The sequence below is a fragment of the Arachis stenosperma genome, chromosome 2 (assembly GCF_014773155.1).
Source record: "Arachis stenosperma cultivar V10309 chromosome 2, arast.V10309.gnm1.PFL2, whole genome shotgun sequence".
NCBI classification, from domain to species: Eukaryota; Viridiplantae; Streptophyta; class Magnoliopsida; order Fabales; family Fabaceae; genus Arachis; species Arachis stenosperma.
The window spans coordinates 6,285,419-6,354,756 of record NC_080378.1 but is presented as its reverse complement, the minus strand read 5'-3'; the positions used below and the strand labels follow the sequence as shown (position 1 = coordinate 6,354,756).

Sequence of the window (69,338 nt, the reverse complement as noted above, 5' to 3'; positions counted from 1 at the left end):
TACTAGGTATATGGATGATTATTTTCATTCTAAAATAGATGTTCATTTAATTTGGATTGAATTTATGTAGATACAATAAAATTTGCTAGATGTTCATTTTACTAAATATGTGGATGGTTATTTTTATTATAAACTGATGATTTGATGGAGAAGAAGCTCGGTGACGTTGAGGAAGGGATCCACGGTACAATTAAAATTTAAATTTCTAACTAATTAAATAATTATTAATAGATTTTAAAATTTAAAATCAATAATTCAAGATTTAAAATTTTGAAATTAGTAATAGCGGTAGATGATTAAAATTTAAAAAGATAAAATAAAAAGTCTTTTTTATTTAATTTGAGTAGATTTTTTTATTTTTAGTGAACCAAAAAATAACTTATCATTCATATTGTTTGAATTTTTTGTTGTCTACTTAGTGGAGCTGCTAACTAAAATCTTCTCACATAGCCAACGTGAAAACATCTTATGACCAAAGAAATATTCACTCATTTTATTGTGTATTATCTTTTATATCTTTAACACTTATGTTACATTATTTGCATTTGTTACACAATGTGTCAATATAACAAATGATTCAATATTTTAATACATATTTTTTTCATGTTATATCAATTATGAAATACGAATATTTTGTTAATTTATTGTGTTTATATATCAAATATATTTTATGTAAAACCCGGTCTAAGCGTAATTAATTAAATAATAAATTAAATAGAAGCGAATATGGTTAGAAAATTTGGCAATTGGAATTTGATAATTTAAATATGATATTTGGATTCAGTGAATTTTTCTGATAAATTTTTCTGCGTGAAGACGCGCACTTGAATTTTGACTTGCAGTACTGGCTGAGATCTGTCTGGTACTGCAGTTGAGAAAATTGATTATAAGTAAATAAGGTTAAGAAATGAGAAATATTAATTAGGGAAGGTAGAAATATTTAAAATGCGATTTAGAGCGCTAATCTTAAAGGTTTTGGTCCAAAATTGGGTCAACAGAAAAAAATAAGTGAACCAGGTCTAAGTGGGCCCAAGACCCAACATATATAAATATTAGTTATGAGCATTTCAGCTCATTTACCCTAAAAACATGAAGAGCGGCGCTGAATTGAGAAGAGAGAAGAGAAGAGAGAAAATATAACTCTCTTTGATCTTTAAATCACCATAATTTGAGTTACGGAGCTCCGATTGACAAGACGTTTGCGGCCACACGTCGCTCTTCTTATCCTCTACAATTCTATCTATGTTTTGTGGTGAGTAATTGATGAGCGGATAATTTGTACCCTTTTTGGCATTGTTTTTAGTATGTTTTTAGTATAATCTAGTTAGTTTTTAGTATATTTTTATTAGTTTTTAGTTAAAATTCACTTTTTTGGACTTTACTATGAGTTTGTGTGTTTTTATATGATTTCAGGTATTTTCTGGCTGAAATTGAGGACCTGAGCAAAAATCTGATCCAGAGACTGAAAAGGACTGCAGATGTTGTTGGATTCTGACCTCCCTGCACTCGAAGTGGATTTTCTGGAGCTACAGAAGCCCAATTGGCGCGCTCTCAACGGCGTTGGAAAGTAGACATCCTGGGCTTTCCAGCAATATATGATAGTCCATACTTTGCCCAAGATTTAATGGCCCAAACCGGCGTTCAAAGTCACCCTCAGAAATCCCAGCGTTAAACGCCGGAACTGGCACCTAAATGGGAGTTAAACGCCCAAACTGGCATAAAAGCTGGCGTTTAACTCCAAGAAGAGTCTCTACACGAAATTTCTTCATTGCTCAGCCCAAGCACACACCAAGTGGGCCCGGAAGTGGATTTTTATGTCATTTACTCATCTCTGTACACCCTAGGCTACTAGTTTTCTATAAGTAGGACCTTTTGCTATTGTATTAGAGAGCTTTGATCATGTTTTATGATTGAACTCACTTTGGGAGGCTGGCCATTCGGCCATGCCTAGACCTTGTTCTTATGTATTTTCAACGGTGGAGTTTCTACACACCATAGATTAAGGTGTGGAGCTCTGCTGTACCTCGAGTATTAATGCAATTACTATTGTTCTTCTATTCAATTCCGCTTGTTCTTTGTCCAAGATATCACTTGTTCTTCAACTTGATGAATGTGATGATCCGTGACACTCATCATCATTCTCACCTATGAACAAGGTGACTGACAACCACTTTTGTTCTACAAGCAACCAAGGCTCTAGTGAATATCTCTTGGATTCTTTAACCGGAATCTTCGTGGTATAGGCAAGAACTGATGGCGGCATTCAAGAGAATCCGGAAGGTCTAAACCTTGTCTGTGGTATTCTGAGTAGGATTCAATGATTGAATGACTGTGACGTGCTTCAAACTCCTAGCAGGCGGGGCGTTAGTGACAGACGCAAAAGAATCACTGGATTCTATTCCGGCCTGACCGAGAACCGACAGCTGATTAGCCATATGCTGTGACAGAGCATAGGAACATTTTCACTGAGAGGATGGGAGGTAGCCACTGACAACGGTGAAACCCTACATGAGCTTGCCATGGAAAGGAGTAAGAAGGATTGGATGAAGACAGTAGGAAAGCAGAGAGACGGAAGGGAAGGCATCTTCATACGCTTATCTGAAGTTCCTACCAATGAATTACATAAGTACCTCTATCTTTATCTTTATGCTTTATTCGTATATCACTATACCCATTTGAGTCTGCCTGACTAAGATTTACAAGGTGACCATAGCTTGCTTCATACCAACAATCTCCGTGGGATCGACCCTTACTCGCATAAGGTTTATTACTTGGACGACCCAGTGCACTTGCTGGTTAGTTGTGCGAAGTTGTGTAATGCCATGGGATTGAACACCAAGTTTTTGGGGTTCATGACCGGGGATTATGAGAGTTGTGAAAAGTATTGTTCACAATTTCGCGCACCAAGTTTTTGGCGCCGTTGTCGAGGATTGTTCGAGTTTTGAGCAAGCTTTTGGTCCGGTAACATCAGTGCCAAAATCCGGCAACAGCACCAAGTTTTTGGCGCCGTTGCCGGGGATTGTTCGAGTATGGACAACTGACGGTTCATCTTGTTGCTTAGATTATGTATTTTTCAGAGTTCTTAAGAATGAATTCTAGTGTTTCAAGGTGATGTTCTTATCATCACCAAAGCTGATTGATTCTCATCAATTTAGCTCTTGAATGCAATGTCCTGCTGAAGCTTGGCTAGCCATGTCTAATTCCTTTAGACTGAAGCTTTAGACTAACATTGCATGATTCCTGGAATTCTCATTAAGAATTTTGATACCTTTATTTTCTTTTCCATATAATTTTCGAAAAATCAAAAAAAAAAATTACAAAATCATAAAAACCAAAAAAAATATGTTATGTTTCTTATTGAGACACTAGTCTCATTTTAAGTTTGGTGTCAATTACATGCATTCATTCATGTGTCTTAAGGATCTTCAAGATGTTATTGATGATTTCTTACTCTAATCTTTAAATTCTCTTGACTTGAGTGTTTTGTGTGTCTCATATGCATTCTCATTAGTGTCAGTAGTATACAAACTGCTAAGTTTGGTGTCTTGCATGCATTGTTATTTGATTTTAGTTGCATTTTGATTATTAAAAATCCAAAAATATTTTTAATTTGAGTCTTCTCAAGTCAATAATACAGAGAATTGAAGATTCAGGACATACAGCAGAGGAATTGCACAGAAAAAGCTGGGCGTTCAAAACGCCCAGTGAAGAAGGACAGACTGGCGTTTAAACGCCAGCCAGGGTACCTGGTTGGGCGTTTAACGCCCAAAGGGGTATAGTTTTGGGCGTTAAACGCCAGAATGTGCACCATTCTGGGCGTTTAACGCCAGGATGGCATAAGGGAGAAGATTTTGTTTTCAAATCAATTTTTTTCAAGTTTTCAAAGTTTTTCAAAATCAAATCTTTTTCAAATCATATCTCTTCAATCAAATGTTTTCAAAATTGATTTCTTTCTATTTTCAAAGATACTTGCTACCAATTAATGATTTGACTCAACATTTCAAGCATGTTGCCTTTTCTGTTGAGAAAGGTTTAATGTTTGAATCATATCTTTTCTTGATAGCCAAGTTATTAATTTTTAAAATCAAATCTTTTTAAAATTGTTTTCAAATCATATCTTCTCAATCACATATTTTTTTTAAAAAACCAATCATATCTTCTTAACCTCATCTTTTTCAAAATAGTTTTCAATCAAATCTTTTTTACTTCTAATTTCAAAATCTTTTTCAAAAAACACTTGATTTCTTTCCCACTCTTATTTTCGAAAATCAATTAGTGTTTTTCAAAATGTTTTCAAAGTCTTTTACTTAATTTTCGAAAATTACTTCCTTTCTTCTCACATCCTTCTATTTATGGACTAACACTATTCCTTAATGCAAAATTCGAACTCCATCTTCTTTGATAAGTTCGAATTTTCTACTTCTGCCTTCTAATTTTCTTTTCCTCTGACACCTCAAGGAATCTCTATACTGTGACATAGAGGATTCCATATTTTCTTGTTCTCTTCTCTTTCATATGAGCAGGAGCAGAGACAAAGGCATTCTTGTTGAAGCTGACCCTGAACCTGAAAGGACCTTGAAGCGAAAGCTAAGAGAAGCTAAGGCATAACTCTCTATAGAGGACCTAACAGAAATCTTCAAAGAAGAAGAACACATGGCAGCCGAAAACAACAACAATGCAAACAATGCAAGGAAGGTGCTGGGTGACTTTACTGCACCTACTCCCGACTTCTATGGGAGAAGCATCTCTATCCCTGCCATTAGAGCAAACAACTTTGAGCTTAAGCCTCAATTAGTTTCTCTAATGCAACAGAATTGCAAGTTTCATGGACTTCCATTGGAAGATCCTCATCAGTTTTTAGCTGAATTCTTGCAAATCTGTGACACTGTCAAGACTAATGGGGTAGACCCTGAGGTCTACAGACTTATGCTATTCCCTTTTGCTGTAAGAGACAGAGCTAGGACATGGTTGGATTCACAACCTAAAGAAAGCCTGGACTCATGGGAAAAGCTAGTCAATGCCTTCTTGGCAAAGTTCTTTCCACCTCAAAAATTGAGTAAGCTTAGTGTGGAAGTCCAAACCTTCAGACAAAAGGATGGAGAATCCCTCTCTGAAGCTTGGGAAAGATACAAACAATTGATCAGAAAATGTCCATCTGACATGCTTTCTGAATGGAGCATCATAGGTATTTTCTATGATGGTCTCTCTGAACTATCCAAGATGTCTTTGGATAGCTCTGCTGGAGGATCTCTTCATCTGAAGAAGACGCCTACAGAAGCTCAAGAGCTAATTGAAATGGTTGCAAACAACCAATTCATGTACACTTCTGAAAGGAATCCTGTGAACAATGGGACTAATCAGAAGAAATGAGTTCTTGAGATTGATGCTCTGAATGCCATTTTGGCTCAAAACAAAATATTGACTCAACAAGTCAATTTGATTTCTCAAAGTCTGTCTGGAATGCAAAATGCACCAAGCAGTACTAAGGATGCTTCATCTGAAGAAGAAGCATATGATCCTGAGAACCCTTCAATAGAAGAGGTGAATTACCTAGGAGAACCCTATGGGAACACCTATAATTCTTCATGGAGAAATCACCCAAATTTCTCATGGAAGAATCAAGAGAGACCTCAACAAGGTTTCAACAACAATAATGGTGGAAGAAATAGGTTTAGCAATGGCAAGCCTTTTCCATCATCTTCTCAGCAACAGACAGAGAACTCTAAGCAGAACCCCTCTGACTTAGCAACTATGGTCTCTGATCTAATTAAAACCACTCAAAGTTTCATGACTGAAACAAGGTCCTCCATTAGGAATTTGGAGGCACAAGTGGGACAGCTGAGCAAGAAAGTTACTGAACTCCCTCCTAGTACTCTCCCAAGCAATACAAAAGAAAATCCAAAAGGAGAGTGCAAGGCCATCAACATGGCCGAATTTGGAGAGGAAGGAGAGGAAGTGAATGCCACTGAGGAAGACCTCAGTGGGCGTGCACTGACCTCCACTGAGTTCCCCAATGAGGAACCATGGGAATCTGAGGCTCAAAATGAGACCATAGAGATTCCATTGGATTTACTTCTGCCTTTCATGAGCTCTGATGAGTATTCTTCCTCTGAAGAGGATGAGTATGTCACTGAAGAGCAAGTTGCTAAATACCTTGGAGCAATCATGAAGCTAAATGACAAGTTATTTGGAAATGAGACTTGGGAGAATGAACCTCCTTTGCTCACCAAAGAACTGGATGACTTGTCTAGGTAGAAATTACCTCAAAAGAGACAAGATCCTGGAAAGTTTTCAATACCTTGTACCATAGGCACCATGACCTTCAAGAAGGCTCTGTGTGACTTAGGGTCAAGTGTAAACCTCATGCCTCTCTCTGTAATGGAGAAGCTAGGGATCTTTGATGTGCAAGCTGCAAGAATCTCATTAGAGATGGCAGACAACTCAAGAAAACAAGCTCATGGCCTTGTAGAGGATGTTTTGGTGAAGATTGAAAACCATTACATCCCTGCTGATTTCATAGTCCTAGAGACTGGGAAGTGCATGGACGAAACCATCATCCTTGGCAGACCCTTCCTAGCCACAGCAAAGGCTGTGATTGATGTTGATAGAGGAGAGTTGATCATTCAAGTGAATGAAGAATCCTTTGTGTTTAAGGCTCAAGGATATCCCTCTGTCACCATGGAGAGGAAGCATGAAGAGCTTCTCTCAAATCAGAGTCAAACAGAGCCCCCACAGTCAAACTCTAAGTTTGGTGTTGGGAGGCCACAACCAAACTCTAAGTTTGGTGTTGAACCCCCACATTCAAACTCTAAGTTTGGTGTTGGGAGGTTCCAACATTGCTCTGATCATTTGTGAGGCTCCATGAGAGCCATCTGTCAAGCTACTGACATTAAAGAAGCGCTTGTTGGGAGGCAACCCAATGTTATATTTTGACTATTTTCTTTTGTTATTTTATGTTTTTTGTAGGTTGATGATCATGAGAAGTCATAAAATCAATTGAAAAAGCAAAAACAGAATGAAAATCAGGAAGAAAAACAGCACACCCTGGAGGAAGAACCCACTGGCGTTTAAACGCCAGTGAGGCTAGCAATTGGGCGTTTAACACCCAGTCTGGCACCATTCTGGGCGTTTAACGCCAGAAAGGGGCACCAGACTGGCGTTAAACGCCAGAAAAGGGCAAGAACCTGGCGTTAAACGCCAGGAATTGGCACTAGCCCGGCGTTTAACGCCAGAAATGGCTCAAAACGTGATTTTGAATGCCATTTGGTGCAGGGATGACTTTTCCTTGACACCTCAGGATCTGTGGACCCCACAGGATCCCCACCAACCCCACCACTCTCTCTTCCTCTTCACCACTCACACCCATCCTTCATAAAACCCCATCTACCTCACCATTCAAAATTCAAACCACTTTCCCACCCAAACCCACCCATAAAGGCCGAACCACAAAAGCCATTCCCTTCTTCCTCATTTCTTCTTCTTCTACTCTCTTCTTTCTTCTTTTGCTCGAGGACGAGCAAACCTTTTAAGTTTGGTGTGGTAAAAGCGTTGCTTTTTTGTTTTTCCATAACCATTTATGGCATCCAAGGCTGGAGAAACCTCTAGAAAGAGGAAAGGAAAGGCAAAAGCTTCCACCTCCGAGTCATGGGAGATTGATAGATTCATCTCAAGGGTGCATCAAGACCACTTCTATGAAGTTGTGGCCTTGAAGAAGGTGATCCCCGAGGTCCCTTTTTCACTCAAAAAGAGTGAATATCCGGAGATCCGACATGAGATCCGAAGAAGAGGTTGGGAAGTCCTTACCAACCCCATTCAACAAGTCAGAATCTTGATGGTTCAAGAGTTCTATGCCAATGCATGGATCACCAAGAACCATGATCAAAGTGTGAACCCGAATCCAAAGAATTATCTTACTATGGTTCGGGGAAAATACTTGGATTTTAGTCCGGAAAGTGTAAGGTTGGCATTCAATTTGCCCATGATGCAAGGAGATGAACATCCTTACACTAGAAGGGTCAACTTTGATCAAAGGTTGGACCAAGTCCTCACTGACATTTGTGAAGAGGGCGCCCAATGGAAGAGAGATTCAAGAGGGAAGCCGGTTCAATTGAGAAGGCATGACCTCAAACCCGTGGCTAGAGGATGGTTGGAGTTTATCCAACGCTCAATCATTCCCACTAGCAACCGGTCCGAAGTTACTCTAGACCGGGCCATCATGATTCATAGCATCATGATTAGAGAAGAAGTGGAAGTTCATGAGGTTATAGCCCAAGAACTCTATAAGGTGGCGGACAAGTCCTCTACCTTAGCAAGGTTAGCCTTTCCTCATCTCATTTGTCACCTCTGTTATTCAGTTGGAGTTGACATAGAGGGAGACACCCCTATTGATGAGGACAAGCCCATTACTAAGAAGAGGATGGAGCACACAAGAGACCCCACTCATCATGAAATCCCTGAGATGCCTCAAGGGATGCACTTTTCTCCACAAAACTATTGGGAGCAACTGAACACCTCCTTAGGAGAACTGAGTTCCAACATGGGACAACTAAGGGTGGAGCATCAAGAACACTCCATCATCCTCCATGAAATTAGAGAAGATCAAAGGATCATGAGAGAGGAGCAACAAAGACAAGGAAGAGACATTGAGGAGCTCAAGCACTCCATAGGATCTTCCAGAGGAAGAAAGAGCCGCCATCACTAAGGTGGACCCGTTTTTTAATCTCCTTGTTCTTTATTTTCTGTTTTTTCGAATTTTAGTGCTTATGTTTATCTATGTTTGTGTCTTGTGATCATTAGTGTCTTAGTGTCTATGCCTTAAAGTTATGAATGTCCTATGAATCCATCACCTTTCTTAAAAAAAATTGTTCTTAATTGAAAAAGAAAAAGAATTGCATGAATTTTGAATTTTATAACAGTTTAATTATTTTGATGTGGTGGCATTACTTTTGTCTTCTGAATGTATGCTTAAACAGTGCATATGTCTTTTGAATTTGTGGTTCATGAATGTTGGCTCTTGAAAGAATGATGAAAAAGGAGACATGTTACTGAGGATCTGAAAAATCATAAAAATGATTCTTGAAGCAAGAAAAAGCAGTGAATACAAAAAAAAAAAGAGAAGGCAAGCGAAAAAAAAAACGAAAAAAAAAGAGAAAAAGAAAGAGAAAGAAAGAAATAAAGTTGTGATCCAAGGCAATAAGAGTGTGTTTAAGAACCCTGGACACCTCTAATTGGGGACTCTAGCAAAGCTGAGTCACAATCTGAAAAGGTTCACCCAATTATGTGTCTGTGGCATGTATGTATCCGGTGGTAATACTGGAAGACAGAGTGCTTTGGGCCACGGCCAAGACTCATAAAGTAGCTGTGTTCAAGAATCATCATACTTAACTAGGAGAATCAATAACACTATCTGGATTCTGAGTTCCTAAAGAAGCCAATCATTCTGAATTTCAAAGGATAAAGTGAGATGCCAAAACTGTTCAGAGGCAAAAAGCTAAAAGCCCCGCTCATCTAATTAATACTGATCTTCATAGATGTTTTTGGAGTTCATTGCATATTCTCTTCTTTTTATCTTACTTGATCTTCAGTTGCTTGAGGACAAGCAACAATTTAAGTTTGGTGTTGTGATGAGCGGATAATTTGTACCCTTTTTGGCATTGTTTTTAGTATGTTTTTAGTATAATCTAGTTAGTTTTTAGTATATTTTTATTAGTTTTTAGTTAAAATTCACTTTTCTGGACTTTACTATGAGTTTGTGTATTTTTCTGTGATTTCAGGTATTTTCTGGCTGAAATTGAGGGACCTGAGCAAAAATCTGATCTAGAGACTGAAAAGGACTGCAGATGCTGTTGGATTCTGACCTCCCTGCACTCGAAGTGGATTTTCTGGAGCTACAGAAGCCCAATTGGCACACTCTCAATTGCGTTGGAAAGTAGACATCCTGGAATTTCCAGCAATGTATAATAGTCCATACTTTGCCCGAGATTTGATGGCCCAAACAGGCGTTCCAAGTCACCTTCAGAAATCCCAGCGTTAAACGCCGGAACTGGCACCTAAATGGGAGTTAAACGCCCAAACTGGCATAAAAGCTGGCGTTTAACTCCAAGAAGAGTCTCTACACGAAATTTCTTCATTGCTCAGCCCAAGCACACACCAAGTGGGCCCGGAAGTGGATTTTTATGTCATTTACTCATCTCTGTACACCCTAGGCTACTAGTTTTCTATAAGTAGGACCTTTTGCTATTGTATTAGAGAGCTTTGATCATGTTTTATGATTGAACTCACTTTGAGAGGCTGGCCATTCGGCCATGCCTAGACCTTGTTCTTATGTATTTTCAACGGTGGAGTTTCTACACACCATAGATTAAGGTGTGGAGCTCTGCTGTACCTCGAGTATTAATGCAATTACTATTGTTCTTCTATTCAATTCCGCTTGTTCTTTGTCCAAGATATCACTTGTTCTTCAACTTGATGAATGTGATGATCCGTGACACTCATCATCATTCTCACCTATGAACAAGGTGACTGACAACCACTTTTGTTCTACAAGCAACCAAGGCTCTAGTGAATATCTCTTGGATTCTTTAACCGGAATCTTCGTGGTATAGGCAAGAACTGATGGCGGCATTCAAGAGAATCCGGAAGGTCTAAACCTTGTCTGTGGTATTCTGAGTAGGATTCAATGATTGAATGACTGTGACGTGCTTCAAACTCCTAGCAGGCGGGGCGTTAGTGACAGACGCAAAAGAATCACTGGATTCTATTCCGGCCTGACCGAGAACCGACAGCTGATTAGCCATATGCTATGACAGAGCATAGGAATATTTTCACTGAGAGGATGGGAGGTAGCCACTGACAACGGTGAAACCCTACATAAGCTTGCCATGGAAAGGAGTAAGAAGGATTGGATGAAGACAGTAGGAAAGCAGAGAGACGGAAGGGAAGGCATCTTCATACGCTTATCTGAAGTTCCTACCAATGAATTACATAAGTACCTCTATCTTTATCTTTATGCTTTATTCGTATATCACTATACCCATTTGAGTCTGCCTGACTAAGATTTACAAGGTGACCATAGCTTGCTTCATACCAACAATCTCCGTGGGATCGACCCTTACTCGTGTAAGGTTTATTACTTGGACGACCCAGTGCACTTGCTGGTTAGTTGTGCGAAGTTGTGTAATGCCATGGGATTGAACACCAAGTTTTTGGGGTTCATGACCGGGGATTATGAGAGTTGTGAAAAGTATTGTTCACAATTTCGCGCACCAGTAATCTGCTGTTCTCTACACAGTTTCTATTTTCCTCTTTAAATTTAATTTTGGTTTGGATTTTGAGGAAACCTTGTGATTTTGGTTGTTTAGGAGTGTTCTAGTATGAGTCATGGGTGATATTTATCACAAACTTCAGTGGGTTAAGCTTAGAAGTATTCAAACCCTTGTGATTTATCAATTTTATGAACCCTAGGTTAATGTATATATGTGAAACTAGTTATGTTAGTGTATTTGGTGATTTTGGTGCACAATTGGGAGATTGGTGTTGCTTGAGAAGCCTTGGTGAGGCTTAGAACTAAGGTTGGTGGAGACTTCCAAAGAAGAGGCTCAATTGGTTTGGCTACAAGAGGTACGGTTTAAGTTTCATTTAAGTACCGTGTGGTATGATGAGAATTCCTAGGCTAGATGCCCTAGGATTAAGTTTGGATTGTGTGAATGATTGGTGCTAATATGCATAATTGATATGTAGTGTGAATTAATGATTGGGTTGAGAATTGTGTGAAACTGTGTGTTTGTGTGTTGAGAATATGATGAATTGGATAATGAGTATTGGTTTGTAGATTATGCAATTAAATTATAAATTTGGGCCGGAGGTCGTGAATTTTGGGCCAGAGGCCAAAAAGATGCAAGGAAGATAAATTGATGTGTGCATTGTGTGATGACACAAGTGATTGGATGAATTTTAGATATTGAATATGTGATTATGATTATTGATGCTTTGATGGTATGATGCATGAGAGATATGCATGTTGTGATATATGCTTGATGAATGATTAAGGTTGATTTGTGGGTGAAACCATGTGATGGTGAGTATGATATTGATTATGTATAATGATGGTTGATTGAAAATGGTGTTGTTGGAAATTGGCATTAGGAAGAGTATATGATATGTAAATGTGTTTGTGTTTGAGCCCCTTGGGTGAAGTAGGTTAAAATGATGGAATTGTATTTTTGTGAATTGTGGTAAAGTGTTAATGTATGAGTTGAGGAGGCTTGATGTTGATTTTGGTATATTTTGATTGATTTCAAAAAGGGTTGAAATTGGCATGTTTTGGTTGATTTTGAAAAGGGTTTAAAATGGCTTATTTTGAAATTGGCACTTTGTGGTTTTGTATGAAAATATAACTTTTTGGGCATATTTTGACGGGACATAACTTGGACTCTCGATCCCCTTTTTGTGACAAACTTGTTTAGAAATAAAATTGGATCGGGATGTTCATGTCGTTCAAAGAACGGGCGAAAAATGATTTAAAATGAAGAAGTTATGTCCGTTGGAAGATTGGGGGTTTAATCTGTGAATTCTGCAACTTTTAACGTAGAAAAATTTTTAGCAGAATGCCCCCATGTGTAAGCGTGACTAACGCGTACGCGTCGTTTTTCGAAAAAGCACCATCCACGCGCAGACCATGCGTGCGCGTCGATGCGCTGCACCCAATGCCCAGCCATTTTTTCCAAGAATTGTGCCAGTTTTGTGCATAGGGCACAAACGCATCCACGTGTACGCGTGGCTGACACGTACACATCATTTGACTGTTTTCTCCATCCACGCGTGCGCGTGGGCGACGCATACGCATCGATGAATTTTGTGGCCATCCACGCATGCGCGTGGAGGACGCGAACGCGTGGCCCCGTTTTCATCCCAAAGTTGATTTTTTGAGTTTGCATATTTCTAAGCCTCTGATCTCACCCCTTGTATATTAAATCATCATGATATGCCTAGCTATGAGAATGGAGATAGGGGATGTGATAACTTGTGAATGGAGTAAGGAAAAAATTTATGATCAATGATGATCAAGGATGATTGTATGAGATACGGAAGATGACGGTGGAAGTGCGTTATGTGCCATGAGCCGAAGGGCTGTATATGTTGATAAATTGGCTAGTTCTGGATTGAACTGTGAGCTGGATGGCTGAGTTATTGCTAGGTTACGGCGGAGCCATGTTGATAAATTGGCTAGTTCTTGATTGAACTGTGAGCCGGATGGCTGAGTTATTACCGGGTTACGACGGAGCCATTATTGATTATGCCTGAGTATAAATGCATATATGCTATTGAATGTTGCACTTCCACTATCTGAGATACGAGTTTTCTTGGATGAAAGCAGTGGCTAGCCACCACGTGCTCCAGGTGGAGACTTGATACTCTGCTGACTCCATGTCGTAAGTGTGGCCAGACACTGTGAAAGTTCCGGATGAGCTCGCCCCCGTGGATAAACACCAGTATGGGTGTTGTATGGATACACACCATTGTGGGTGTTGTATGATTATGATTATGATCATGATGATGATCGAGAATAACTCGAGTTGTGGATGTACGACAGAGGGACGGTCCAATGGTTAGCTACCAGGACTTGTCGGGTTGACTATATAACCGACAGATGATATCATCAGCCATAGGGCAGACATGCATCATATTGCATATGTTTGAATTGCTTGTGTGTTCCTACTTGTTTTGAATTGCCATATCGTATATGCTACATTACCTTATTATGTGCTACTTGTTCTACTTGTACCTTAATTGTGCATTATTTGTCTGTATTGCTTGTGTCTGTACAAGTGAGAGGGCCCTCATGTTGGTGTCAGTGGACGTTGAGGGCTGTTCTTGATGAGATGAATTGGTGATGCGATTGTATGATGATGATGGTTATTGAATGAGATAATTTGAGCTCCCTGGGTGGACATAGTAAAGTGGATTCATTTGTCCCAGGTAAGAATATGATGTATTGATATAGTATTGTTGAGGCAGAATAACTGGTGATTGTTTTGTTTATAATTCTGGTCCTGGTTGTTCGAGAGTTAGCAAGTTTGGGAAGCATTTGAAAGAGGAATTAGATTTGGCTTTTTTATATAAATAAATATGGAAAAACTTTTATTTACCAAAATGCGCCAGGAAAAATAATTCCAAGAATACGCATGACCATTTTAAAGATGACGCCCGTGAAGTGGGTTTGTACTCCATTTCGTTTCAGCGACCACAAAATGGAACAGACAGCAACAGGAACCATTTCAGGTGTGACGTCCACGAAATGGAGGTCCATCTAGTGGTTGACGCCAGCGAATTGAGCTTATCAGGGGTAGCATCTACGAAATTGTTGCCAACCCAGTGGTACTAGTACCATCTGAACTTCAGCAGCTTTCATTACCAAACTGTGTGTGGATTAGAGTTTACAAACGAGAGTTTGTATAAAATTGATTTTACAAACTTAATTTTGATAAAAAAGTAAGTTGGTGTTAACGTTATTTATTTTTGGTAATTTTGTATCAAAATGGATTATAATAAAATGAATGTTGTTTGGATTACATCATTCAAAATTAAATTTAAAAAATTACTAAAATAGACATAAATTTATATCATTCAAAACTATATTATTTTAACTTTTAAAAAGAATTTAAATTTATGTGTTGAAATTTAGTATTTTTTGTTATAATTTATTAGTACTCTTTTTATATTTAATTATATCCTTCTAATGAAATGCATATTATAAAATTAACAATAATAAATAAAATATATACTAATTTAAGAATATATAGTAAAAAATATACAAAGTTAAATAAATAAAATAAAATTCTATAAAAAAATACGTATTAATAAAAATGATTAAAAAATTTTATATGAACAACAAATACTAAAAATTCTATTAAAAGAATATAATAATATACATAAGTAAAGATAAAAAAAACTCTAAACAAAAATATTCATACTATTAACTAGAAAAATAAACAAAAAATTGATAAAAATTAAAAGTTAACAAAGAGTACTAATAATATTAAAAAATATTTATTTTTAAATGATAGCCATAAAAAAATTCAAGAACTCTGATGATTATTTTTTGTATCTTTTATTTATTGTAAATGAGATTGAATGGGAAAATTGGTAGAATGGCAATTAACTTTTAAATTTATCAAGTGAACGCAAAAATTACAATTTGTTACTTCTGGTGAACGGGAGTTCAGATCCAAAATCTAGTTGGTGTTTAGACGTAAAAAATTAACCAAACAAAAATTACAGCATTCAAGAAGATTAAACATACTTCTTGTGCTTTCAAGTTCCAACGTAATCAAACACACCCCAATTCGTGTGCGCCAGTCACGATAACCCCAATTCACGGAGGCCGCCACTGATTTGAGTCAATTTATTGCTGCTGCCCCAGAGTTGGACCAAGTCATATGCGCCAAGCCTGACTTGGTTCATTTCGTGCGTGCCCCACTTCGCGTGCGTTATCTTTGAAATGACCATGCGTGTTTTTGGAATTATTTTACTTGGTGCACATTTTGATAAATAAAATTTTTTTCATATTTATTTATATAAAAAAGCCAATTAGATTTAGCCTTTCCTTATGACAGTTGCCTATTTATGGATTAGCGAGAACATAGGGTGAATGCTTGGTGGAAAGAAGTTTAGGATGCTTAGTGAGTTTTTGTTGTCGTGCATTGTATTTATTTGGCACTTTTACCGTACTGGGAACCCATAGGCCCGGGTTTCTCATTCCGTATATATCTCTTGTTTTTTAGATACAGATTCAGGTGCTCAGAAGTGAGCCACGGTTCGTCTGAGAGAAGGCGAAGATTTTTATATTCTCTACTTTATATTTTGCTTAAAATCTCTCCACTTTTATTTTGAAGAACTTATATTATATATTGAACTCTTTTGAACTTGCCTATAGAGGCTTTCATGTTCTATTTGGGAGAGATTAGGAGATCCTGTTGTCAACTATTTTCATACTGTACCCTAACCGGCCTAAATTTCGCGGGTCGCGACTAGTGGCTATTTACTTATGTCAATATATATATATATATATATATATATGTTATCTATCTCTTTATGCCTTTATCCGTATATCACTTTCAACTTCACGGTTCATTTTTTATTGTCGAACGTGAGTGATACGTCTTCGCGATTTTATTTTTACTCTTTTCAGGCTTCTCGATTAATACTCCGTTCAAATATACTTATAATTATGTATTAAAAATCCACCTGACTCGAGCATAAGGATTTGAATATTAGGGTGTTACATTTTAAATATGGCATTTTTTGATATTTGTCCCGCACGGGTGTCTTTTGTGTTCAATTGTGTCTTAATAAAACATAAAATTTTTGTTTGTAAATACATTTAGATATATCTAAATACTATTATGTATTAACGTGTTCAAATTTATTTCTAACATGTATTCTTGAGATGATTTAGAAATAGTATATATTATTATTTATCAAAATAAAAAATATTTTAAATATTATATATGATTAAAAAATTAAAAATAAAAGTTAAAAATTAATTTATATGTTCATATTAATAAAATATAAAAATATTATTATAATTTATTTAATTAAAATATTATAAAAAATATAAAGATCAAATTTTGAATGCATATCATTGGTTCATATAATAAAATTTTGATTAATTTGACTATTGGTCCACGTAAATTTTATCATAATATACAAATAGTTTATTTATTAATCTGAATTTTATGGTAATATTTCAATAAATATTTAAAAGATGTACTAAAAATTAGAAATAAAATTTAATCTCTAATTTTTTTTATAATATTTTAATTAGATAACATTTTGATATTATATAGTTTGTCCATATAATAATATTTTGACAAATATATGGGCCAAGTATGTCCCAATAGTATGAACTTTGAATGCATATTATGATAGCCCCAAGTATAGGGAAAATGGTAAATGGACCAAGCTAAAATGTGACTCCACGGCCTATTTTTTAGTATAGAAACTCGTGGCACTAATCAATTTTGCCTTATATATATATATATATATATATATATATATATATATATATATATAATTTACTAGTTATTAATAATAAATTTTTAAATAAAATTCAGATGTATAATAATTAATTTTTGGTATATTAAATCAATAAATACCGTAAAAAAATCAACATACTTATTTTATATTTTTTATTTTAAATTATTGTATTGTTGTGAAAAATTTTACTCAGTTGATATCATCTCTTTTCTAAATTAATTATTTTTTTAATTTTTCATTTTTTAAAATTAATATTGTTAGATAAAAGATTATATGAAAATATAAAATTAAAAAAGACAATTATATTTTTTTTTTAATGAGATGGAACATCAATAAAAGAGACATCTTAGTCACATAAATGTAGGGGTGTTCATGGATCAGATCGTATTCGCAGATTTGCGGTAAATATTTGCATCCGATACGAAAATTACAGACACGATCCGATCCGCAAATTGATCGGATCGGATCAGATTCGATCTGCACCTTTTACTGATCGGATCGCGGATATCTACTTTACATCCACGTATCTGATCTGCGGATCCACAGATCCGCACAATAATAATTAAAAAATAAATAAATATATATGTTTAATATTATATTTATTTGTTTGTATGTTTTTGTTAGTAATTATTATTCATATATTGTATTATTTTATTTTTGTTATTTAGAAAGAGTTTGATTTAAAATATTTTAGGAATAAATAATTTTAAAAGTGTGAAAGAAATATTTTTATTGAATTTTTTACATAGAAATATGATTAAAAAGAGAATGTTCAAGTATGCGGATATATCCGATATCCGATCCGATCCGCACATTTGGGGATCGGATCCGATCGAATTCGACACTAAAAAGAGCGGATATTATATCCGATCTAATCTGATAAAAATTGTACGGATCAAATCGAATTTTCAGCCATATCCGATCTGATCCCATCCGCGGACAAGCTGCACAAATGTAGCACTTATTTTAAATTTCTTTTCTATTTGTTATACTTCTTATCACTTTTCTTATCTTCCTTTAATTCATTTTGTTAACTTTAGAAGGTAAGATTGCCTATGCACGAAATTTAATTACACATAGAGAAAGTATAAAAACTTAATGTTTAGTTAAATTAATCTATTTTAGTATTAAGAATTTATAATTTAGAGTACCAAGTTAAGAGTTTATAGGATCTAGAATTTAAGATAAATAAATAATTTAAAAAAATAAAATTAGCTAAAAAAATTTAATTACCTCATATTATCCATTTTGACTTTTGAGTTACTCATTTCCCTTTTCTTTTTCTTTTATAAATGTATCTTAAATTATTTGTACACATAACAATATGTCAATATACCAAATGATAAGATATCTGATGAATATATTTCTTGCGTTCATAATAATTTTTAAAGTTTTAAAAATATTTATTCCATTTATAATATATATCTATATAGTACTAATTTCTTTTTTCATATTTACTCCTAGCTAATACATAATAATGTAAATTGAAAGAATAAAATAAGTGTAGTCTTAATCACATTACCTGAAGTTTAAATTGTGTTAATTAATCATTTCCCTGTCTTCTTTTTTCACTTCACAACCTTATGGTACATGATATTTTACTAAATGCATTGTTGTCCTATGTTTTTGTTGGGAGAGGGGATTGGTTTTGGTACAAAAAATAAACCAACTCTCAATTACTTCCTCAGTAAGAAAATATATTTTTAGGATTGTTTTCTTTTTCATCAATATCAAAAATATAGATAATCAATTTTTAAGTTGTTAATATTAACCAAATTTTTTATTGTAAAATTATTTTTTAAATTTTACTTTTGAAGAACTTATAATTAGAATTCAGGGCATCGAATTTAAAATTTAAGAAATTAACAGATATTGACTAAAAAATTAATTCTTTAATTAAATTATATATATGAACTTCTATTTATTTATTTATTTATTTATTTTTGTGAACATAAACCAACTAATTAACAATTACAACTAACCTATAGTTACAAGTATTTACCTAACCGTAATTATATCTTGATTGGACATACACGCACCCACAAATTATGCTAGGTAAGAAAATTAAACTAGTACTTATAAGAAGTCTGAATTAAATGGAAGAGTCCATGAATGATAGTCCTTAATAACTACTTAATTACCTTACGACACCCAACTCTATCTATTATTCGTTCAAAAGGAAGTAATAAATTAACTAATGTTCTTCAAAATTATTTCTCTTGGATTTTTTTAATATTTTATAATAAACAATTTACATGCAATAATCTAATAGTTGGCTTCTATTAAATAAAATGAACAATTATTCAAAAAATACTATTCTGAAATTTTGATATTAGAATAACCGAATAATAAACTTTGAAAAAAATAATAAAAAATGTTATCAGATTCAAAAGTATTGTTATATATTTAAAAAAATTTAATTTTGATGCACTGTTAAGTAATTTTGGACGTGCATCTAATTATATAATGTCACATTAATAATAGAAATAACTACTTTTTACATTGGCCACGTAAATAGTCATTCAAAAAAACAGATGTGATTACACGACTGTATAAAACACTTTACATTGACAATGCATCAAAAACAAACTCTTACTTAAAATAGCAAACAAATATAACCTTAAAAATCATAAACACAATAATCATAGACATAATATAAACTACCTAATAATATTATTGGAAATATTTGATAATAAAAAAAATTAATCAAAAATAGCCAAATTTATTTTATTTAATATTTAGTAATTCTAACAATAATTAATAAATGTTAAATAAAATAAATTTTGACTATTTTTTACCTCCCTAATATTATCATAATATTATATACATTTTTTGTTACCTATTAATTAGTATATATATTAATTTTTGTGAGTTTATCTTGTTGTATTATGGCTTCCCATTCTTCATTTATTCATGTCATGCTTTCTCCTCGGATTTTTAATTTTGATCCTACATTTGCTGTTTTCAGTTTCTCAAACCAACACCAAAGAGAATATTCTTTATTATATTTCTCTGATTTTTCTGTATGTTTCGTTTATGTTCTTATTAAGTTATATATATTTCCAAGGTCAAGCAAATAATAATGATAATATGCCAAAAATAAAATACTATAACACTATTTTATTTTATTATTTTTTTGAGTAAAGTAAAAAGATTTATATTTTAAATAAATTAGTCTTTAAAAAAATATCAATAAAATCTTTTAAGATAATAAACATTGACAAGTTAATTCACTTTTTATTCTAGTTATAAGAACTAATTTAAAAATAATATGTCTACATTTAATATTCTAAATAATTTTATTGATATATTTTTTTTAAAATTAATTTATCCAAAGTGTAAGTTCTCATGAATTTATTTGTCATTTTATTTTTTTTATTATTATATATTCGCTAACAACTCTGCAGGAAGCTATATACCTTGATTACCTGTTTAATGCATATGATATTGCCCCTATACCTATTGCAGCTTATATTATCAATTAATTAGCTGTGAATACTCCAAATTATTCCAGCTTAGCTTGTAGGAAAAAATTCAAAATAATAATCATGAAGAGAAGAATTACATGAATCTGACGCCACTATCCACAAAAATAAAGAAAAGAAGAACAATTCAACTAAGACTCAAGGAGATGTTAGAAAAAAACAGTGACTCAAACACAACTTTAGACATTTGGTTTCTAAATATGATATATTTCTTTTAATTTTTGAATTATTGACTTATAAAATAATAAAAATTTAATTACTCTATTGGTCTATATAATTTCACTAAATTTTTAATTAGATTTTTATATTTTTTTCTTTTTAATTAGATTTTTACATTATTTTTAATTTTATAATTAAGTCCTTTCTAGTATAAAAATTTTACAGTTAATTGAATTATTTTTCGCAAATTAAAAATACTCATAATTAAAAACTAACTAGATTTTTGACTGTATGTATTTTGGAAAAAATATTCTATTAATTTTAACGTTTTTTATATGAAAATGACATAATTACACAATTAAATGTAGTGTAAAAATTCAATTAAAAAATTATAAAAATTTAATTAAAAATTTGATAAAACTATAAAAACTAACAAAATAATTAAACTAATAATAAATAAATTAAATTATACTTATATATGAGATATGATTAGATTGTGCACCACATAACATCATTTTTTTATTTTATTATGTTTAATAATATCATAGTTATAAAATAAGATTATCCATCATTCAAATTTTATAAAAAAAATAATATTAAACTAAATATATATCATCATCATATGACTTGCATTTTAAGAAAAATTATTACTCTATCCATTTATAAATAAAATAAAAATATAAAAATATCATGTATACTAATATTACCAAATTTTAAAGAAGGTCGGTTAGCCATTTAAAAAAAAAATTGAAACTGTTAGTGGATGCAAAAACATCATCACAAGGCCTCCACTAACAGTAAAAAATTAAAGGCATTCATATATTGATATAGATATGTGGCAGGCTTGTGTGTTGAAATAAGTGTTCTTATATGTATGTGTTGTCTTCAACAACTGAGTTAGTGGACTATAGAACAATAATATCACTTCTAAGGAGCATGTATTATTTATTTGTCAACCCTTCATTTCAAAGGCTGCAAGAGCAATATTGAAGGTACAGCAGCACTTGATTATTATTATTATTATTATTATTATGTTTTTTACCCCTCCCTTTTATTTATTTGTGATTCAAATTTAGGACAGGTGTATTTCTAGCTCCATGACTACTAAACCCTGTGACCAGAAAAAGAAAACAACTAATAATGAATAATAATCAGTTGATGACAAATAAAGTATATTTTTTTTCCAAGTTAAAATAACAATCCTACCCCACTTGTCACGTGTATCAGATACACAGACTGTAATTAGGTTAACAAGTATTTTAATTAAGAGCACTTATTGAAAAAAAAAAGAAAATTTTTGTTATTATGTTTATAATACATTTTAATGTATTAAATATATAAAAAATTAATATTCTTAACAAATGTTTTAACTTTAACTAATTCAGTTTGTCGTGAAACGCGCTTATTTCAAAAGTTTAAGCTAATAATAGAAGGTAGGGATTTACATGGTTAGACCACATTGAATTTGACTTAATTTAGATTCGGTCTGAAATATAGACTGGACCTAATTTTTAGACTCTAATCCGATCCTAAACCCGATAAAACTTACGCACCTTCGAGCCGAATAAAAACCAAATAAAAATCGAATGAAAACCAGGTATGTAGCATGTAAAAATCACCTAATCTTCAACTATTATTTCACAATTCACATAGTAAAATTCACTTAAAAAAATATAACAAGAACCAACTATTATCTAAAATTAAAGCATAACCATAACCAATACTAATATTGTCTAATAGCACCAAATATTTAAATCAATACAAATAACACAATATTATGTATTAGTCTAAAGTCTTATGCATTTTAAACATAAAACATTAACTTATAATCTTATAATAACTAATAACACAAAATATTAAGGTTTACAATATTTAAATTCCACATAAGAATAGCCATCATCCATCACTAATAACACAAAATATTATTTGTGTATGATGATCGGGTCGAGTTCGGGTGACCCGAGCTATGGCATGGACCCGACCCGAAATAATGACCGGATCTATTTTTGAGACTCTTATCGGGTTCTAAACCCGATGAAATCACACTAAATTAGCCCCTAAAGTGTTTGGGGTCGGGCCAGATCTTCGGGTCGGGTCGAGCCATGTACACCTTTAATAAGAAGAGCTGAGAAAATACATTAATGATTATATCTCTAATATATTTATTCACGTAAAAGTATCTTTTAAATTTGCATAAATTAAATTTTATTTAGATATTTTTTTATCTTATGCTGATTTTTTTTATTTTTTTAATTTAATAGATAACAAGATTTTGGTCATAAAAATTTTGTACTATGTTATAAAATAATTTTTTTTAATTTAAGTTGAATAAAAAAATACATAAAATAATTATATCTTTAATACATACGGTTCATCAAAAATTAATAAATATTTAATATATAAAATATATAAATAGCTCAGCTTATATGTGGATCAAAGAAATTATTTTTAACATACCACACTAAATGCATTACTATATATTTAACCTTGACCTTGAGTTTATACCAAGAAATGATGAATTAAAGGTATGTCCTATAGTTTCCTTGTCCTACACTCATCCTTAATAAGCAAGACACATACATCATATATTTATAGAACACAAAACATTTTTCTAAGTTTAGAAACATTCAACCATGTCTCAAATTACATCATTCATGTTATTCCCAAGATCAACAATAATAGTTGTACTATTATTATTTCTCTTAGTCTCTTTGGTTTCTTCTACTCCTCCTGAGGATCCAATCAAATGTTCTTCACCAAACAACACAACATGCACCATCACAAACTCTTATGGGATTTTCCCAGACAGATCTGAGTGCAAAGCATCCCGCGTTGTGTATGCAGCAACAGAGCAAGAGCTCGTGTCAACAATAGCCGAGTTGACGAAGAACAAAACCAAAATGAAAGTAGCAACAAGATTCTCACACAGCATACCAAAGTTGGTATGTCCTGAGGGGCAAAATGGGATTTTAATAAGCACAAAGTACCTAAACAAGATTTTGAAGGTTGATGTGAATGCAAGGACTATAACAGTGGAAAGTGGTGTGACATTGAAGCAATTGATCAATGAAGCTTCTAAATTTGGATTGGTTTTGCCATATACACCATATTGGTGGGGTTTGAGTATTGGTGGACTCATTGGAACAGGTGCTCATGGAAGCACATTGTTTGGGAAAGGAAGTTCAGTTCATGATTATGTTTTAGAGCTTAGGATTGTTGTTCCTTCTTCTTCTCAAGATGGTTTTGCTAGGGTTCTTAGCCTTGATCAACAAAATGAAGATCTCAATGCTGCAAAAGTTTCCCTTGGAGTTCTTGGTGTCATTTCACAGGTATCATCATTTACATACTTTGATCTTTTATTATTATTATTATTATTATTATTATTATTATTATTATTATTACCTATGTGTTGTTTTTTTTAATATTATGAGAAAATAAATAAAATATAGAGACATTAAACCAACAAATATAAAAAAAATTTATTTAGTCGTTAGTTCATTAGTCCGTCTAAATAAGTATTGGGAGTTCGAATTTAATTTTATGCATGCAGTAATTCATTCAAACTCTTAAATTGAGCTCTGATTCACAAGGGATTATTTTTTGACTTGTTAAATTGAAAGATACCATGAAAAACAAAAAATAAAAAAAAAATTGTCTTCAGTGTCTTCATATTTTAAATAAATAAAAAATATAAAAATATTTACTTATTTATTCAAATTAATACTCAAAGACTCTCCAAAAGTATCCTTAAATCCTCAATATAGAATCTTAGCTTGTTAAAGTGTAGTTAGTTTCAAGCATGAATGTGGTAGATTCAAACTTTTACTCCAACCAACTTTTTCTCAATAAAGATATATTTGAGCATGCTTCAAAAAGGTTGTAGAATAATTCATAGACGGTGAGTTCTATGGTGTAGAAAGAAAAAAATTTCTATACCTATAGATATGTGTTGGTTCATTGGAGAGCTTGACAAGTGTTTAAAGGGAGACAAAATATGTATTCTTTGCAGGAAAAGTACAAGGGCCTTATTTTTTCTGCAAGTGGTTAGGTCAAAATTTTGATTGACTAATTATACTAATTAAAATTAAATTTAGTAAGATGATAAACCTCACTACAAAATTATTTTTTTATCGATCTTTAACAACTACAATAAAAGGCTTCAGTTTATATATTTTATTTTGTTTGAACTTTGAATCATTTTAATCTTTTAATAAACTAACTTATTATTTTTATTTTTAATCCATATTTATTGTTATTACTATTATAGTAAACTTTGTTAAATCCAAATAAAAGTTTAATTATTTTGTTGGTTTCTATAATTTGCAAAATTTTTAATTAGGTCTTTATATTTTTTAATTTGGTTTCTGCATTAATTTTTTTTAATTAGGTCCTTTTTATCGTATAGAGACTCAATTAAAAAAACTTTAGAGCAAAGACTCAATTAAAAAAAAATATATAAAAACTTAATTAAAAATTTCATAAAATTATAGAAATCAATAAAATAAATAAGCTCCAAATAAAAAATATATTCATTGTGTTATATTGTAAGCCAAAATACAATTGTAATGTATTCCAGAAATATGACTCACATATTACATAATTAGTCATACTAACAATATCCATTTGTAATTAATTTTTTTTATATTATGAGTAATACATACTTAATGATCTTTTTATTATTAAAATAAAATAAATTACACTAATTTTTGCTAGCATCTAAATTCACTAAATATGCTTAATTAAATTAAAAGTTAACAATAAAAAATATTATTTATTATATTGTTATTTACAATTTTTAAATTTTGTGACGGTAAACATACTTTTAATACAATTTAATAATATAAAACTTATGACACAAATATTTTTTTTATTATATATCATACAACCCTTTATTTTTAAACAATATTGCCATATAAAATAATTTACTATATATTTTGTAAATAAAAAATAAATTTAGATTAAATGGTTAATAGCTCGATATGCTCCTCAAAAAATCCGATTCGTGCGGATTCTTCCCCCAACTAACGAAGAGATCTTGGCGGAATTGCCACATATGAAATTGAGCACAATTTTGCAAAGAAATAGCCCGCTTGTTTCTCAAGAAGAGATGGGAAACAACTGAGTCGTTATTTTTCGAACAATAATAAAACAGAAATCCAATTTATGATGAGGTCTATTATTATGTCAACATAATTAGTCATAATGAAAATAATTACTCACTTAAATTCTATATAAAAAAGAGAATTTTTTTATATCATTCCTACAAAGAGTATAAATTTTGTCTCCTTCTTTAAACACTTGTCAAACTCTCCAATGAGCCAACACATATCTATAGGTGTAGAAATTTTTTTCTTTCTACACCATAGAACTCACCTTCATAGACAAGGTTGAATTATAACTTCTTGTTTTGCACACATTTCCCACAATAAAACTTGAGTTATTTTAATGCATGAAAAGATATATTCAGAACATTATTTTCCTTATGTTAATGATGAAACATCATTGAAATGGACCAATGAGGAGTATTATATATCAACACCAAATAAATGAATGAATAAACAAATAAATTGAACATCTATTTTGGCAAGGTTGTGAACAACATATGCTCCTAATTAAAATACTCTTCAATCACCATTTAATTATTATATATATAATTACAATTATTCCATTATATTAGGTAGAAAACAATAAAATTTTGAAACAAATTTAAAATTATTGGCCACCCCATAACGCTCTTTGTCCTCTTGTCATCTATCACCGAATTCCGAGAATATAACCAAAAGGTAACAAACAATAAGATTTAAGAATACAATAGTACATGTCTACATGATCACATTATAAATACAAAACAATTCAATTGTAGCTAGCTAGATCAATAGTACTTCACTTTTGTTTATAGGTTTTTTCTTTTGTTCAAATTTAAATTCAAATTTTGGCATGAGTTTGATGAGGACATGCCCATAATTCCCAATTCTTTTGAATTAATGTTATATCTTATGGTTAATTATTTTAGAGTTACTTATAATTTTATTAAATTTTTAATAAAAATAAAATTTTTAGAATATTCATTTTTATATTTGATATAGAATAAATTGTAAAATATTCTAAAAATAAATATTCTTACATTATTGCATGATTTTTGAGAAATGACAACTAGAAATTAAGAATTTAATTATAAATTTTTATTTAGTATACAGATCTAATAATAAACTTTTAAATTGTAAAGACCTAATTAAAATTTTAATAAAATTATAAGAATTAATAAAATAGTTAAATTATATCTTATTAACATTTCAACAGGTTCTAACATATCTATTGAACTTTATTTTAGATATTACTATAATTTATTAAATTAAAATATTAAAAATATTATCAATTATATAATATGTAAAATTTGTTTAATCATGATTATATTCTAATGGTTAAAAAATATGTATAAAGAATATAACAAAAAAAAATATTAAATTTGACTCGCTCCTCGCTCGTCATAACCATTTTAAAATTAATTTAAAAAATTTATAGGTAGGAGCTTCTGGATCTCACACGTGAGAAATGAGAGGTCAAATCATGATACTGTATTATTGTTAGATGGATGGAAAAAAGTCTCCATTTTTAATTTATTATTTACATATTTCTAAAATGTCATATCAAATAATACACTTGTTTGACAACCTAAATAACAAATATTAAAAATAGTGACCACCATTTTTTTTATTGATATTAAACTGAAAATAAGCAAGCAATATAATTGATCTATCCACTTAAAAATGAATATGGTGCTACACCCAAAAAGAAAATCCTAAAAAAATGCTTAATATATATAATAATAATTAGCATATGATGATTGTTCTTATTATACAACCTAATAAGTAGACTATAATTAATTAATTGAATTGCCGCAATAAATAAATACATTACCATAAATTTAAACCTAGGACTCCTCCTCAAGCTCTCATAGCTTTCTATTGATGAATAAAGAAGCATTGACCACTTAGGTGATTTTGAACATTATATTTCTATTTATACATCAAAATTAATGTCTCTTCATTATATTACTGATAGTGACCTTATTTTTTCTTTGATGTGATGCATTGTGCTTATTATTAATAATTAAACATATATATGTTTTCAACACTATTAAATTTCTTCATTCATATGGAGGAGTGCTACTATATTTGGAAATTTATAGGTATATGATATAATATGTTAACTGACAAAAAAGAACCTACAAAAGTGGTAAGGAAAATAATTGAAATAAAGAGAAAGAAAAGTATAGATTAGCAGCAAAGGAATTAAACGTTCTTATTGGCCTCTTTGATAAGGGATATCCATTCACACACGATGTCATAGATTGGACCTTAATTAATGATTTTTTTTCTAATGCAAGCTAAGTTAGATAATTTTTTTTTATTGAAATAATTAAGACCTCTCTTCATCATTTAGATTTTTTCGTGATTGATAGAATCAAACCGAACCCATCGGTCAAGCCTGAAAATCAATTTAAAAAAAAAAGTGGTTTTTTGTTTTCTTTTATAGTTAGCAAGTTTAAAATGTTCATAAAAGAAAAAATCTTTCTTTTAAAAAATTATTTTATAGATAAATATTATTTGTTTTATTTTCATTTACCTCTTAACAGCTTTGCAAAAGTGGTTATACTATATATATATGTGGGATTCAAAGCAGAAAGACGTATTGAATATATATATAAAGCAAAGTCACCAAAAAAAAAAGAATATAAATCAAGCATACTTTATTATTGATGAGTAAATTGACTACAAGGACGTACATTTATCAATTAAGACTTGATCAAGGAGGGAAAAGTTGAAAATGTGGTTAAGTTAAATGTATCACTATCAATAATCCTTTAATTTGTAAATCACTCTTTTTTAGTTATTTAATTAAGGTAAAAATTCAGGTGTAATCAATTTTACATAAAATTAATAATTTTTATATAATAATTTTTAATTATAAATTTTACATAAAATTGGCTGTACCTAAATTTCTATTTTTAATTAATAATATAAGACTCATCAATCATGAACATTATACTATATTATGTATGTAATTTTTTTTTGAATGTATCATGTAAGAAGCTTTAGGCTTATATGATTATGATTATGATTATTATTATATATATATATATTTTTTTTTTTGCAGATTACTATACAGTTAGAACCAATGTTTAAGAGATCAATAACGTATTTGACAAAAGATGATTCGGATTTGGGAGAGAAAGTAGGAACTTTTGGTCATGAACATGAATTCGCAGATATGATTTGGTACCCAAGTCAGCATAAGGTTGTGTATCGTGTCGATGATCGTGTCCCTCTCGCCACCTCCGGCAACGGCCTCTATGATTTCATCCCTTTTCGCCCCACTTCCTCCGTCGAACTCGCGCTCGTTAGAACCACAGGTTTGCTTAATTTTAGAAATTAAATTTTGATACTGTTTTTAATAAATATAACTTTAAAGAAGATATTTCTGTTTTTAAAATTTGATGATTTTACACTGAATAAAATTTTTTGAGCTTTTGTAAATGGCAAAAACAAAGTAAAAAAAAATAAAATTTATAATCAAAATTCGTTTTAATTTTTTACATAACGGTTTTGTTAGGTAGACAATGACTTTTGTAAATAATGTGAACAATGTGTTCCAAAATTGACCTAATAAAATAAAAAAACACTCCACACCTAAATTACTTCCTAAACTTTAACATTAAGATAACCATCTGCACACATAGTGAATTGAACATCCAATTATTATTAACTGTACATACGTAAATCGAATCAAAAGAAATAACCATCCAGTTAAAAATAATGAACATAATCACATTCAACATATCCATTATTCACGTATTCTCATTGTCTACCTACACTTTTTCTTTTTATATAAATATGTTAAATAGTTTTTTTAGATATTTCTAAATTTTTTTGTATGCTGCAGAGGATATCCAAGAATCCACTAGTGATGCCAATGGAAAGTGCTTGCTTGCAAAGACAACAACTAGTACCCTACTCAATGCTGCTTATGGACTCACTAACAATGGTAATTTCAACAAAATAAAAATAAATATGTGATTTTTTTTAATTTCTCCTTATTTTCTTTTATAGTTTATTATATTAAAAAAATCATAGTCATTTGAGGTTGATAAAAAAAGTAGTAGATTCCGAGATTTATTCGTGATTTTTTCAATTTCATTACAAAATATATTTTTTATGATAGACATTATTTCGACACTAATATTTTATTAACAATCAATATACGTTTTCTTTATTTTATTAATTAAAAAATAATTTATATATTTTTGGTACTTGGATATGTATAATTTTAGGTATAATTTTTACTGGGTACCCTGTAATTGGATTTCAAAACCGGCTTCAAGCATCTGGAACATGCTTAGATAGTCTTCAAGATGCAAAGATCACAGCATGTGCATGGGATTCAAGAATCAAAGGAGAGTTTTTTCACCAAACCACATTCAGCATTGGATTATCACAAGCAAAGAATTTCATTCAAGATGTTCAAAAGTTAGTTCAATTAGAACCCAAGGGCTTATGTGGCATGGAAATTTACAACGGTATCCTTATGCGTTATGTCACGGCTTCAAGTGCCTATTTGGGAAAACAAGAGGATGCTATTGACTTTGACATCACTTATTATAGGAGCAAAGACCCTTTTGCCCCTAGGCTCTATGAAGACATTCTTGAAGAGATTGAACAACTTGGGATATTCAAATATGGAGGGTTACCCCATTGGGGTAAGAATAGGAACTTGGCATTTGAAGGGGTGATTAAGAGGTACAAGAATTTCCAAAAATTCTTGAAAGTAAAAGAGAGGTATGATCCACAAGGGCTATTCTCTAGTGAGTGGAGTGATCAAGTTCTTGGGATTAAAGGGAGTGTCACAATATTGAAGGATGGTTGTGCTTTGGAAGGTTTATGCATTTGTTCACAAGATAGCCATTGCAATCCAAGCAAAGGGTACTTTTGTAGGCCAGGCAAAGTTTACAAGGAAGCTAGGGTTTGCACTCGCTTGAAATCACCATGAACAACTAGAAAATTACATATTATAGATGAGTATTAGCGACAGATTTTATTTGTTAATTTTAGTATATTAAATTATTCCGTTCTGTTATTACTTAATAGTAACAAAAATGGATTAAATTGGTATACTAAAATTAATGACTCAACAACTCATATATTGTCAATTAATTAAGGCTAATCAAGCTTAATTGACAACATTATGTTGAAAAATAATATTACTCGTTGATGACATTTATATATGTAAGACTATTATTGTTTGTGCACATAGTGAGGATAGTGGATTCTCTTCTTCACCTAGATAGAATTATTATGTATAAATAAAGGAAAGTATTACATTTATGTAAATGTTTGAGTTTTCTAATTAGAAAATGTATGTGTGGAAAATTATGTATTAATAACTATGATTTTAATTATGTACATATAATGGTGTATTCGATAGAAATATTTCACTTATATATTATTTTTTTTCTTTCCAAGGTGATATGAACACTAACAATATCAAACATTAGAACATCTAATGATATCCATATATTCACCCTCTATTTGATTGAAAAAACTATTACGAGTCAATATATTTTATTTATATTAGTTAACATTTTAGTTAATATTTAATTTTTATACTATTAAAAATGCATTGTAATACTAAATTAATATAGGTAGCCGTGTGATAGATAAAAAAGATCTATTCTCTTATATTTATGTCTAAAATATACTTCTAAAATAAATTATTCATAAATATATTTATCTTGTATAAAATAACTTTAGATATTTTTTGTTAATTATACTAATATACCAAACAATCTATAAAATAAAACAATTCACAAGGTACTTATAAGAATTTTAAAATATTGTCAAATTAATAATAATAATAATAATAATAATAATAATAATAATAATATTGTGTATGATTGATTGCATAATATTTAAAAAAAATAGTTAAGAAGAAAAATATATGTAAATTACCACTAGAATATACTATATTAGTATGTTTGACGCCATAATGTAATTTGTGGTAGAATAATATAACGAATTGACTGAAATACCATATATGTAGCCATGTAGGCTTATATATAACTCTAAAATAAAGTTCACGAGACATGTAAGTTGTATAAAAAAAAGTATAATATTATTTTATATAATAGTAATTACAAATTAGTTTATTACAAAACTATTTTATATAAATTTTGTTCTTTGTTTTTTTGGTCAGACTCTATATCTCTTATATCGAAATGCTAATTGGGTTAAATGTAAGAATTTTTGGTGGCCTTTTCAATATTTTGGGTTAAAAACTTATCATAGAAAGTAAAGTATCAACTCTACACATTCTTATGGGCTGAGGCTGAGGCAGAATCTATGGGCTTAGTTTGGAGAATTAGGTTTGAAAAACGCCGCAAAACCCAACCCGAAATTGAAGGCACCACTTTCACATAAAAACACAAACACCACACTTTCTCTCACCATCGTGTTCTTTCTCTCTCTCTCGGACAACACTCTCTCTATCTTGAAGGGCATCAACAACTACAACACAGAAACACAGAACCCTCTTCCCTCTCTCCCTCTTCACACAAAAATCTCACATACAAATCACATACATGGTATGCAAAGTCACTTCCTTTTTCTCTCTAGTAATATTCTCTCCAATAAAATATGCCACCTTTTCTTCTTCTTCTTCATCTTCTTCTTCTTCTGGGTTCTGGGTTGTGGAGCTCTCAAAAATTAATGCCCCACTTCACATACCCTTCTCTTCTCACCATTCTCATATATCTCATAATTCAAACCCTCAATTTACCATTAAAGGATCAATCTTTTCTGTTTTTTGGTATGTTTACTTCCCCCCTTTTTTATACCCATCTGTTATTCGCTTATTCCTCTTTGAATTTTGAGTATATATGTTTTTGCCCCTTTTTAGATTTTTACAAAAAAGGATATTTTTTTTTTCAATTTAGCTTGTGTTTGGATTTTGAAGCTTTTGAAATTTAGAAATTTGAATCTTTCATGTTTGGATCCAAGAATTTAACAGTGGAATTTGATTAAGAAACACAGATCGAGACTCCCTTTTTCATGTATTTTAGGTGTTTGTTAGAATGTTTCATTAAATTAGCTGACATCCCTCTTTTGAGCTTGAGATTAGCAATGTATTTTGTGGTTTTAGCTTGAACATTTTAATGGTAATATACATTTTGTATGCATCTAACTATAAACCCTATGAAGTTATTTCAGTAAATAAAGGAAATTGCGTTGCAATTAGGTTCATTCATTTAGCATTTTTGTGAAAACAGTAAATGCTTCAGCTGGCCTTGTGTGTCTGCGAGTTAACCATGCGGCAACCTAGGTTCATTCAGTTCTTGTGATTATTGTGTAGACCTTCAGGTATTAGTGACAAGGATTTGAATCAATCATGTCGGAAGGTGCTGAAATCGATGAGCGTGTGGACTTTGATGATGAGAATTACATGGAAGAGATGGATGATGATGATGTCGAGGAACAATCAGATGGCGACGATGAGGATGATGATGATGATGGGGATGGCGATGATAATAATAACGATAATGCGAACGATAATGATGACGATGACGACGATGATGACGATGATGGAGTGGATGGACAAGGTGAGGAAAATGCTGAAGAACAGGAATATGAAGACTCGGGGGAGGAGGCTGGTGGGAAAGACCAAATGGCCAAAGGGGATAGAACTGGCATTACCACTGGGTCCGAAGGAGATGGGCTGAAACCACCTTTCATCGATGAAGAAGAGAAACAGAAGCATGATGAACTTCTTGCACTGCCTCCTCATGGTTCTGAAGTTTTTATTGGTGGACTTCCTCGGGATGTTTGCGAGGATGATTTGAGGGAATTGTGCGAATCGTTGGGTGAAATTTTTGAGGTCAGAACTGCTTATGTAATGCATTGTGTTATGGAAGACTCTAGTTTTTTTGGCAAGTGAGAGAGAAAAGCTGAAATATCTAGTTAGAAGTTTATTTTTGTTGTTACTTTTTCAGGTGCGATTGATGAAAGACAGGGACAGTGGAGAAGGTAAGGGGTATGCTTTTGTGGCTTTCAAAACAAAAGAGGTTGCACAAAACGCCATAGAAGAGATACACAATAAGAAATATAAGGTATTCATGGTGCTTTCTGCAATCGATCTTATATGGTGATTAGTTTTAATCGAGATTTTCCTGTGACAGGGTAAAACTTTGAGGTGTTCACTATCTGAGACAAAACAAAGATTGTTCATTGGTAATGTTCCGAAAACTTGGACTGAGGAGGAGTTTAGGAGAGTAGTCGAGGGTGTTGGTCCTGGAGTTGAAGTCATTGAGCTCTTTAAGGTGCAGTCTTCAACTAATCTATGCTGATAATATATACTTACATATGTTGCAAGTCCTTTAGTGTTATTCGGTTGTGTTTATTGCAGGACGTTCAAAATCCTAGCAGGAACCGTGGGTTTGCGTTCGTGTCATATTACAATAATGCATGCGCGGATTATTCAAGGCAGAAAATGTCAACTGCAGGTTTTAAGCTGGAAGGTAATACCCCAACTGTCACATGGGCAGATCCAAAGAATTCAACTGATCATTCAGCTGCTTCCCAGGTAAATTCCTTGATGAAGGTTGAACTGTAATATAAGTGGTTTTATATAAAAGGGAATCCAGTGTCACCCATAATAATGAATAATGAACTAATCAACTAACCATAAATTTACTTATTTGTTTTGTTGGTTTAAATATGTTTTTAGTCGCTATAAAATATAAATATAGGACATTTTTTAATATTAGACACACATACATGGACACATTTTTGCCCTTGTTCCTTATAAGTACTTTAGAATATACAATTTAGTTTTTAAAATATTGCCAATTTCACTTTTGGTCCTTACAAATATTTTTTAGGTTTTATTTTTCACTTATTATTAGATCTAAGTGGTAGGAGCAAAAAATCTAATAAAGAGAAGACGGACCAAAACAAATGTAAAAAACTGTAGACGGGAAAATAAAATCATATTTACACCTAGAAAACTGTTTTTTGGGAATTCTCAGGTTAAAGCTCTTTATGTGAAGAACATACCTGAGAATACTACTACCGAACAACTTAAGGAACTGTTCTCTCGTCATGGAGAAGTAACAAAAGTGGTCATGCCACCTAGCAAAGCCGGAGGGAAGCGTGATTTTGGTTTCATCCATTATGCAGAGAGGTCAAGTGCATTAAAGGCCGTAAAAGACTCAGAGAAATACGAAGTTGATGGTACTTCTTTATGATTCAAAGTTATAAACTAGATTTCTGTCTGACTCATATGTTAAAACATACACCTCTTTGTGATGAATTGGAACTTCAGGCCAATTGCTCGAGGTTGTTCTTGCCAAACCTCAGGCTGAGAAAAAACCTGATATGGGTTACGGCTATAATCCTGGACTTGCACATCCTGGGTTTGGTGGTGCCTTTGCTGGAAATCCGTATGGCTCGGCAATAGGTGCTGCAGGAGCTGGATATGGTGTTGCTCCTAGCTTTCAACAGGTAATTACCGATCCACAATCAACTCTTTTGCTTCTTGATCTATTATATCTCCAGTATGTCCTCATGTTGCATCTCATCTTATGGATCATCATCGATGTATGAGCAGCCGCAGCAACCAGTGATATATGGTAGGGGTCCAATGCCGGCTGGAATGCAGATGGTTCCGATGGTATTGCCAGATGGTAGAATCGGCTATGTCTTGTAAGTTATTACTACTCTTGGACTCAGGCGTGTTTGAGTTAATAGCTTATTGAAGTCCTTGTATTCTGATATGTAGTAACAAAAATTCTCATTTTTTAATTTTTTAATAATCTTGTGAAAATGCTTATTTTTAAGAGTAAATGCTCAAATAGTCTCTTAAATTTTGCACACGAGTCAAATTGGTCCCCCTAAATTATCTAATGTGCATCACGTTAGTCCCTAGCCCATGCTCTGTTCCGTATTACCTATATTGATTTCCACCACAATAACATCATTTTGTTGTATCCTATGTGGTACTTCATAGTTCAATTCTGCCTGGGTCAAATTACATGAGGACAGAAAATGGGTTACAAACTAATTTGATTAAACAGAAATTTGAGGGACTAATTTGACTCGCATAAAATTTTCGGGATCAATTTGAACATTTACTCCTGATCTTAACTTCTCTAAAAACACTACTATACATAGATTTTTTGTGTAGTATAAAGCCATATGGTCAAATGGGATAGTTTAAAATATGACTATTGACTTCCAAAATGTTTAAATAAACAAGTCATGGAGTGTTATTCAAACAGGTCTATAACAAGCTTCATTTTATTTAGTATGATATACTGAATTAACTTCCATATTGGTGTTTGCAGTCAACAGCCTGGTGTACAGATGCCAGCACCTCGTCCACGCGGGCCTGGTAGGGGCAACAGTTCAGGGGGTCCTGCAGGAAGAGGGGGAGGCAGCGGCAATGAGGGCAGCGGTAAACGCGGTCGGAGGTATCAACCGTACTAGGCTGCAGTTACAAGTGATATGGCCATTTTCTTAGCTATGGTGAGAGGGGTTTGTAGAGCAAGAAACATGTAAACTTGTTTGCTATAAATACCTTGAAACCAAAACCCCCCACTGCATAAAATATTCCATTAGTAGGGAGGAGGGGGAAAAAAACAAAAGAAAAAGTCTATATAATACTGAAGATAAAGTTGTACCATTAGGACTATGATTCTGCTGTTTACTATTGATTGATGCTAGGTGAGTATTAGCTTTTGATTTTAACTGTGTATTGCTTATATAGGCAGCAGTAGAAAATGTTGATTATTTAGTTTTGACTTTTGAGAAACTTCATGGATTTGTTGCTTTTGAGAAACTTCATGACCCTTTTAATTATTTAAGGCTATCAGAGTTTGTTAGGTCCGTCTCTTCAAAGCTCAAACTCTAACATATATGTATTTTTTTTTCTTTTTTAAAGATAGCTCTTAAACTTTCTTAAACATAGGAGTAAATTTATTTACTGTAATTTCTAATAGTAATTCTTTTTTATGGTGCATAATCATCCAATATTTCTTTGCATATATGTCTTAGACTAACAAACAAGTCTCTTAATTGGATAATTGTTGTGACCAATTATCAAATGGTAATTAGACAAAAGTACACATGAAATAGTTTAGAATGAATAAAAATATACATCAAGACTTGTAAACATCAAAGTATATTTGATTCATAAATTGTTTTTGATGGACAAAAATATATACCGGACATTTATAAATATCAAATCCTTTGCTATAAATATGGTATTTTGGTTTATCGAAAATAATTTCTTGGTGTATTTTAATTTTAATATTTATAAATTTTTTGTATGTGTTTTTGTCTATTTCAAAATCTTTCATGTGTACTTTTGTTATTTTTTTACGATCTAATGTTAAAAAAAATAGGTCTATACTCATATACTATTTGCAACTGCAAAAGATGACTAATAACTAATAAGATTTCTTTTCCACTTGTCTTCCTTGTTTTACTCCTTTCAGGTTTAACTAATTTCCTAACACCCAATTTCCTTGTCTCGCCATTTTTCCAAACGGAACAAATAACAAACTAAATGTGACTAACATCCAATTTTCTAGGTAGGTTTAGGTTCAATTTTGACACAGGTCTCGAGTTTTTTTTAAGGATAAAAAATTAAATGAATTTTGTCTTAATAAATAGATATTTTATTTGTTATCTTATTGCTAGTCACCATGACATATTCAAGCCTTTCTTACCTAGTTGATCAATATATGCTCACACCATATATTATATTGATCCTATATTTTAATTTCAATTGTATTCTTGTGAACCAATATGGTCAACTTCTATAAATGTTTAAGATTTTTGCCTTTTAGGTCTTTGGATCGTTTGAAAAACCTCTTTTCTAATTATATTTTATTTGATCTTCAATCTTTTTCAATTGCAGATTAAAATCCTCATTGATTCCAAATAGTATATACACTATACAGCATGTGGCGAAGCGAGATGAAAAATATTGGGAGTTAGCCACTAATTTTTATTATGGGCAAAAATTAGAAAAACCTTCAAATTCATGAAAATAACTTTTTGAGTTTGGATTCAGGAGTTTAATAATTATGCATATATAGAAATTTGTGAAAATTTAATCTCATTGTATTTTTAACACATTTTTGGAACAATTCTAATGAAATATTTTTAGAATATTATTTTTGATATTTACAAGGAATAAATTAATTTAAAATTAAAATTTGCATCAGAAATAATAGATAAAATGAAATGATACTTATTTTAGAGAGACGGTATCATCTAAATAGAAAATCAATAAGATTTTATCAATTATATAATCTATTTTTATAGAATAATTAAAAATAATATAAAAATTAAATTAAATTGAAACCAAACATTAGAGTGACAAATTTTAAATTTTATTTCAAATAACTGTTTAAGCCATATGGTTCAATAAGTGCTTATTTGACATTTTCTAGGACTCAAAATGAAATTGAAATGAAAGCTAACATTGAAGTTGCTCTTATTTTATCTAGCATGTGGTTACAAGATTGGATATACGTCCTTATAAAACAATTTTACATCTATAGGGTATCAAAATTAAATTTATATATTAATAATGTAATATAACTTAAATGCAAAACTTTTATTATTTGCTTAATCTTTGACAAAATATGGTGTTTACATAGCACAACTTTCTTCTTTGTTCTAATTAATTAAGAACACATCCAAACAACTTTTCCAAACTTAAACGTATATATTAATATTGATACACTATTCACACTTAGATTAATCAATATATATTAATTAAGCTTTAGGAAGTTGAACAGGGTACTTATCAATGGAATCATCCCAAGGGTTTCCCCTCCAATCTTGTTCAAGGTTGATAACTCTTAAGGCCTTCCAAACAGCACTATTGCATTTAAAACCTGATCCAAATGCAATTTGCCAAACCCTATCTCCTTTTTGAACTCTTCCCTTGGCTTCAGTATAAGCTAATTCATACCACAATGAACTACTTGATGTGTTTCCAAATCTATGAAGTGTCATTCTAGAAGGTTCCATATGCCATTCTTCAAGACTAAGATTCTTTTGTAATTCATCAAGCACAGCCCTACCACCTGCATGGATGCAAAAATGCTCAAAAGCATACTTGAAATTAGGTATGTAGGGTTTCACCTTGGCCCCCATTTTCTTTCTAATCAATGAAACTAAGAACATGAATTGTTCCGAGAAGGGTAGCACCATAGGCCCTAATGTTGTTATGTTTGTCTTTAGGGCATCGCCGGCAACGGCCATCAGCTCCTTCGCCAGGCAGACGCCGACCTTTCCATTTTGATCTTCTTTTTGATAGACACAATTGTAGTTCTTGTCATCGGCTCCCTTGTGTGTTCTAACTGTGTGGACTAATTGGTACTTTGATCTACTTCGATCCGACGGCTTGTTCGACAAGAGGACGGCGGCGCCACCCATCCGGAAAATGCAATTGCACAGAAGCATGGAACGGTCATTACCAAAATACCTATTTTAGAAAGAATGCCCTAGTGAAGAAATTGAGATAATTTTAAAGGAAATAATGATATGATTTTTTTTTTGTGACGATGAGCATATAACTAATGGCGCCAAATCAACATCAAACTAAGAGAAAGATGAGCTTGGCTCTTATTTGTATCTTTTTAAAACTAAAATGTGACAATAAATCTTTAAAGCATGCATCAAATTGACTCATGACGTGATTTTTTAGAAATTATTTTGAATATATTACGACCACATATATTAATGGGACAAAATTTATCTATTTTATTAATGGGACAACATATATTACGCTTCTAAAAAAATTATTTAGTGGCTATTTATTTTATTTTTAATAACAATAAAAATAGTTGCTAATATATTTATTGATAATTAAACATTAATTATCTTATACTTTGTCATTAAAAAATTTTAGTGTGAAGATAATTTTAATGACTGTAAAAAATATATAACTATGATTATAACACATCGTAATAATAGCTAATATATAATGACTGCAAAAGTTAAATAAAATATTTATTAATTATTATATTATTGTCACTAAAAATAACTTTTGTTGTAGTGTTATATTATGTAAAGTATTTTACGCACGAAAAATTAAATTCACAAAATTAAATAACATAACAAGCGACAAAGAGATATAATAATTTATGTGTCTTTTTTATCAATTAAATTTTTAAAATAAATAATTTTATGATATAATATTAAAATTTTTATGATTAAAAAGTTTAAAGTTTGATTCTTGTAAATTCTAATAGAACAAAGAATATATATATATATATATATATATATATATATATATATATATATATATATATATATATATATATTTTTATGCAAAATTTATGCAAATTCAATAAATTAAAGGCTATTGCTTTAGAGAATGTGTTCGAAATAAAATTATTTATCTGTCTTTTCTTATTAATTTAAACTTTTGTAATATAATATTTAAATTTTTATGACCAAAATATTTAACATTTAATCTTTGTCACTTGAAAACTAAAGAAATTTAGTATAAAACAAAAAAAAAAGGTCTTGAGTTTAAGTTTGATCTTTATTATTTTCAAAAATAAATTTGGCATAAGACGAAAAATATTAAAGATATAATTATTATTTTTTATTTTTTTTATCATTTTAAATTTTTAGAATAAATAATTTTACGAGAAAACTAATTTCTAACAACAAATTAACCAAACTACGACCCACTATCTAATATCTAACCAACACAATAAATTCTACCTAATTTCTATGATAAATATAAAACATTACCAATTGAGGGTTATATTCTCGGTGCTGACAACAATGGCATAAGAGTTAGGGTTAGCTCTGAGAAGGTCCTTGGCCATGTCAATAGAAATGAGGCCAGCACTGCAACCCATGCCACCAAGGTTGTAGGTCTTCACGTTGGTTCGGAGCTTGTAGTGGTTGACAATCATGGCTGAGAGTGATGGAGTAGGATTGAACAAGCTACAATTCACAACCACAATATCTATATCTCTTGGATTAACCCCTGTATTAATATGTCAAGGTAGTTATCAGTTAGGTATTTTTTTAATAACAAAGTCATACAAATTATTATTATTTCATGTTATACTAAACGTACATATATAGAGAGATACAGAACACACATTATTTTGTAGTTTAGTTTTGATACTAAATTTTACATTGCTTTTACTTATGTGAAAAATAATTACTTTTTTTGTGGTTAGTATAATAATATATAATTAAATATTTATGTATAAATATTGTTATGTTTAATATGCATTGACATTATTATTATTTTATTATTATTATTCAAATAATTTAATTTTTATGTAATGTGACACTATTAAATCAGCAAAAAAGTTTGATTATTTAATTATCTATTAACTGAAAAGTTTCATAACATAAACATATAATAGATGAGAAAATCTAATGATATCTATTAATATATAGCAACTAAAACTTAATTATTAAAATGCATCTATCACCAAAAAATGATCAAATTTATATTTCTATTAAATAATTTAGAATTTTTTTATACCTGTTTTAGCAAACAGAGCATCTAAAGCACCAAACATCACAGCTTCTGCTTCGGCACGTGCCTCTTCCATGCATAGTCTTGGTGGACGAGACATAACTCCTTTAGGAAGATATGTCTCGTCTCCAAGACCAGCACGTGATGAAATTCTTCTTTGAAATTGAAGAGTCTCATCTTGAAATTCACCGCTCTCTTCAGACATGTTAAGGAATGACTCCACGGATATCTTTCGCTCTTCCTCGGGCTTATAGCATGCGAAATCCACGAGGTACACCGGCTTGGAGCGTTTGGCCAAGTAGAAGGCGAGGAGGAAGAAAAACAACGGCGGCGCAACAAGCTGAATAAGCTTATCCAAAGCCAAAACCGGCGGTTGAGCAATTAGGTTTGACCAAAATTCTAAGAGCTTGTCCAAATTGAGATCCTTGAGTTGAAGAAATGGTGATGATGAGAATGAGATGAAGAGTGGAACCATGACAAAGATGATGATGAAAATGGTGGTGATATTCAACGAATAGCCATAACCTAATAACCCTAATTTGACATACTTGAGCTTCACGGATTGGAGAAAATCCGGCAGCTTTCGCCGGATTTTGATGACGGCCGAGGACGAATCCTTGAAGTCCATCTCGGCCGTTATTCTTTCCTTTTCCATGTCTATGCTATTGCGTCTCATTTTTGTTCCTTTTTTTCTTCTGTGTTTTTTTTTCAACCTTGTGAAGAAAATAAATCTTTTTTTTATGTATTGTGTCCTTTCTTTCTATCTATTTTTGCTAAGTGTATTTGCTACTTCTCTATGTGTGTGTATAGAATGTGAAAGAGGTTGGTTTGCGTTGGTTTATAAAGCAGGGTGGAGTTTGGAGGAAGTTGAAGCACATGATTATTGGAGTTATTATTATTATGAAATAATAGTAATAAATAATAATAATAATAATGATTATTATTTATTATTGTTATAGTTGATGGCATGGAAGCAAAGGTTGGCCTACACGCTCCAAGAACACATGGGCTTAGGTTATTAACCGCAAGAAAGCTATTATTGTTCATGAATTAAATTTGAGGGTATGATAGTAGGTTCAAGTGGTGGATATATAGCTCAACCACTTTTGGAATAGGAAAAAAAAAGAGCTTTACGGAATCAAATTAAAATAATAATTCAAAACGTGAAAAACTCAAATGATATAAATACATAATTAATGATCCAGAAGCTAAGGAAACTTGATATGGTTTTGGATTTTGCTTGCTATCGGTAAGATGCAATATTTGACCGATGGGTCTTGTTGGGAGCAAGAGTCAGCAAAACAAATAAAATGTACTCAGAAAATTAGCTATAGTAAATTAGTTATTTATATAAAATAATGTTAAAAAATAATATTAAATAACTAATTTTTTCAGTTAATATTAATTAATTTTTTAAAAATTATTTTTGTTTTTTTTTATTTTAAATTTTAAACTATAAACTTTTAATTTTAAATAATAAATTTAAATACTAAAATTAATTAATATTAACTAACTAAAAGTTATTTTTTATATATATTCTCATATTAAAATATAAAATACATATTAAAAATGAATTAGATAATATATAATAATTAATTTTTTTTTGTGTACATATAATATTTTTGAATAAAAAACACTCCACATAATTTAAAAATAAGTCACCATCAAATTAGGCAATATATATTTATGGATATTTATATATATTAATTTATATTTTTTTAACTAAATAATCAACTAGTAAATATGTATTTTTATATAAGGTGATTGATTTATAATTAATTTTTTTTTGTGTATACGTTATATAATTAAAAAATTACACATTTAAATTTTTTTTGGTGTACTACACATTTAAAATTTTGAAAATTATATATTTAAAATCCATGTTAACCGGTTATTATTATTATTATTATTATTATTATTATTATTATTATTATTATTATTATTATTATTTTGTGTCTAAATTTATCCTAAATAAACAATATACTTATTTAATTTACTATTATTATAGATTATAGATTATAGTTAGAGGTCCTTGGCGTCTTTTTGTGCTATAATTTTTTGGCATATGTTGTATATATAGCTTAATTTTGACAGAAAATATATCTGTTTGTAGGGTCCTAGTAAAGTAACACCTCAATACTATTTAATTTTATGGGCATGTGTGCCTAATGCAAGTAAGGGGTGAAAGAGAAAGGTAGTTTTGGAAAATTTAATGGTACATGGACGGTGGTTGTTGGGAGCTGGCCATCAAGGAACAATTAATATGATATTAAATATATATTTGCTAACTTATGGAAAAGCTCAACTCTCCTCCTAGTAACTTGAAAACCAAAAAAATTTTAAAAGTTGATTATATGTAGTATCTGCTGTGAATTCAATCAATCTGATCACAAGATTTCAGAGTTAGAAGCTGAATTTTTGGCATCTATTAAATATTGAAATTATACAGTAGCTGATCTAAATATCTAACTATATTATTGTTAATAGGTTGGCGGAAATATATATATTGGTTTATTAGGTCAACAAATTCATGAGCAACGATATATCTATACAAATAAATATATTTTGATTATTGATAAACTCTCGAACCAAATGAAAAAAAAAGGATAAAAAAAATAAACGGTTACAACCTCTTACATAGACGGTGTAAAAAAAGTTTACAGACAAAAAAAACTCTAATATTACACTATTTTAAGATTAGCAAATTTTTCTTATTTTCTTTCTACATTGCTCCAAAGAGAGGGAGAGAAGGCACACTAATATTCGAACGTGGTGTTTCTTTTAACTGTGTTTTGGGTCAGATCAGTCCATTCGATTCTATTTATTGATAAAAAAATATTAGAATTTTTTTGTCTCTAAACCTTTTTTATATCATTCAGTAGGATGTCGTAACGATTATTTTTACAGAACAACGTCTACGTCAAATATTTTTTTACGATATGAATAGGGGTGACAACAGGATGGATAGGGGCGAGTTTTTGCTCTACTGACCTTTTTTACTGTACAACAATTCGCATAAAACCCGTTCCACTTCTATCCACAGATAGTAAAACGTTGAACCCTAACCCGCTCCTGCGGTGGGTACCCGTCCCGTCCTTATCCGTTCCTATAATTATTAAAATCTAATAAATAAAATTAAATTTCAAAATTTATATAATTATCATCACATACATAACATAAATTAAAGTAAAAATTTAAATATAATACAATATTATTAATCATTTATTAATTATTTTACATATATTATAGATATTATATATTAAAATTATATATATTATATATATAGTGGAACGAATAGAGACGGATATTACTTAAATCTGACTCTGCCCCACCTCTCTCAAAAATTCGTTCCACTAAAAATCCACCCAGTGCGGGATGGATAATTACCTGCCCCAAACAAATAAGAACGAAATGGATATCCACAAATTTGGATAATATTATCATCCCTACATATGAACAAAAAAATTTAAGTGTTCAAATTTTAAAAAAATAAAAATATTAAATACATTTTTTCATTTTGAAATTTTAAATATGCATAAGACAAAATATTACAGACTAATTTGTCTTTTTCTCAAATTTCAAATACAATAGTACAATTATACGCGAGTTCCATGACTTGACGTCCTAATACACAAATGAGAAATATATTGTGATTTTTTACTCAATTTTTTTTTACACTGATCAAACTAACTTTGTTTCTTTTCTGTATTCTTGGATTTATTTCATTCCCTAATAGTAACAAAAGAGAGTAAGATTTATATTTTATTCCAATTGTATTTATAGTTTTAGATTCTCTTTAAAATTTAATTTATCTGTGGATTGATAAATTTTTTATCTTAATCTTATTCTCGTCCTAAAGTTTTACACTTGATTCTATTCAATCTTATCCACAAAAAATTAATTTTTTTAATCAAACATAATATTTAAGTATTTCATATTTTATAAAATACTAATAAAATATAAAATATAAAATTAAGTCTATGTTAAAATTAAAGGTAATAAAATCATAATAAAATCTATGTTAAATTATAAAAAGAAGAAAATATAATTTTGATTTTCATCAACTTTATTATACATGTTTAATAATTTTTAATTATATATTATAATATATTAGAATGCGAATAGGTCGAATTAGATTAAGTCTAAATCCACATCTGATTCTACTTACAATTCAATCTATTTTACTCTCATCAACCTAACCAGTTGCGAATCAAATTGCCAACTTTATCAAAATAAATTTAGTTGAATTGAGTACCACAAATAGAATTAATACTGTCTATCCTTAAAAAATAACTAATACATTAGACTTTATTAGCTGCATGCAATTTATAATTCAAAAAATCATTAACGCTATTTGTAGATTAAACTTTTTTAATATTTCTATAAAAAATATAACTATTATTAATTAATTATATAATTAAACTATTTTTTAATTAATAAAATAAAAAATACATGTTAATTGTTAAAAATACTAATATTAAAATAATATTTATGATGAAAAATATAAATGTAGCGAGATTTAAAGGTACAAAAACACGTTTGGTAGCTAAAGAGTTTCATCATGTTGAAAGCGTTGATTTTTACCACAGAGCAAGAGTTGGCCTAATTAACTCTTGTTCTCTCTAAAAACTGGACCATTAGCCAATTCAATTTTAATATGCCTTTTTAAACAGGGACTTGCATCGAAATATCTATATGTCTCAACCACTTTGTTTTGAAGAAAGTCCACCCAATTTGGTTTGTAAATTGAATAGGAGCCTTTATATATGATATAAAACAAGCACTAAGACGAGAATGGTTTATAAAATTAAGTAATACTCTTTATTGTTTTAGTTTCAAAATGCCAATTCGGATATCTCTCTTGTGTTATTAAATAATATGATCCTAAGTCAATTATTTATATGCTATGTTATGTTGATGATATAATTATCATAAAAAATAACTTCTTTAAAATAGAACACATGATTAATTCAACAACTTATTAGTGTTTTTACTTTAAAAGATTTGGGCATAAAAACTATTTTTTGAAATTGAAGTAAATAGTAGCTGTTTCGAGAATTATCTAAAATGTTAATTTAGGTCTGAAGTAGTATTTGACTTGTTTTTGCGTTGAGGTTCTGTCGTCAGAGTTTTTTGTGAGGAGGTGGGGTGGTACCTGTAAGAATCTCCGATGCTTAAAGTTAGTAAGGATTTTAGACAGATTTTTTAGTAGATTAGAACGTGAATATACTTGAGCGATATCAGTGTATTTATAGAATTAATAACCACTTTTTGTATTAGTTCTACTTTTGTTGGTGGATAACTGTTTCCTTTATTTTAAGAGTTTGTTAAGATCTATCTTTTAGTGAAGGTAGAAATAGAAGAAAATATTCAGAAAAGCAGTTACTTATTTGGATAAATAGGGTTGGACTCCTTTTGTCGTGTCCGACTTCTTAAAGAGGTCAGATAAACGGTACATACCATCTCTTTTGGTTGGACCTTTATCTTTATTAGATCAGATTTTATGTTTTAGGTTAGAATATAAACAGTAACAATGAAGGATAATTACAATTTTGTATTCCAAAAAATAAAACATCATGGTTTTTGTGTAATAAATTTAGAAATTATAAATTATATAGTTTTTTTGACTCTGATTGAGCTGCAGTAAAAAATGAAAAATCAATGTCAAATTTTTGTGTTTTTTTTTTAAATTAATCTCATTTCATAATCTTCTAGAAAAAAACAATAATTAGTAGATTCTTTACAGAAATAAAATTTCATTAGTAGCATGTAAAGTAGAGATGGTCTAGATACAAAACTTGTTAAAAGAGTTTCATATTAGTCTTCAAGCATCACTTACATCCTCAAAAAATTATTTTTAGCGGTCATATTCAACTATTTAAATTATAAGCTTAGAGTAATCTTAGAACTAATCGTGAGTTTGAGGAGAGGTGTAAAGAATAAAGGTTAGTTTAGTTAGTTAAAATTAATTAATGAACAAACAAAAAAAGTTTTAGACAATTATATATGGATGAATAATATAGTCGTTAGATTCTCACATTGTGAGAATGAACTAAAATATATCGTAATTTATTATTATTATTATTATTATTATTATTATTATTATTATTATTATTATTATTATTATTATTATTATTATTATTATTATTATTATTACATGTTTAGAATGAGATAAATGTTGAGCTTTTTTTGTGAGATCCAAATTCAATATTTTGGGGATGTATTCTTATATCTTAGTGTCACAATCCTAATTTAAATTTTGGGGATCTTTTGAGAGAGAGAGTATAGCCACCAAAGAGAAAGAGAAGGAGAAAAATAGAATTTTCGTTTTTGTCCAAAACAGTAAATTTCAAATGGCAGTTACTCAATTTTTCACCGTTAGATCGACTTGAAATTTAAACCGCGTGTTTATATTATCTTGTTCTTCATTCTTGTCGGTGGAGATGTTGATTGGAGTTTTTCAGTAAGAGAAATTGGTTTCGCAAGAGAAAAATTAGGTTTCCTGTTTTTACATAGAGCTGCAATCTTGGAGCGGCAGTTTCTCATTTTGTCACCATTGGATCGACGTGATATTTAGACTGTAGATTCTTCACATCTTGTTCTTTATTCTGAACGGTGGAGATTTGAATTGGAGGTTTGTAGAGGAAGAAATTAGCTTTGACAGCAGCTCTGTTTTTTGGGTATATTTCATCTTTTTGCTTCTTATTTGTGAACTTTGTTGCTTTGATGTTTTGCCTGGTTATATGCACATTTTTGTGCTTTGTTTGAGACTCTCTTATTTTTCATTTGATTATAGTGGAGCTATTTCATTGGTCTGGACGACCCGTGATTTTTACCTCTCACATTAAGGGGGTTTTCTACATTAAAATTTCGGTGTGTTCTTGTTATTGCTTTACTTGCTATATTTGTTTGTTATAGTTGCTGCCATATTGTGTTGTGAGTACTTTCATATTGTTCTTGTGTTGGATATTTGTGTCGTTTCTGCTACTAGACTCTTTCAATAAAAAAAGAAAAAATTCTCCTAATTTTTATGTTGGGCCTCACTAGGGCACTTAGACTTCGTTTATTTTTAAGGATGGAATACAGAGATATAAAATTATGTTTAACAGATGAGATATAGATAAAAATATTATATTAGGAACACTGAATTAGTATATTTTGTGTCAATTTTGACAAAAAGAACAGAAACACTAACAAAAAACACAACTTATTTTTTATTATTATATTTTTCTTCTTAATTTAAAAAAAAAATAAATTATATTTTTAAAATTTATTCTAATTTATCATCAAATAAAATATAAAGACATAAAATTTTATATCTCTATCTTTTATATTTTATTTTTAATGTCTTATTTTTTTTTTTTTTTCAAAAACAAACGCACCCTTACAGTTTTTTAAATCACAATTTCTTTTATTCCTGTAATTCAACCCCCTTTATTTCTATTCCTTTAATTCTAGAGGTTACTGGATGTGGTGTATTGTACACACGCTTGCAATATATAAATGCTATATGCTACAACTACAAACTGATCTAATTAATAAATATCAATATCATTATAAATACAACTAAATATATTTTCAGATGTATCTATGCGTGGACTGTGGTTGATAGTTACTAGTTACTAGCTTCAACCCCATCAACTTCATGATGCGGACGAATCATAAGTTCCAATCAATCACATACACGCCATAGTTAATTAGTTAATAACAATAAAATAGATATTAATAATAGTACATGGTTGCACCACATATTTAATTACTCTTTAAATTTTTGAGATTCTTCTTTTGTGTGAATATTTTAAATATGAAATTATTACGTGTTTTTGTATAATAATTTATATATTATAAAGCAGATAATTGTTTGACAATTAGCTAACCTAATTAATAATAAATAAATTAATGACGGAAATTAAAAGTAAACTAAATATTTTAAAATTTGTACGAATCCAAATAAAAGTAAAAAATCTACAAAAACTAAAAAAATAGTGATTCTTTTTAATTAGAAGAAATAATAAGTTTTACTTGGACTAAAACCTTATTTAACTGTTATAGATAAAGTATTTTTTTTCTTAATTACTACTTGAATAATTAATGTTTTCCAACCATACGAAATTAATGTCAGATTTTTGCAAGCATGAAAAAGAAAATCACAAAGTATTGGAAAAATAAAACAGAATATTAAAAAAATAAATTGCAGTAGGAAAGCTGACATTATGTTAAAAGAAAAAAAATTCTTACCATACTGCTAATGCTAATTAATTTATAAGAGTGACAATACACTTGTGTATACATATATATCGATTAATATTTTAGAATTAACTTGTAACATAATTTTTAGATAGTATAAAATAAATACATTTAATTTAATCAATATAAATATATATATATATATCATAAACTTTTTCACAGTAATTTATTTTATTTTTTAATATAATCCATCCACAACACGGCTTTATGAGTTATGACGGCACCGAGTAGACAATGATTGGCTTTAACGTTTAATAAGAATGATATAATTCTTTAAAAATAAGGAATGAAAAAAAAACCGACAGAGAACAAGTGTGTATATAGTTAATTATTTAGGATGCACTAATAAAATATTAGATAAACTATTTTTCTTTAACCAATTCTATTTGGTCAATTGGTCAAATTATTTTTTTATTTAAGTAAATATTAGTGATTTAAATTTTATTTTATGTATGCAGTAATTTGGATCAACACTAAATCTTTAAATAAAAAATACCATAAAAAAACTCTAATAATTTTAAAATTTGTAGATTAAAATTAAAAATTTGAAATTAACAAATAGAATACACAAATAAATATGGACACCTTCACTAAAAGTATAGGCATTGGGAGAAATTCCCAAAAAAAATTTACAGTTAAATCGTTTCAAAAATAAATACAAAGAATTATCAAGCTAATAAATCCCGTTATCTTTTTTTTTTGAAAAAAAAAAGTTTACTTAAAGCTAATGACTTAAGCTGAGGAGATATTTTGGAGAGAATGCAAATCCAAAGATGCACCAATTTATCTTCAGAATTCTCCCAATTTAACGCATACTCTTCCAAGAACCGGCTTAATTTCATATCTACATATATATAACACCTGCGGCACATTATTAACACATGAATTAATAAATTAGACAGACCAATTTTTTTTTCATTTTTAAGAAAAAAGAATATATCATAGAAGTGCATACCTTCATTCCTCGTCAATTTTGTTCTCTTCAGAATGCCACACTATGTCTTGCAACCCTGATGAAAAGCTTTTGTAGAACTGCATATATGTAAATCAACATTGAGTAAAGTCACCAACTTAATTAATCAATTATTTATATCCTAGTGAATTAATTTTTCAAGATATCAAAAATGCTAAAAGGGGAGATTTAGTTAAAGAATAATAAATAAATAAATTTTAATTAGTTAATATTATTATATTAGCCTATTTTTTATTTAATTTTTTAATTTTTTTAAAATTTAGTGTTTAGAATTAAAATTTAAAATTTAAAATTTAAGATTAAAAATTTAAAATTTAGAATAAAAAATTATTTTAAAAAATTTGTTTTCATTAATTGAAAAATTTTAGAAAAAATGACAAATAAGTCCTAAAATTGGTGAAAACAAATAAGTTCTCAACTAAGGGACAGAGCCTCATGCAATAAAAGGGATAATTGCTCCCAAACTTCAAATTTTTTTTATAAATTATGTATAAATTTTAGTTTGATTTTTTTAAAAATTTTATTTTACTTTCTTTTTATTGTAAAATTAATTTTTAACATCTCCCTAAAATTTAATTTATCTCTTTTTCTATTTTCGACTAATTTAAAATTCGAAAACGTCTTTCATTTTTAAAAAACGAGACATTTAAGTTCTTCTAAAAAATCTATTTGTTTTTAGATATTTTAGATGAAGAAATTTAAATATCTCACATTTTAAAACACGAGAGATATTTTTATATTTTTAACTAGTTAAGAATTTATGTATTATCGAATTATAAAGTTAGGAATTTATTTATTTTTTGTCAAATATTTATCTCTAATTAAACTCTTATTTAATTTTGAAACAGAGAATAGTGCAGTGACCAAAAAAACAGAGAATAGTGTTAAACACATGCCTTGTGAAACTCCAATGTATCTCCCCCTGTTTTTCGCAATTCCACCACGTGCAAGGAGGGTGCTACCTCGAAAACCTGTAGCCATAGGCAATAATTTGTTTATGCAAAAATATTAAGTACACATTAAAAATAAAGGTTTAGAAAACTCTTATTTAACATTTATTTCAAACAATTTAGTTGTTAAGTGGTTGAATAATTAAGGTCATGATTTTAAATTGCGCTTTCAATCATAATATTATTTGCAGTTGTGACAACCTCGGCGATGGTATATCTTTTATTGCAACTATATTTATATGATAAAAGAATTATACTACGTGTATATATAAAAAAAATTAGTCATTAAATTATTTTTATATAAAAAATATATTAAAATATAAAAATATAAAATAATATATATTTATATATATATAATAATTAATTTTTAGTATACATATAATATTTTTGAACTAATAAAATAAAAGAGTACAATGAAATCCAAAATATAACTAACCAATTTTCAAGTTAGAAACACAACTTTGTCAATGCCGTTAGAAAGGGAGGCAGAATCCTTGCCTCAAAAAATTAGGGTTTGTATGGTTTATGTTCTAATTTTTTTATTTTTTTTAAATATTTTTTATTTTTAGGATTTTATAAAAAAAATAAAATCTTTTTTATTTGTTTCTTTCTTTTATTTTTTTTTACAAAATTTCGAAAACATAAAATACTAAAAATAAAAATAAAAACACAACCCAAAGTCCCAAACACACTTTTAGAATGTGTTTTCTATTTTCAGAATTTTATAAAAAAAAATAAAAATAAAAGATAAAACAAAAACTAAAATTTTATTATTTTAATTATTCTTTTATTTTTTTATAAAATTTTAAAAACAAAATAAAAATACAAACTAAACGTACGGTACATTTCTTAATGCATCAAGCTAATTAATTTTTCTCTAGAAAAATAATGTGATTTATTCTCATATATCAATAAGATTTCAAACCATGCAATATACCTCAGTAGCCACTGAAAGGTGACCCTTCCTTCCACTCTTATCACCTTGCAACTTCATCTGCAAAATTGATGTTAGTTTATTAGAATATTATTTCACATTTTGTAGTGTGAGGAAATTCTAATTGTCTCTAAAATATATAAAATATAGAGATTAATTAACGATTACACAATTCGACCAATTTAATAATTCAGATAATTAAGTATACATATAATTGTATTTCTTTTTATCCTCCTAAAATTTGTGGACAATAAAGAAACAGAAGATATATATTAGACCAATTTTACGATATTGTTTATTTTTATTTAATTTTTACTATTTTATTATCTTATTATACGATAATCATCTTATACTTTGTCAATAAAAAAATTTTAGTCATAATTATAATAATGGTCAGAAAAAAATATTTTTTAATGGTCATAAAAATCTATTACTTGTCATTATGATATAATGATAATAATAACGAATATATAATTATTAATAAAAAGTAATTAACTAAAAGAAATAATGGTGTTTGTTTAGTGTTAGAGGAACTATCCAAATTCATTCTAAATGTCTGAAATGCTTCTCCTTCTCCACCGAAACTAATACTTAATATTTCTGTGTAATTAGTGTTTAGAGATGCATAATTAATTACCTTATAATTGTGCTTGTGAACATTGAATCCAAGAGGCTTGGCAGCTTCCTCAATTTTAGACATAATTTCATTTGGAGGGCACTGTGAGGTAAAATGTGTTTCTCTCTTTACCATTCCCTGTAATATTCAGTTTAAATAATAAAATTGACAAATAATTAAACATTATACTACTAAAAAAAATTACTTTTAACGATTATTTATTTTATTTTTAATGATAATAAAAATAATCACTAATATATTTACCTACAATTTAATATTAATCGTCCTATATACTTTATCGTTAAAAAAATTTTAGCGACAATTATATAATTATTAATAAAAATCTTTTTAGTAGTCACAAAAAATACATAAATACCATTATAACATATAAAAGAGAAGAATGAGATTAATTATTATGTAATGCTAATATTACAGGTTTTTATATACTACGATTCAATTAGATACTTCTATATTAGTAATAGTAATTTTCGTCTCAAGTAAACTCCCAGTCATAATAAATTTAGGATTTGAAATAACACGTGTGACTCAACTTGCTTTTTGAAATCTTTAAAATGTTACGTCTTGATGTTAAAAGCCAGAAAATTTTTTAAATTTAGAAACCAAATTGATGCGCACATAAGGATCAAATTGAGCATACATTTTGTCAAATATAAATAAAGGTTAACCACCAAAAGCAACATCGAATTATTCAAATACTGATAAAAATGTCTTTGAATTTTACTATCAATAAAAATGTCTTTAAATAATTTAAAAACACAACAACAATATCTAACAGTAAATTTTGATGTGATTTTTACAAGTATAATTAAAAAAATGAGATATTATTATTATTATTAAAATTTGGTGATTTTTTTCTAAATACATATTTTTTGTGATTTTTTAAAAGTATTATTAGTTGTTAACAAAAAATTACAAAAAATAATATACTTAACGAAAAATCACCAAATTTTAAAGATAATAGTATCTTTTTTTAATCATGCTTAAAAAAATTGCATCAAAATTCAATCTCTAATGTATTTTTTGAGAAATACATATTTAATGTTAGATAATCTTGCAAAAAAACTAACATTAAATATGTATTTCTCGAAAAATACATTAGACATTGAATTTTGATGTAATTTTTTGCATGCGTGATTATAAAAGTGAGATATTATTATTCTTAAAATTTGGTGATTTTTTGTTATGTATATATTGTTTTGTAATTTTTTAAAAGTATTATTGGTTGTTAAAAAAAATATTATAAAAAAATATATACTTAAAGAAAAAATAATAATTTTTATGTATAATAATATCTTATTTTTATAATCATACTTGTAAAAAATCACATCAAAATTCATTTTCTAAGGTATTTTTTGAAAATATATATTTACTATTGGATATTGTTGTTGTATTTTTAAATTATTTGAAAGCATTTTTATCGATAGTAAAATTCGAGTGCATTTTTGTCCTCGTTTGAATAATTCGTAGCGTTTTTTTGTGGTTAACCCTATAAATAAAAACTATGCCTTTATTATATAGTGGATAATATTTCGGTAAAAAATAAAATTTTGACAAAACATAAAGATTATTTCTTTTAGTTAAAAACATTAGTTTTAATTACTCTATTGATCTCTATAGTTTCGTAAATTTTTAATTAGATTTCTATATTTTTGTTTTTTTTAATTGGTCCATGCACTAATTCCTTTTTAATTAGGTCCTATTTGCAGTAATTGGTTTAATTTTATAGGGACTCAACTAAAAAAAATTAGTGTAATGACCCAAATAAAAGAAAAAGAAAGTGTAGGGACCAATTAAAAAAATTTTTGGTGCAAAGATTCAATTAAAAGGAAAAAAAGAACAGAGACCTAATTAAAAATTTTGTGAAACTATAGAAACTAATAAAGTAATTAAACAAAAAATTTATAATTTTTTTATCATGTACTGTGTACATGTTCGTTATAAATTTAGTAAAATTTTTCATTTTTCCCTCAATTTTATTCTTTACTAAAATAATTTCTCAAATATATATATTTGCATAAATTTTTTTATGTGATCAAATTATATCATTGTTTTTACTTACTAGTGATTTCTGCTCAAACATACTTTCAAGGTTAAAGGTCTTTGATCTTGAAATGAGCTCAAAAGCGTTCAGTGAGGCCGGTTTCTCTTTTGTCTCTGTCACCAGATTTTCCTACAAATCAGACAGAATTTTACTTACAATACTTTATGAACAAACCTGTTTATGCACAAATACAAGTTATTTTTTACATCAACACATAGATTAGGAAATCATTTCTTTAAATTCGATGTAAAAACTGATTTATCTAATAAAGTAAAAAGAAAAAAAATTCTGACTTTTTAAGTCCTTCTATTTAAAATATATAGAGATAAATTGATTTTTTTTAAAAAATTTAGATGTCTCACATTTTAAAAAACGATAGATATTTTTGTATTTTTAATTAATCGATAACTTATTTATTTTCGAGAGGAAAGGTCAATGAACGATTTATCGTTTTTTCTAAAGTAAAAGTTTGAAGATCGATTTGATGATTAAAATTTCTTAAGAATTAAAATATCCAACTAAAAAATTTTTTGGAATTAATTTAGGATATTACTAAAAAATATTAAAACATTCTTGAGCTAGTCAAAACACTTCTTAGATAAAATATAAAAGTTTTGAATAAAAAATGTCTTATATTCTTAACCGGAAGGAATATACATTATTTTAAATTTTTAACTACTTACATGGTTATTTAAAAAAAAGAAAAAAAAATTACCCTGGAATCATCAAAAGCAGCAGTCACATCGTCTGTATTTATTTCTTCTTCCTCTTTAAATATTGGTGGTTTGTATCCTTTTCTAAACCATTCATCTTGTAATATTTCTGAAATTTTTATCCTCTACAAAATGCAGCTCCATGTATTAGAAAGAAAAATATGTATAAGCATAGAACATAAAATTATTTTACCACATTAGAATTACAAAAATCAATAAACAACATGATTGGTATATCTAACAAGTTCACAACAACTAAGAGAATCAAGCATATAAAAATATTAATATTATTACAAGTAACTTTAACTTTTAAAGAATTTCTTAATAAAATTATAACTATAAGACTCTAAAAAATAATTAGCAATCCTTGAAAAGTTGGAGTGATAGATAGATTAGTTGACGCTGAATTAGTGTAAATAGAATTAATTAATTTGTAATCAATTTGTTAATTAATTAGTTGTAATTAAGCACATATTAATTAGTTTGTTAGTGATTAGTTTAATTTGTGACAGCCGTAACTCCTCTACTATAAATAGTTAGAACTAAATTACTATTGCGTGACATTGAAACTCACTTTATTAATATACTTCAAATTCAACCAAATCCTTCTTTCTCTTCTCTACACGTACTCTACTCGTACTCTCTCTTTTCTTTTGAATTCTTTCCTGGCTTTCCTCGCTGCTTTGCGGGCTTCACGGTCAGCCTCCGTGTCCTTAGGATGTGATTCTTGTGCTCTGCCTTTTTCCGTTTGCGCTCCTCTTTCAAGAGACGAGACGAATCTTATGGAAGTCCTCGTCGACTTCCGCCTTTTTCTAAAAAGGTACCATGCAGTCTCTGAATGAGACACTTTTCCATTGTCATGCCGTCCACATAAGTGCAGAGAAATGTTTCCTATACAGATTTTCCTTGGCATTAACGCAGTCTCTCTCTAATAATTTCAAAATCCGGTAGAAGAGTATATTTCAGTTAAGAGATGGTAGTACTTCTTGTACCTTTTCAAGTTTGCGGAAAAGTGCCTGCTATTCCTGCAGGCTTCAAACGCACTTTGCGCAGTTTTTAGCATAACGTGTGCATCGCGCCATATTTCTTGATCGAAAATCATAAGTTGGAGTAATAGATATATTAGCTGATGTTGAATTAATGTAAACAAAATTAGTTAGTTGGTTGTAATTAAGTACATATCAATTAGTTTGTTAGTAATTAGTTTAGCTTGTATTCTGTTCGTACTCCCTCCTCTTTCTTGAATTCTTTCCCTTTTTACTCTCTCTCTTGCTTGAATCGGGTACCTTTCATAGAGTATTGGACTTTAAGTCCTTGACGGAATGGACAAAAAACTAATTGAATAATGATAAATTTCTCCTAGGAACATGTAAATTTATTATTGTAATTTTTGAAAATTTACTTGGTATTTTTTATAAAAAAAATTATTAATCCATTAGAAATTATTTAAAAATTTTCGTGTTGCTTTTATTTTCTGTAAAAATTTATAAATCTATCACAAAATTCTTCAAAAATCAGTTATCCAATTATTCTAAAAACAAAAGAACTAATTTAAGACTTACTGTGAGAGGGTTTGGATCAAGAATGCGACTTAGTAGTTTCTTTGCCTCCTTGGAAAACCACGGTGGAAAAACATACTCAGCCTTTTCAATCTGAAACAAATATACAAAATTGAGTTGCTCTTTTTTTTTTTTATAAATGAAGAAATGATTGAGATTCAAAGGATAAGTAATACAAATGATCAATTCCATGAGGCTTAATTAGCATTACTTGGCTCAAATGTGTAAGTAAATAACATATATATTTATACACAAATACATAATAATTAAATTAATAACTAATTTTTTTATGTATATATACCATCTTTTATTAAAAAATAATAATAAAAAAAGACATGAAAAAAAAAAAGATTTCTATCTTGTACAATCATAGGGCAAAGAACAAAAAAATCATACTTATTTGACTCAATTCTAATAAATAATTGTTTTAAATTAATTTACTTAGTTTGAAAAAATATTTTTTTTAATATTTTTTATTTTTTAAATATTTTGACAAAAAAAATGAAAAAAATTAACATCTTGCAACTTTCTATCTGTAATTTCTATGTTTTTCTACAAAGATATAAAAAAAAATATGAATAAATAATAAAAACAAAAACAAAAACAACTTACCCTTAAATCTCCATATATTGCCCTATAATGAAATAACATCCATAAAGAAACTTCAATATGATATGATAGACATAGTACTTACTTTTCTGAAGAGTGCAATTTGATTTGGTTCATCAAAAGGCAAGTATCCAGCAATGAGTACAAAGAGAATGACTCCACAAGACCATATATCAGCTGCAGAACCATCATAACCTCCATTATGGATCACCTAATATGGGTATAAATGTAATTCATTCATTATATATTTATATAGTGCATTTTAATGGCTTTACATGTCTAATAGACTACATTTGTTTACAGTAAATGAGACTCTAAAACACAGAGACATAAAATTGTATTTGATGAATAAAATATGAATAGAGATATTATGTCTAAAGATACTAAATTAATGTATTTTATATTTATCTTAATAAAAAAGATATAAAAATACTAATAAATGACATAATTTATTTTTTATTTTTTTCTTTTATTATTTTTGTTAATTTTTTATAATTATACTTTTTATTATTATATTTTTCTTCTCAAATATTTTGAATGAAAAAATGAAAATAAATTAGATTTTCATAATTTGTTATATTTTATCACCAAACATAATATAAAAACACTAAATTATGTGTCTCTATTTTTTATGTCTTATTCTCAGTATCTTATTTTATTCTGTTTTTAGAAACAAATGCAGTTATATAGACTCTTGATTATAATTTTTAAACAAAATAGATATAATCAGAAATAATTGTATAATAAAAACTTTAAATAAAATTTATATTTTATGTATTATCACTATAAGAGGATTTTACAAAAAAATTAGTCGTGTATTGCTTCTCCTATTAATAAAAATAACTAATTTAAATACATAAATTAAATTCAATAAATATAAATATAAAATTCTTTATATTATTAGCGTATTAAAATTAAATTTTTAAACTATTACGAGAATTTTGTTACAATTTTTTTATATAATATATATGAAAATTTAATTATAATTTTTAAAATCTAATTGAAAATTGAATAAAGTTATGAATCTACAGAAGTAATTAAATTGTAGAGGTATAGTCCAAATATCCATAAGCACACAAAGTAGATACCTCAGGTGCAACATAATTAGGGGTTCCGCAGGTAGTGTGCAGAAGTTTATCCTCCTACAACAAATAATCAATAATTTAAGATAATTAGGACACATTATAAGCAATATTTCGTTTCCTTATATTGAGACATGATCATAAATACGTATAAATAGGAGTGTTTATTAATCGAATTAGATTAGATATAGTCAAAATATAAATTCAATCTACACTAAATTGATTGTATTGGATCGGATTCTATATTTGCAGTTTTTATATTTGGATTAAATATCGAATATATTTATAAAATAAAAATATATTAAAAATTTTATTTTTATAAAAAATTAATAAAATCTCTTTTTTATTTTAATAATTTTTTGTTCAATTTTTTAAATATATTTATTTTTAAAATATTATTAAATTAATTTTTAAATAACAAAAAAAATTATAACATACATATACGAATAATAATAATTATTAATTAAAATAAAACATAAATAGTACTTATTTTTTTATTATTTAATGCAAATTTATTGATATGTGAATTAGAATCGAGGACATAGATGTAAAATTCGCGATCCAATTCGATTAAAGTGTGGATCCGATTCGATCTCCTTGTGAATTAGATTATATGCACAAATTAAAATCAGAAAATTTTTGGATATCATCAAATCCACTTGAACACCCCTACTTACAAAGTTAGAGAATTTTTGTGTGTGTGTATATTTTCTATATTTTGTTAATTTATAAAAGTAGAAACAAAGATGTATGGTTCTATCTCTCTTGTCTTGAAAATAAGATTTAAACCCAATTATAAATTTTTGGCAGGTGCAATAATAAAGTAAAATTCCATAACATCCATAAAAACATTATCTTACTCGCTGTACGAATGTGCTCAATCCAAAATCTGAAACTCTAAGAATATCATGTTTGTCCAGAAGAAGATTTTCAGGCTGCAAAATACATTAAACATGAGTGTTTCTTATTTCTAATTTTTTTAAAAGTACAATTGGCTAAATTTGATTCCTACTTATACTCACATTATTGTTAAATGTATTTGTTTCTGTTTTTAAAAAACACTAATTTTACAACATGAGTTTTTTTTATATAGTTGAAGAAAAATTGAAAATTGATTATAATAAGAAGCTATCCTGTTTAATTTTTTCCAAAAAAAATTGAAATATTTTTCTATTATTTATAAAATTTATACAAATATATAAAATGATTGATATTTTCACAGGGGAAAAAAGAAAATTGCTGAAACAAAACCCCCTCAGGATGTTTGGATAGAGGATTGTTATTAAAAATATTTTGGAATTTAACATAAAAAGTAATTAAATTAAATCGGTTGCATTAATTTAAAAAATTTTAATTCGGATTACGCATCCAAATACCAATATAAGAGGAAACAAAAAAAAGAAAGAAAAATATATTTGTATCTTTCTTTTCTACTGAAAAAAATTGATAATATTAGGAAGACAAAAAAATTGCCGTAACTTATTTTATTTAACTTTTATTAATTACTGCAGTAATTAATAAAAACTAAATAAAGCAAGTTCTAGCTAATTTTAACTATATTCTTTTAGTTACCAAATATTTTTCGAAAGAAGATTTGAATTTTCCTTTTCTTACTATCAAAATACCTTGTTAGATTTCCCAAAAAAAAAATAACTTTATATAAATATCAAACAAATTATTTAAGAAAGGACATTTTAATAATACTCTCAGTCTATTAATTCAACTAATGTGGGGAAAAAAAAACTAATGTGGTTAGGGTATATACCTTCAAATCTCTATGATAAACTCCTCTACTGTGGCAATAATCAACTGCATTGATTAATTGATGAAAATAGCTTCTTGCTTCATTTTCTTCTAGTCTCCCTTTTCTGGCCTAGATAATCAAATTAAGATTTAATAGAGGAATTATTTCTATGGATTTTCATGCAAGATCCATGTAAAAAGTAAAAACATCAATGTTAACAAGCTAAAAGAAATGCTATCTTTTAAACTTTTGTTGTTTCAATATTTTGAATTTTCTTGTCGATATTTATAATTTTACTTAATTTTTAATTAAATCCATCTTTATAGATTTTTTTTCAATTGACTCTCTATATTATATCAGATTTTATAACTAAATTACAAAAATATTGGAATTAATAAAATATTCTGCTAAACAATATAAAATATTCAATCGAGTGTTAGGCATATTTGTTTTATTTAAAAAAATATTCTGTTAATTCTAATATTTTTGTTACGGTAAGAATTTAATTACAATATTTGATATAGTATAAAGGTATAATTGAAAAAAATATATATAAAGACTTAATTGCAAATTCAATGAAATTATAAAGATCGATGAAGTAATTAAAATTTATTTTTATAAATAATATAATTTTTTTATTACTTTGATTTTATGTATTTCTTATTACTTTGATTTTATAGAAACTTACAATTTTGTCAAATAGTTCTCCTCCCTTGATCAACTCTAAGACAATGTAAATCTTTGTTTTGCTTGCCATCACCTATGCTTAAACAGAGAGCACATATATTGACTTAGAATAATATATTTAGTAATATTATATGATCCAATTTGTTAAGATACAAGGAAATGGAATAGCATATATACACCATTTTAAGATGTCATGTATATGGTGAAATGCAAGAATAATACTATGGTGAAAATGGAGTTTGGTAAAGAGTGAAGATTGAATTTTTTATAATAAAAATAAAATAAAATAATAAAGACATTATGTGTAATATATACATTTTTTAAAAAAATTTTAAACCGGTTAGGATTGGTCCAACCTGATTCAATTATGTAATGCTGCACATAAGACTTATATATAAAGACTTCTTTTTAACCTGAATTAAGCTATGCAAGAACTTGTCAGTTGTCACTTGTGGGACTGGCGATTTTAAAATGAGAGAAAATGATAAATAAGTCATATTTTTTATCTCAAAAATAAATAAATTTTTAATTAATTAAAAATATAAAAATGTTCTTCATTTTCTATAATTTTAAAATTATTTCCAAAAAAAAAAATAGAATTCGAACCTTGGTCATCAGGTTAGGAGGCCAAGATTATATCGTCAGGGTAAATTATTTCTCGGTAATTTATATGTTAATATATATATATATATATATATATATATATATATATATATATATATATATATATATATCATCAATTAAATTATTTTTTATTTATTTGATTTATTTAAATTTCAGTTTTATATTCACTCTTTATTATATTGACTATAATTTTTAATTATATACAATTTTTAAATAATATCTATAAATTAAAAAAATAAAAATATATTTTCCTTTTCTATAATTATATAATATTTGTTAATAGATATAAACTACCAAACTAATTATTGAAATTCATAAGTAATCATTAATTTAGTACAAAAATAAAATTAAAAAATATTTATTATAACATAATAAAATATAATTTTATATAATTATTTAATTATAACCGAATAAATCAATTCAACTAATAATTTAATATTTTAGCCGGATCAATTATTATTACTGATTTGTTTCTAGCAATTATGATTTATAGTACACACAACATAAAAATAGGTCATAAATAATAGACAATTACAAATTTATACATTAAGACACCACAAAAAAAAATTTAGATAAAAGTTATATACTAAATAATAGACACCATAAAATTCATTTTAAGACATAAACAGGGTATCAAGCCCCAGTTGAAAAGACTACTTTTGGCTTTCTGCAATATTTGTTCAAAATGCACACTTTCTGTTATTCTTGTAAAGAAGATTAAAGTAAAACTGCTTTGGTACATACCTCATAAATTTTGATAACGTTGGGATGTTGGACCATCTTCATCGTAGAGATTTCCTTCTTCAGCTGCCAAAAGAAATAATAATAATAACAATAACAATAATAATAATAATAATAATAATAATAATAAACAAAAGTATATATTGAAAGAAAATCCCTGCTCCTACAAAGAATGTAATACCTTACAAGTTATTCTGATCATGTTCAATCCTTTTTAAATATATTTCTCAATTTTTTGTTTTTAACACGACTTATTGATCTGACATTTTAATTACATGTTACTCTCTGTTAATTATATGAACGAAGAAGTCAAATAAATTTTTATTTTTTTGTTATAAAGAGAATTAAATTCCTTATTGAATTTAATTACAGAAATACATTGATTTTTTTAGCGACAATTCGAATTCAGTACAAAAAGATATATGTATCAATTATTTACAAAGTTCAGATGTTATAAATGTGTATCTAACATATAACTATATTTACCTAATTCTATTTAACTGATTAAATTTTTGGATAAAAAATTTCATAATATAACGCGCAAGGTTTCTTACCTGTTCCATCATCCTAGGATGTTTCACAATCTGGTTTTTGACGAGGATCTTAATGGCTGCACTTTGGCCATTATCAACGTTTCTTGCAATTTTGACCTTCGCAAAGCTTCCCTCGCCAATGGTCCTTCCAAGTTCATACTTGCCAACACGGGTGCAAGATTTCGTTGTTGCTGCCGCTGTCGTTGTCTTTGTAATTTTTGTTGTTTCCGTTCTTCCACCCTTCTTCTTGGAGATCATTATTGATTTTTCTTTTCTTTTTCTTCAAGAAAAATTTTCAGGTTTTTGGTTCATATGCAAGCTCAAAAAGCCAAAATTGTTGTAAGATGAATAGAGAAATAGAGAAAAAATGATTTGACCAAAAAAAGTATAAAACTAATAATAGTTATTAATATTTTTAAACACACATACATTAAATATGTTATAAGAACACATCTATATCATGTAATTATGAAGGCGGCTCGATCTGAATCAGGCCGCTGGCGGAGGCTCAACGGCTTCGGTAGCGGTGGCTTCGGTAGCAATAGTGCAGCCTCTCCTTTCTCCCTTCAACCATGTGTTTCTACACCTTTTTTTTTAATTATTTTTTGTTTGTTTGTTCTTTTTTTTTATTTTTTTATTTTTGATATACTGATTTAGATTTGTCTAACAATATGAAAAACCACCTATTACAACTATTCACATTTCAATATACCATATTAAAATTTTTTTCACCGATTACTATATTAAATGAAGGTAAATTACAATAGTAAATAGAAAGATATTGAGTTAGCATAAAAGTAAAATAATTAATAAAATAATTTTACATCGTTCTACTTTTATTTATTGTTAACATTTTTTAATTTATGTGTGTACGTGTAATTATAAATGGAAAATTATTTTAGATTTAGAAAAAAAAAAGATAACTATATATTGAGATTAAAACTTTTATTTGTATACTTTTTCTTTTGAAATTAGTTATAATATTGGATTAGAAGTATAATACCACAACCAGCATATTATTTTATGATCAAGATTAAACAATTATGCTAAAAAAAAAAGAATTACAATGAAATTGTTATTCCAAAACCGAATCCAAAAAATTGTCACACACATGGTAGTTCATAGAATATTTATGTTCAATATTACATGTTCAGACTCCAGAATCTCTTATCACTATTTTTCTCTGAAATTAAAAGCCACTCAAAAAATATCTTAGGTGGAGTAGACATATCCAAATTAAGATATGAAGGAGTTATATACAAAAGTTTTTTAGTCTTAAATTTAAGAGAACTAGTATATGTTCTCCTACCCTATACCGAATAATATATAAAATTATATAAAGATTTTTATTAAAAAATTTAAATAAAAATATATATAATAATAATTATTATAAATATTTTATAAAATTATAATTAAAATCAAATTTTAAAGAATTTTAATATTAAAAATAATTAATATTTATCTTAATCAATTTGAGTTTGTTAAGTGATCATCTCACTCATCCGCTTAAGCAAGTAGTAGGATGTTCGAATCTCGCTTTACGTGTGTAGCAATCTATTGGCAAGCGATTGATCATTAATAAAAGGAGTATCAATACGTGGTTAAATTTTGCGGGAGTATTGAAACCCGTGAGTACCCGACCCGTCCCTACCTGGTCAAAACGAATAATAACTCGACCCGAGATGAGGCAGGTTTCGTTCAAGACGAGTGTTCGAGCGGGGGCAGAACGGGGTCGAGTTTAAGGTGTACCCGCCCCAGGGTATATACATATAAACACCTTTTATAGATTAGAATTTGCCTCACATCACAGATTCAATGATTATTCTGAGTCCATACTCCATAGCCGCGCCAGAGAGACTCAGTCATCCTCACCCAGAGTCTTCTTCTTCTCGACTTATCAATAAACCTCACAGCTCTCATTGTCGTCACAGCTTCATCGTCTCGCTACTAAGCCCGTCACTGCCTACCTTCACAGCTCTCGTCGTCGCCGCTGCTTAGCCCGTCACCATTGTTGTTGAGCCCGTCGCTACCTTCCTGCTGAGCCCATTTTTCTCTAGATAAATTTCTTAAACCCGTCGCCGCTTCCTCCTATTGAGCCCCTTTTCTCTAGGTAAATTTCTCTCCCCCTCTCTCTCTCCTATCACATTGTGAGTCTGTTAAATTCTTCTTTTCTTCTTCCACAGACTCATCACTTGATCGTCGCTGCAACTTTGTGTGAGTCTGTTACCGGAGCCCCTTTCTCCTGAGTGTGTCGCTGTCTTCCTCCTCTATTTATCTGTCTGCAGATAAGTTCCCCTCTCTCTCTCACACATTATGAATGACTGAATTTGTATTTCATTGAATCTCTACTTGGTGAAGTTGTGAGTTTGTGTTGTAATTTTATTGGTGAAGTTGTGAATTTGTGTTGCAATTTTGTTTATATATGTGCAGTGGGTCTAATTTACGTTTCAATGATTTCTGTCCATATTATGTACTAATATTTTTCATGATTGATTCTAAGATTATTTTATATAAAAATAAATATGTTTCATGATTGATTCTTCATTGAAGTGTGAATGTTCTCATTACATAAAGTTTATTTTGTATTTTTCATTTTAAATCGTTGTTGACTTTAGGTTTTAATTACTGATGTTGTCATGTTGCAATAGTTTATATATGTTGATTGAGAATTAGAGTTTTTGTGATTTTGGTTGATTTATATATGTGCAATGGATCTAATTACTGATACTATAATGGTTTGCTCATTTTTTTCGATAAATACTTTATATATGGTTTGTTTAGATTTTTCAATTTTTTCAATATAGGTGCTTTAAGATTATTTCATGGCTAGTAATGTTAGAAAGAACGCACAAAACAACAGTGTTGCTCATAATAATATTGAGATTGACATTTAGAGTAATGCTAATACACTTTATGTTAAATTTGTAATGATCAGACATTAGTTTTTTTTTATTTCATGTTATTAGACTTTATATGAATTTTATGTTTGCGGTTTAATTTATGTATAAATTTTAATTTTTTATCTTAATATGTATGAATATGTAAATCTTAAAGTATTATTTAATTGTTATAGGATGGGTAAGAGTGGGGAGGGTACTCGCAGGAAAGGGTTAGGGTACAATATTTTACTACTCGCAGGTATAAGTGGAGCGGGTAGTTAAGAAGTTTAAGGACGGCGGGCAGGGCCGGATAAGGCAAAAACCCGCCTCACTGCTAACTCTATACGTAGTGGATTTGTTTTCGATCTGTCCAGTTAAAAAAACACCATAGAAAAAAATAGATTTTTTTAAGTAGAATAATTTCTCATTGATAACAATATTTATGGAAATTTGTTTTTGTTGGAATTTACTTGCGACAATTTTATTTGTTAGCATCATATTCATTCTTGAAGTCAAAACAATATCATCAATATTGTTACCTATTAAAATTTCACATTTTATGATATGATTTTCAAGTTTTCAAACTCAGACTTATGCCATTACAAAAGCAATTAATTTCGTTAATATTCCTTAATAATATTCGATATATAATTTATTCTATTGTAAAATGAATTATTATTTTACTAAATTGCTAAATACATTTTTTTTAGTTTCTCACATCATTTTATTTGGCAATGTTCTCATACAGTACACGGAATAATTAATAAAAATATATGAAGTTTTTATTAAAAAATTAAACAAAAAATATATATAACAATTATTACTATAAATATTTTATAAAGTTATAATTAAAATCAAATGTTAACAATTTTTAATGTTAAAAATATTAAAAATAATTAGTATTTATTTTAATTAATTTGAGTTGGTTGAGTAGTTATCTCACTCGTCTATTTACGGAAGTATTTTTCATTCTCACTTATGTATATATATAATAACTCCTTAGCTAGCGACAGACCCTTGATAAATGAAGCTTCAATCCGTGGTGGATTAGTTCTCGACTTGCTGAGTTGGTACAGGAAAAAAAATAGTATTTGTCTTGAAAGTAGAACAATTATAATTGATATCAATACTCGTGGAGATTTGTCTTTGTTGAAATTTAAATGTGACAACTTTATTTATTGATATCATATTCATTCATGAAGTCAAAACAATATGATCAAAGTTGCTATCGGTTATATTTTACATTTTATGACATGATTTTCAAATTTTCAAACTTATATATAAACTTATTTCTTTAGGAAAGCTATTAGATTGATTAATATTCCTTAGTAATATAACTAAAACATTATCGTTGAGAAATTATTCTATTGAAACAAATTATTATTCCTAGATTGATAAATGTATTTTTTTCCATTTTTATACCAGTTTATTTGGCATTAATTACCGTTAAAAGAATGAATGACTACACTATCTTATAATATGATGTATAAAATAATTTTTTATTTTAAAATTAATTTTGGTTAATAAAATAAAATTAAAAATAATTTTTTACACAACTTGAAAATTACACCTAAAAGACCAATAAATATATTAGCAAAATGACACAGATAATTATTATTTGTTGATATGATCTGACAAACTATTGGTTTTGATGAATGAGAAATGAAATAATTATACACACATTTTCTTGAGTCTTGAAAACAGATAATCTGCGTGGAGAAAATCGTAGGACCTAGGATAAGTGCTAAACGATTTACACCAATCGTGATACATGCCAAAAAGACCGTATTCATATATAATAGAAAGTGTATTTGGAGTATCTACTAAAACCATATTCATGACCTAAATATTTAAATCTTTTGTTAGAGCTATTTTTTGGTAGAGCTATTTTTTTACAAATTTTTATGATGTTATTGATCTACAAAATGATGAAGATGATAATTGAAGAAGTTTTAAGTTATATTTTGGATAATAGTTGTTTTGCTTTGGACAATGCTGGTTTTATTATTTTGTTTCAACAAAATTGATTTATAATTATATTTATTACATATTTATAATTATAAAGACGTAAATGTGCGTGAATTTAAAAATTATAATTTTTTTATATTTTTAGAAATTATAAATTTATTGAAATTTTTGTGAAATTATATATATTGTTTAATATTTAATGGCTTATAAAAAAAATGAGATCCTGTCAGCTTACCATTAGGCGGGCGGGGGGAAAATTCAGGACCGTCTTACTAGGCGGGGTGGGGTTTTGGCGAGACAAGGCGGATTTTCCTGTTTGCCACTCCTAATAGGGGAACAGACATAAGTACCCACCCCATGAAACTTATTAAATATACGCGAATATAAAATTATTAATTTATCCTAATTTATATATACGTAAATCTATTTTTTGAATTTATTAATCCTAATTTCTGTCTTTAATTCGAATTTTTTTTTCTTCCAGACTCATTCTCAGCCTTGATCCCCTCTCTCTCTAACTCACTTTCTCTACCTCTCATCAAGTCCATCACTATGTCGCTCAGTCCTAAAAAATTATGTTATGTTATTATGTTGGATTATTTTTTTATGTTTTTTTCCTTTTGAAATGTTATTTTTCATAACGAATATGTTATAAATTATGTTAAATTATATTGAATTGATTATTTTATGATTTATTATATTATGTCTTTTTGTGTTAATTTTTTAAAAAATTTTCAAAGAATTTTCGTAGATACTCGAAGAGATCTACGTTCTCTAAGGGGTAATTAAATAGGAACTTGCAATGACGGAGAAAGAATGGTGACATTTTTTTTTAAATAGGAATGAGGGATGGAAAGTGGGTTTCTCACGCTCCCCTGAGTATTCATTACCATATTAATTTATTTTTCAATAGAATAAATGATATATTGAATAACAAAAGTTGTTATCGTTTTCTTCTCATACTAACTAATACTCAACGATGGTGTTTCGATACACCATATTACCAAAAAATATTAATCGATATAATAACTTTTGTAATGACATAAGTTTATGAATTTGAAAATTTAAAAATTATTTCATAAAATGTGAAGTTTTAACAAGTAATAATGTTGATCATATTGTTTTGATTTCAAGAATGAATACGATAGCAATAAAT

At 28.9% G+C, this 69,338-nt stretch overlaps 4 protein-coding genes across 7 annotated transcripts; 2 read left to right on the top strand and 2 right to left on the bottom strand.

Moving 5' to 3' along the window:
- The first annotated feature begins 23,333 nt into the window (after positions 1-23,333).
- On the top strand, positions 23,334-31,128 carry LOC130961868 (probable L-gulonolactone oxidase 6). Its single transcript, XM_057887904.1, has 4 exons — positions 23,334-24,010; positions 28,839-29,094; positions 29,625-29,726; positions 30,013-31,128. Exons 1-4 carry the CDS (start codon positions 23,336-23,338, stop codon positions 30,726-30,728), a joined length of 1,749 nt encoding a protein of 582 aa, XP_057743887.1. The 5' UTR covers positions 23,334-23,335; the 3' UTR covers positions 30,729-31,128.
- A 1,031-nt stretch (positions 31,129-32,159) lies between these two features.
- LOC130958229 (heterogeneous nuclear ribonucleoprotein Q-like) lies at positions 32,160-36,732 on the top strand. 4 transcript variants are annotated; one of them, XM_057885199.1, is made up of 9 exons: positions 32,160-32,319; positions 33,087-33,608; positions 33,724-33,840; positions 33,910-34,050; positions 34,137-34,313; positions 34,759-34,963; positions 35,055-35,233; positions 35,340-35,434; positions 36,076-36,732. In XM_057885199.1, exons 2-9 carry the CDS (start codon positions 33,123-33,125, stop codon positions 36,215-36,217), a joined length of 1,542 nt encoding a protein of 513 aa, XP_057741182.1. In that variant the 5' UTR covers positions 32,160-32,319; positions 33,087-33,122; the 3' UTR covers positions 36,218-36,732. The 4 variants fall into 4 exon arrangements, with proteins under 4 accessions (XP_057741182.1, XP_057741183.1, XP_057741184.1 ...); XM_057885200.1 differs by having other exon boundaries at positions 32,183-32,319; positions 33,004-33,608; XM_057885201.1 differs by having other exon boundaries at positions 32,185-32,543; positions 33,095-33,608.
- A 1,716-nt stretch (positions 36,733-38,448) lies between these two features.
- Positions 38,449-42,082, bottom strand: LOC130958213 (3-ketoacyl-CoA synthase 1-like). Its single transcript, XM_057885197.1, has 3 exons — positions 41,268-42,082; positions 40,514-40,754; positions 38,449-39,233 (listed from the first exon to the last, which is right to left on the bottom strand). Exons 1-3 carry the CDS (start codon positions 41,935-41,937, stop codon positions 38,519-38,521), a joined length of 1,626 nt encoding a protein of 541 aa, XP_057741180.1. The 5' UTR covers positions 41,938-42,082; the 3' UTR covers positions 38,449-38,518.
- Positions 42,083-50,465: 8,383 nt separating this feature from the next.
- Positions 50,466-63,539, bottom strand: LOC130961562 (CBL-interacting serine/threonine-protein kinase 9-like). The gene is made up of 14 exons (XM_057887507.1): positions 63,357-63,539; positions 62,806-62,868; positions 61,439-61,510; positions 60,772-60,879; positions 59,867-59,941; positions 59,013-59,066; positions 58,010-58,135; positions 57,319-57,408; positions 55,759-55,881; positions 55,062-55,172; positions 53,003-53,119; positions 52,369-52,425; positions 51,378-51,452; positions 50,466-50,540 (listed from the first exon to the last, which is right to left on the bottom strand). Exons 1-14 carry the CDS (start codon positions 63,366-63,368, stop codon positions 50,466-50,468), a joined length of 1,158 nt encoding a protein of 385 aa, XP_057743490.1. The 5' UTR covers positions 63,369-63,539.
- Between the last annotated feature and the right edge of the window lie 5,799 nt (positions 63,540-69,338).

Excerpts from the sequence above, each read along its gene's own strand:
- LOC130961868 (XM_057887904.1), top strand. The coding sequence starts at position 23,336 with ATGTTATTCCCAAGATCAACAATAATAGTTGTACTATTATTATTTCTC. Across the intron at positions 29,095-29,624 it reads CGCGCTCGTTAGAACCACAG|AGGATATCCAAGAATCCACT; the intron begins GTTTGCTTAATT and ends TGTATGCTGCAG. Across the intron at positions 29,727-30,012 it reads TTATGGACTCACTAACAATG|GTATAATTTTTACTGGGTAC; the intron begins GTAATTTCAACA and ends GTATAATTTTAG.
- LOC130958229 (XM_057885199.1), top strand. The coding sequence starts at position 33,123 with ATGTCGGAAGGTGCTGAAATCGATGAGCGTGTGGACTTTGATGATGAG. Across the intron at positions 34,964-35,054 it reads AGAGAAATACGAAGTTGATG|GCCAATTGCTCGAGGTTGTT; the intron begins GTACTTCTTTAT and ends TTGGAACTTCAG. Across the intron at positions 35,435-36,075 it reads GGTAGAATCGGCTATGTCTT|TCAACAGCCTGGTGTACAGA; the intron begins GTAAGTTATTAC and ends TGGTGTTTGCAG.
- LOC130961562 (XM_057887507.1), bottom strand. Across the intron at positions 60,880-61,438 it reads GAGAACTATTTGACAAAATT|GCCAGAAAAGGGAGACTAGA; the intron begins GTAAGTTTCTAT and ends TTGATTATCTAG. Across the intron at positions 55,173-55,758 it reads CTGCTTTTGATGATTCCAGG|GAAAATCTGGTGACAGAGAC; the intron begins GTAATTTTTTTT and ends TCTGATTTGTAG.
- LOC130958213 (XM_057885197.1), bottom strand. The coding sequence starts at position 41,937 with ATGAGACGCAATAGCATAGACATGGAAAAGGAAAGAATAACGGCCGAG. Across the intron at positions 40,755-41,267 it reads TGCTCTGTTTGCTAAAACAG|GGGTTAATCCAAGAGATATA; the intron begins GTATAAAAAAAT and ends ATATTAATACAG. Across the intron at positions 39,234-40,513 it reads GAGAATATAACCCTCAATTG|GTATTTTGGTAATGACCGTT; the intron begins GTAATGTTTTAT and ends TTTCTAAAATAG.